General features: G+C 34.3%; 2 protein-coding genes across 2 annotated transcripts; both read left to right on the plus strand.

The window, feature by feature from the left end:
- Positions 1–30,534: 30,534 nt before the first annotated feature.
- On the plus strand, positions 30,535–32,925 carry LOC123525586 (tigger transposable element-derived protein 4-like). Its single transcript, XM_053551542.1, has 2 exons — positions 30,535–31,009; positions 31,694–32,925. The coding sequence occupies exon 2, from the start codon at positions 31,777–31,779 to the stop codon at positions 32,641–32,643; it is 867 nt and encodes a 288-aa protein (XP_053407517.1). The 5' UTR covers positions 30,535–31,009; positions 31,694–31,776; the 3' UTR covers positions 32,644–32,925.
- A 23,452-nt stretch (positions 32,926–56,377) lies between these two features.
- Positions 56,378–64,499, plus strand: LOC123562335 (uncharacterized). Its single transcript, XM_053550594.1, has 7 exons — positions 56,378–56,557; positions 58,857–59,044; positions 59,707–59,804; positions 60,650–60,789; positions 61,642–61,754; positions 63,326–63,477; positions 64,202–64,499. The coding sequence occupies exons 1-5, from the start codon at positions 56,378–56,380 to the stop codon at positions 61,672–61,674; spliced, it is 639 nt and encodes a 212-aa protein (XP_053406569.1). The 3' UTR covers positions 61,675–61,754; positions 63,326–63,477; positions 64,202–64,499.
- The last annotated feature ends 7,590 nt before the right edge of the window (positions 64,500–72,089 follow it).

Genomic DNA, 72,089 nt, shown 5'->3' on the forward strand with positions numbered 1-72,089 from the left:
CGGACATGTTCAAGATTATTTGTGTTAAGAAGGGGTCAATGTTTGTACATGTTTATGATTTGTTGTGTAACAATCGTGCGGCTCTTTTGGTAGTCTAAGGCTTGTTTGTAACAACGGGATGTTGTTGTTTTTTAATATATCATGTCCGTATTAAGGCAATGTTCTTTCATTTTCCAAAAGCATACTGCTATGCCATTATTTAAAAAGTGACAACAAGCACGTAAATCCTAATTTTATTAACGATTAATAAAATTTACGAACGTAATTCTTCTATAGTACAAGTATATTAAATGTAATCAAAAGGCATGCTTTCATTTGGAGTATTATTTTAAAAAAAGGATTTTCTGCCTTTCTCACAATATAAATATACAATTAAAACTATACTAAAAGTCTTGTAAATTCAATAACGCAAAGCTTCAATCAAAAACGCAGCCAAACAAAATAAGAGAAGCTTATGCGAAAGACTTTATACAGATATGTTGACAGGACTTATGATTACAAGACTAAACGGTATAACAAAACTTGAGTCCAAGTGCGGCAAATCGTTTTCGCATTTATGCTAATTTTGTCTTGTGAATTCATAATTATTTGTCCTGGTTTATATTGTAAGTGGCATGAAGTATTTATCACATATATTAATAACTATGTCACAACGCAATTGTTTTCTACCCGGAAAACTAAAAGTGTTATTTCTGTAATCTGGTTTTTAAGGAAAGAATACTTGAATATTCTACAGATTTTACGAATTTGTCATCGGATGTCTTAACGTTATGAGTGTTTGAATAAATTAATTCATTGATATTTCTAATGGTTATTCTCAGAACACAGTGTATATGCTTTGCTGGCTTTTCTACAAAAGGGAACAATACAGCACTTTTAGAGTAAACGGCATTAGTCTGCAATAAACCTTTGAAACTTGTCGCTGGAAAGTACTCTGCAAGTACTCTGAGTGCCAGCTAATTTGATCTGTGAAGTTATGTGCTATTGGGAATACAGTTATGGACAAAGACGTTTCAGTTAATTAGTAAGTTATGGTTCTTGGGGGAATTCGTAATTGCTTTGTATCTGTTTCTTGTATGTAGAAATTTAATTTTGATGTTTTATCGTTTCTCTAACTTGATGCCATTGTCTTGTTTGTATTTAAGGAATAATAGTGAAGTAACTACTGTTGAGACATGTCTTTGCGGACCCCCGTAATGGTGTATTTCACTGAATTTACTTCGTTTTTCTAGTTGGCTCTAATTTACATCTAGAAGTCAGAAAACTCGCCAGTAATAGACTGATTTAAATTTAATGCGTAATACAATATACTACAATTTACAAATTTTCAACGAACCTAAAGCAATTCGCTACAAAATGTTTCAACTCGTATTTAGATCATGCGTGTATTATTTTCAACATTTGAGCAAGTGATATCTTCTATATGCTTTGATGCATTTGGAAGTTTTAATAATTTGCTTACGAAATTTATTGTATTGTATTTGAAGCATATTGTTTGCTTGTGTTATGTTTTAGTCGGATCTTTAAATTGCTTTTCACTCGATTTGTTTCTTTCAGACATAGTACTATATATAATATCAGTTTGATACATTAATTAAGTGGTTGATAGCTTTTACTTTTGATTGAATATATCAATCCATAGAAAAACTAGATACTCTTGCGGATATAGTTTAGAGAGATAGTACCTAAAAGTTTGAATTATTAAGAACAGTTAAAAACTAATTGATCTTAATATAATTCAAGACTGAGTTTAATACTCAAGTTTGTCATCTTTTCTGAGACTTCTTATTTAACGTTTGTATAGTCCCCTCTTGCAGATAGTCCTTCCTATAAAGCCATTGAGAAGTGTATAATCCCTAATTTTAATTGGATTATTTTGGAAAGAACTTACCGGACTGTGAAATAAATGTAAAACATATGCGTATTTTATGACATCAGAAAATGTTTTAAGTCAAATAAAATAAATTAAGATCCACTGTTTAAGCTGAAATAAATTATGTGTAACATACTATATATATATAAACAACAAAACACTCAAAGTCTTGCAAATCGACATTTAAATGAAGTGACTTATCACCAAGTTTAATTATACAATTAGTTTAATGCTCCTTCTAGCTTGTGTCATACAGGTTCATGGATAAATACCAGGTAGAGTAATTTTTGTGTCATTGATTGATTTCTACTTCGTATATTTATATTTGACAATCCGCCCACCACCGTAAACTTAGTATCATTCATTACATTATTACAACCAGCTTTTAATGTCTCAAATATTTCACACGTATATCTTGACATGATGTCTTTCAGATTTGTTTCTTATCTTTCGTGGTATATACTATTAGTTATGTATTTCCTGAACATGCTGAAGTGTCTATATAATGAGGGTCAGTGTTATTTTAATAGAAATCTCATTATTGCTGTACAAAATTTGTTGTTTGTAATTAGGCTTAACTATAAATGCAGTTTTGTAACTTGTCAGTTGCATTAAATAAATTATGAGATCTGAAATGAGAACTTCCATGGAAACAACAGATTCAAAATTGATAAGAGCATCTTATAATCTCAGCAAAACATGAAACAATGCATAACTTGAGAAGACAGAAACTCCTGAATTACTGTTGGAAACAAAAGCATTTATCTTGTGCGATATCTCAGCTATCAGATAGCAATAAGTTTGATAACTAAATAAAGCATAGTTCACCTGCAAATAATTTTATGATTTCTAGAATTGAAATAAATAACTGGAAGGTCTAATATCTCTACATACTTCTGTTAAAGTAAATAAAGATTGATATCTTAGGAAAATTCATATTCTTTTTCTATAAAAAAACACTGACTTATGAGAAATGTTGTTAAGTATATTTCTATAGATAAAAAAACTAATTTTATTACGAAAAATGTCGTTTACTAATTTGACGGTCAGAAGACGTCGCTGACGAAGCTGGGATGTGCACTTTTAGAACCAAATTATAATGCACGGTAAGAATTTCAGATTTGTTATGTTGATACGTTGGTTGCTGTTACACTATTTTACAGAATGACCCAAATTTAGGACGTCTTTTGTTTTTCTAATGTTAAAGTCATTGCATCATTCTACATATTTTGTGAACGACATTCGTTATTAATGATGTCCTGTTCTTTTATTTAGAGTAAAGTTTGTGCAAATCTAATATGTTAAAAACCAAGTGATGTTCTAGCAAGCAAGATCCCAATGTGTATCTTCATTTGTTCGCTACGTTCTGTTTGTCTATATGCTTTATTTTATCGAAGTATTGTTGTGTTTATTTCAGTCTTGTACAGAGTCGTGCACACACTGATGTAATATGTCGTTTTCGCTAAAACAGTTTTTTTTAAATTTCTTAGCAACAGCTTACATAACGTTTTACAATACATGCCATCATCTGTGATCTCACATTTTATTATGAAAATTTAGATGATATTGTATCATTTGGTTTAGGTGTGAACTTAGGCGGCTAGGAGAATATTTCATTACATCGCATGAATATACCGAGTCTGCTAAAATTTTGCTTTGTAGCTGTTTATGCTTCCGCAGATTTTATTATTATCTAGTGAGCAATTTTTAAAGTATTTGTTTTGCCAATTACTACGGCCCCTAATGGAGGATTTAGCGGAAAACGTTTGAAATACGAAACTAATTTGACAGCTGATGCGATAAAAGCATTAATCTCCATTAGGTGTAAGCCGTAAATGAATATTTTATGGCGTAATAAGACGGCATTTCACTTAAACATAATCTTAAAATCCAAAACGGGACTTTCAGATGCGTTATTATATTATGCTTCAGACTGGAATCAGATATTAATCCACGCCTGAATATCGTGGATTAATTTTCAAGCAGTTCGTAACATTTCCGCTTTAATTTTTGTATAAGTAATTTGGAGTTACAAAGCCTGGACAATTTAATTGACAGTCTTTGATAATTGGTTTATACGTCTGTAATACTTTAAGTGTTATAATAAAGAAGCATTACTAGTAGATGAATACACAGACAAATGGAGTCTGACAGATGTCTTATGATGATACACTAATACTTAGTACAAGACATTGGTAAATTAAAAGGAACTAATTTTAAGTAAAGCATAAGATTCGATGGCATCTGACAGTTGACTGATTTCTTTTTAATACTCATTTATTGCATTAGGTTTGCCACCTACACCAAAGTAAAAAAAACGAATAGTTAAATATTTTCAATTCAGACGTAATGGTTATTGTTCTTCATAATATATAGATAAAACTACTGTTTATCGGTTCATGACATTTCACTTTTTGTTAAAAATGGCGACCGATAGTAAAAACGTCAACTTTCATACCATGTACTATGACATTATCACATTTTTTTCACGCAGTTTTTATAAATGCGTAACAATGAAAGATGATTAAGTTTACTTAAAATATAGATAAGTTACACATTGGACATTTTTTAATATTTATAAATAACAAAATAAGAGGACCGGAGATGAATACTTTCCTCGATTCACATTTTGTTCATTTATTATAGAAAAAATGAACAAGTACAATTCTAATGTCATGCATCAAAGTTGCCGAAAACAAGTTCATTTAGAAATGAAGTATTTTTTCTTTAAAAACGAATAAAATGATTTCAGAATAACAAAATGTCATTTTTGACTTGAAAAACACGATTTCATCAAGAAGCTGGACAAATATAACGGCCACTTGATATTTCAATCCAGTGGATCATCTTTCATGATGGGTACCATAAGTACTACAGGAGGTACTTTGAACACATAAAATATAATTATATGTATCGCGTGTACAACAAAAGGGAACTTTACGTTCATTCTCTTAGCTTAATTAACATAATATCTCATTATTGTAACTTACTATGTATGATTTTCTAAGCATTGAAAAGCTGTATAGCATATAGTACTGAAAATGATCTATATATTGTAATCGTTTGTATGAAATAAGGAAGGGGAAAATAAGCATCATGCAATCCGGCATCGTTATGAAACCACTATTGTGTCATTCACCAAAGCTGTAACAGGGTTCATCGTTAATATTCCAACAACAGTTACATTAATGCAGAAGGTATCCGGCTTGCAGCGGCTGAATATATCTTTAATTGTGTTAAAGTTCTTTACCCTGATGTATAAATTGAATGGATGTGTCTTTTATTCAAACATAATTCAAAGGCAAATCTTGTTACTGCAAAGACAGATTAAACAGTAGTCTAAGCCTAGAAACCATAAACTTGTATAACTGTCACAGAGGCGTTTTGTTACAGGAACTACTAATATATTTTTTCACATATAAAGTTTAATTATTTTCCATTGGACTATTTGAGAATTATGCCTCGCGAGATATCCTTTAAAGTGTTTTCTTCCAAAGTTATATATTTTCCTTGTTCCAAGGTTATTCTATGAGTAAAGACCTAGTGCTTATTGTACAGACCAACACACGCGCAGTATGTTACATTATACGATGTCCCAGAAATAATGTATTTCGATAAGTTCATTTTTCACAAGAGACAGTATGATTTCAAATGACCTCCTTCCCTAAATCTCAAATTAAACTCGCGCATTTAGATACAAATCTTGCTCGGCACCTGAGGAATGCCGAGAGGAAGTTTCCAATGCTTTCATCGTTGCAGGAAATCTCCATCCTACAAGACAACTCTCGTGCTGATAAACTAAATGAATGAAGAAGATTCGTGCTGCAGTTTTTTTTTTATTTTAACTAATACCAAATAAAAGTCAAATACCTTGATACAACCTTTTTACCGCCTAAGCAATAACACCTAAGCCGGATATTCCCATCTGCAAGGGTAAGAACCTTATACTGTAATCTTGGATTAGACAGTTGAAACTGCATAAGCGGCCACTTGTATATAAACATCCACTTGTCTTAAAATTTCGCCGGTCTAAAGCTGCCAGATCATGTCGCTCCCTTGCCTGGCTTCTTAATATTTGTTTGACTGTGATTAATTTATGGCTAAAATATATTGCATTGTGTTTTACTGTTTTGTAAATATTCAAGGATTCTCATCCGTTGATTTAGTCTGACAACAAATCGGTATTTGAAGGGAAGCAGAAGCCACTGACGGTGGCTGGAAGTCTAGATAAGAATATCTGTGAAATCAGAAAAAAATACTTTCCAGTATTTGTTCTTAATTTATCAAATACGGAAGATCTGAATGATGGTCCTTTAATACAACGTGAAAGTTACGCATAGAGCATTAATTTGTTTCTAGTTTATGCTATATGACGCTAGTTGATGTTGTCACTGAAATTTTATGTTCTTGCACACTAAATATATATTCTCTAAAATCGAAAATATCCAGAAACTTTTTAAGCAAGGACATATATAAAGGATATTTGTATGTTTGTTTTAGTGTAAGATCGAAATATATTTCACCCAGTGAACACTATAATGCAGTATTTTCACTAGTGGCGCGGCCACGAGTGATAATGTAAATTACGGTGTTCATGAGTGAAATATATTTCGATCTTACATTGAAACAAATAAATTTTCTATTTATTTTATACATTTTTGATAATTTTAACAAAATTATATCCAGTTTGTTCGCGCAACGTCACGTGCATCGCATCATGACCTCATAATGTCGTGACGTCGGGATGTCTTTGTAGAAAAACTGTAAATAGTTCTATTACGTTTCCTGATTTCTTTTACATTTCATTATCATAGAATGTAAATATTTATGATCCTTTTATTATCTTTATACATCTATACTTTTACCGAAGAATATTTTGCAAGGAATTTTCTATCATTTATAATTCATATTATTTCGCATTCAAATGTAGTTCCATACCAGTGAAAACTAATTTACTGAAGAGCATAAAATAAAAGCAGATTATCTGTCCACCCTTGCATTTATTTGCAGTAATTTCAAATGTTTCATTATAAACATCTTACGTTATGTGTCTTTCAATTTGTTAAGTTGGGAAATGTATTATTAACTGTCGATTCTATACTGTAACATATGTATGATTCATATATACACTTTTGTGGTGTATTTAATATTTTGATGATATCAAACAAGTTTCTACAACTTTAAAAAGATTATGTAGGTTCGAGATACACACGCTCTTTCGTTCAAATAAGGAGTTTTTGCAAAATATATTCTTTTTTGTTCACTCTTTTACTCACAGTTACCATTTGAAATATCCAAGAAACAACAAGGCGATCGGAAACACCGATGGATGCTCCCCGAAATTACTGTAGCGTAAGGGACTTTTCAGTCACAGGGGTTGCGTTAAGGAGAAATGTGGTCAGCCAGAGCTGTGGTTCTTTAACACTGCACTCCCTCTCACTGATCTCTATGAATATGTAAAGTTTCAAGTCAAAACCTTACATTAGTATTTGAGTTATGTACCTGACAAGGTTTTCAAAAAAGTGAGATAATTAAAAAATGGGACCATCTAGAGTTATGCTGCCTTTTCGCTGCACTTTCTGTCACAGACCTCTATCAATGAGTCAATACCTTACATAGTACATTCGAGTTATGCCCCAGACAAAGTTTTCAAAAAGGGAGGTAATTAAACGCGGGATCATTTAGAGTTACGGTTCCTTGTCGCTGCACTTCCCCTCGCAGACCTCTATCAATATATAAAGTATGTAGTCAATGTCTGACATAATATTCAAGTTATGCCCTGGACAATGTTTTCAAAATGAAGATAATTCAAAAATGCGACCACCTAGAGTTATGCTTCCTTGTCAATGCACTCCCTCTCAATGAGCTCTATCATTGTTTGAAGTTACAACTCGGTATCTACAATACCTTTTGAGTTATCTTCCCGACAAGAAGTGTGACGGACGGACGGACCAGGTTGCGACTAAATGCGCCCCTCCCCTTTGGGGAACATAAAATATATTTGTAGTTAACAGATATGATGCGGCAAAGAAATATAATGACCCGGATTTGGTTTGTTAACGAGAGGCAATGGAATATACAAAATACCCGACACCCCATTTGCAAACTCCATGTCCCAATGGACCAGAAAGTATAACAACACTGAGTCTAAGTAACACCGCCGCTCAACAGTCCTATACAGAACAACACTATATAGGGCGACAAATTACCGCCACCACACGACAAACCTCTTCAGAAAACGAAGTATGGCGACACTTAACCGCCGTCGTACGACAAACCTTTACAGAATAACACTAATCGGGCGACGATTGACCGACGCCACACGACAAACTTCTCCAAAACTACTAGGCTTAACACTGTCTAGTACTCCAAGGGTTGCACCTAAATTAGTTAGTCGTTTACACAAGGAGACGTGTATACATTTATTGTAGTGTAACCATATAGTAGGAATCATTCAATAAGAATACAAAATACTAGGAATGGAAATAACACTTTCTAATCATAAAACACTTTCTATTAGCTGGTCCAATTACAACACAATAGGAGAGTGGCAATTGTTCATGAGTTAGTATAACTTTGGCGTTATCATATCTAACATATTGCATTCCAACTCAGTCCTAAGACAATATTTGATGAGAGATTCTACATAAATGAACTTTAAAGTCGATGACATATTTGATGATGCATATATATTTCTTTAACCGATATTAGTGTACGTTTCATTTGACAATATTGTATAAACGCTAAAAACTATATTCATTTGAACACATTCGTATCAGGATGTCTAAATTAACTGTATTAACGTCAAATATATATGACAATAACTTCATATTTTATCCTCCATATACAAGACGTATCTTAACTGGCCCTGGTGTAGAAGCACAGACTATCTGGCGTAATTGCTTTTTTCTTCAATATGTAATAACGTCAGTGATTGATTGTTGATCAACACCTACAGAATTAAGTGCAGCTTGACATATCATTCTTACCAGCCAACCTGTTGCAGACAAATGGCAATCGACTGAACGGAAGTTGACACAAACAAAGTCATCTTGATGACTGCTCACATTGGCACTGTTCGATATACGAATATAATTGTCTGATTACAGTACAACTTCATATATACAAGAGGGCCAAGATGGCCCTAGGTCGCTCACCTAAGAAACACACCATAACATGTTTGACCAAGTGATTTCATGGAAACAAATATTCTGACCAATTTTCATTAAGATTGGACCAAAAAATTGGTCTCTTGCGATAAAACAAGCATTTTCTTAGATATGACCTAGTTTTTGACCCTAGATGACCCATGTTCAAACTCGACCTAGATTTTATTCAGGCAATCATTCTGACCAAAATTCATGAAGATCAGCTGACAAATACAGCCTCTATCACATACACAAGGTTTTTCTTTGATTTGACCTAGTGACCTAGTTCTTGACCTCAGATGACCCATATTCAAATTCGACCTAGATTTCATTAAGGCAATCATCCTGACCAGATTTCATAAATATCAATTGAAAAAAAACAGTCTCTATCGCATACACAAGATTTTTCTTTAATTTGACCTAGTGACCTAGTTTTTGACCTCAGATAACCAATATTCAAACTCGACCTAGATTTCATCAAGGCAATCACTCTGACCAAATTTCATGAAGATCAATTGAAAAATACATCCTCTATTGAATACACAATGTTTTTCTTCGATTTGACCTAGTGACCTAGTTTTTGATCCCGGATGACCCATTTTCGAACTCGGCCTAGACTTTATCAAGGTAATCATTCTGGCTAAATTTAATGAAGATCAGTTGAAAAATACAGCCTCTATTCCATACACATTGTTTTTCTTTGATTTGACCTAATGACCTAGTTTTTGACCCCAGATGACCCATTTTCGAACTTGTTTAAATTTCATCAAGTTTATCATTCTGTCCTAAATTCATGAAGATCAATTGAAAAATACAGCCTCTATCGCATACACAAGGTTTTTATTTGATTTGACCTAGTGACCTATTTTTTGACCCGAGATGACCCATTTTCGAACTTGGCCTAGATTTCATCAATGCAATCATTCTGACCAATATTCATGAAGATCAATTGAAAAATACAGCCTCTATCGCATACACAAGGTTTTTCTTTGATTTGACCTAGTGACCTAGTTTTTGACCCGAGATGACCCATTTTCGAACTCGGCCTAGATTTCATCAAGGTTATTATTCTGACCAAATATTCATGAAGATTAATTGAAAAATACAGCCTCTATCGCATACACAAGGTTTTTCTTTGATTTGACCTAGTGACCTAGTTTTTGACCCGAGATGACCCATTTTCGAACTCGGCCTAGATTTCATCAAGGTTATCATTCTGACCAAATATCATGAAGATCAGTTGAAAAATACAGCCTCTATTGCATACACAATCCAGATGTTGACAGACGACAGACGACGGATGCCGGACATCGAGCGATCAGAAAAACTCAAAACTAAAAACACTGGATTTAAAACATTAATACAGATTTATTTATCTTATTTCGAAACACAGATAGCAATATACATCACATTCTATAGACAGGCTAAATATGAAGAAGAAAGTTTATTGAAAAATGTTTTTTTAGCCAAATTAAGAAAACAGATCGTACAAAAATGCAAATGAAAAGTAGAAACAATCTTACAAGACTAGATCTTAGAATGTCATTTCGAGAACATGCACACAGTTTTTAAATTTAGAACCTTTGGAAAAAATCACTTCCGACTTCAACAGAATGTTGAACATATCACTAGAGTCACACAAATATATTATTCGTCTTTAATGTCATTACTTGTCCACATATGTAAAGGCTTAAATTAAAAAAGATCATCGTAATGTGTGTATTTACCTTAATATTATTTATATTTAGTGTAGATATATATGTCTAACAAACTGGATTATATTTCACAAGCTTAAGAAAGTGTATAGGATAATTCTGGAACAAGAGTAACTTTAGCCAAACAATGATTTTGATAACTTATTACGAAGAAAATTTTGCCAGTTTTACGAAGGACTTCATACTCCACTTCTAACAATAGGCATGTGAATACCTATTTATTTTGATGGCTTTGAATTCTCCCTTTAAGTGGTATCACATAAGTGTTTTAAAAGCTTTAAAAAAGTATAACTATTCCGGTTAAAGGAATAACTGTCCTAGGGAAAAGGTGCACTAATAAAAAACTAAAATTCACATAATTTAAAACAAATAAGTAGGTAGTAGTTACTCAAGTCGGCTAAAAAACTCTTTTTCAATAAATGTTCTACTTCATGTTTAAAGTGTCTATAAAATGTGATGTATATGGCTATCTGTGTTTCTGAATAAGATAAATAAATGATGGACGATACCTGTATTTTTAGATCCAGTGTTTTATATATGAAGTTGTACTGTAATCAGACAATTATATATATATGTGAGCAATGTCATCAAGTTGTGTCTGCTTCCGTCCAGTCGATTGCAATTTGTCTGCAACAGGTTGGCTGGTAAGAAATATCTGTCAGGCTGGACGTAATTCTGTAGGTGTTGATCAACAGTCAATTACTGATGTTATTACAGTTTGAGCAGAAAAACAATTACGCCAGAAAGTATGTGCTTCTACACCATGGCCAGTAAAGACAATTAGAGAAACATTTGTGGGGAATTTGGGACATTTTCTCTCATACTGTTCCAATTCATTGCAAGGACATATTGTTGTCTCATTACACCGGAGAGTACATATCCTAGAATTTCTGGGGACAAGAGAAAGATCCTCAATGAACATTGTGGGGTCATATTAAAATTAGAGAAATGTTATATATTTTCTGGGGGCAGGTTAATATAATGAGCATCATTAGGGCCTTCTGTTACATTATTTCTGTTCATACCTTCTTAATTAATAAAGCACACCATCTCTTGTCAGCATTATATTACATTTGTGTTGTGGCGTTCAATGTATTCTGGTATTTTCTCCTATGATTACAGTTTAAGGTTAAAACAAACGTTGTGCGGACAGCTTAAAATAGTTGACTGACAGAAGAGAAAACGGTTTCCACATTCATTTGGTCATTATTAAAGGATTATTAGATCCAAATTTCTCTTCTTTAGATATTTGTTGCATACATTGGGACTATATATTTTGTTCAACACAGATCATGCAATGAATGCAAGTGACAAGCAGAAATAAAATGTTTATAGTATTAAGCTTTCACTTACAGACTAGATCTTATAATGTCATTTCAGAAAATTCTAGCAGCTTGAGGAAACAACATTTACAACTTATGTATGTACATATGGCTAGAGTCGCACAAATATATTTTTCTTCTTTAATGTCATTACTTGTCCACATATTTAAAGTGCGTGTATCTACCTTAATATTGTTTATAGTTAATTCAGATATATGTCTAACAAACTGGATTATATTTCATAAGCTTAAATAATTGTACATGATAATTCCTTAAACGATTGTAAATTAAGCCAAAAAATGATTTTGAGAATTTATTACTGGGACAATTTTGCCAGTTTAAAGACAACACTCCACCACTTCTACCAATAGGCATGGGAAAAATATACCTATTTATTTTTATGGCTTTGAATTCTGCCTTTAATTGGTATCACATCAGTGTTTTAAAACTATTCCTGTTAAAGGAACAACTGTCCTAGGGAAAAGGTGCATTAATAATAAACAAAAACATAATTTTAAAAATTTAAGGAGGTTTTTGTTGATAAAATATATAGTCCAAATATCTAAAAATGAGAAAATGTAACAATTTTGAAAGCTATCTGAGTACAAATGTAGTTATCAATTATGTAAATGCTGATCAAATTAGAAATGTTTAATACGAATACAGTAAACTTTTTTCTGATATAATTAGAAATGTTTAATACGAATGTTTAATACGAATACAGTAAACTTTTTTCTTGTAGGAATCATTCAATAAAAATACAAAATACTAGGATTTTTGAAAGCTATCTGTCAGTGAGTAGTTCTAGCAGCTTGGATGATGTGTCAGATGATCATGCTACAGTTTAAAGAAAAGTATGAAATAGATTTATATCCGTTAGGTAAATTGGGTTAAGCATAAATCTCTATTTGACCTAATCAAAAAAGGATTTCGCAGTCGAACCGATGATACATGTATGACTCGGATTTCGTTACGTTAGCGTGATGCTGTCAGTATTTAAGATGAAGACAACAATCATTGAACAACGTCAGGTTAAGATAATTCCGACTACATGCTGTATGCTCTCGAGTAATTGTTTTCTACTTCCAAGCCAGTTCTCAATATTTTCCTTCTTCTAAAAGTACATAAGTAACAACGAAGGCTGTTTGGCAGACATTTTAAGCAAGTGTCGGAAATGCGTACCGACGTTAATGATCCGATGTCTTAAAGACAAGATGTTAGTGTGGCATGGCTTTTTCCAGGCAAATGTACGTGAACATATGGAAACAGGCTGATTGAAATTGTCTGTGTGTGCGTATATACAAAGAAATAATGTGCTTACTTGGATTTCTTTTGTCCTTGGGAATCAAGGTAGAATACCGTATTGGTTTTGCACATTTCATTGCCTCTAATGCACAGACTCAAACGAATCGGGTCTATTTAAAATTTTCTTGGTTGCTTTCAGTGCTTGAAAGGGATCTTCTTACAGATTTTATTAATTTTTGTACTAATGCAAAAGAGAAAGATTTTGTTATATACTTCCTGTCGCTTTTTATACACGTCTCATAAAAAGTAAATATGGAAACAAGTTTATCATTGCCATTTTAAACGTTTAAAAATGACCCCTCTAAATTGCAGTTTGTTTAGTTCAGCTCATTGATTTCTCGTTTAGGGAAGTCCATTAGTGGTGATCATACGCCGCTTTTAATGGCATTGTACTGTGTATCATTGAACGTCCCATATGCACGTCCATATGAACACATCTGCAAATGTCTCTAAAACATTTTGTACCTGTAACATGTGCAAATATCGTGTTCTGCTCAGCCCGGAGGTAGAGGGTATAGGCGGTAGCTTGCGTTTCAAATACCGTCCATGAACAGGCTAAAGCAAACCGAGCCTGCAACATTTTCATCAATGAATACTTGTATAGCTAATTGCTTGTATAGATATAGTATATATATGTTCAAACCTCCACTTCGATAATTTATTTTAAGAGTTTAATACTTTCGTCATTATTATATTTATCACATTGCCATTTTTCAACCTATTTAAAAAACAGAAATTTAAAGCAAACTGTCGAGCATTAGGTTTAAATTTTTGTGCGATCTTACGCAAATAAAATACAGTTGAATATCGTTAGCTCGATATCGGTTAGCTCGTTACTTCGGTTAGCACGATGTGTTTTATTTGGTCCCGATTTTTCCCTATATATTTCAATGTAATTATTTATCATTACCTCGATATGATTAGCTCGATATTTTGTTTAGCTCGATGAGATTTTTCAGTCCTGTCAACTTACCTGTACTGTTTTTACACCTGATTTCGTCGATATCACAGCTTGTCAAAAAATATCCGTGTTATGTGTAAGGTGTGAAAATCAACCTATTGTTGTCCGGCGATCAAGTCGGTTTGTGTGTTTGTTTTGTTAGTTATTTAATCTTTAATCGAATTTAAATGTCAGGAAGTTTGCATTTAATTCCCAATAATTAGTCTTATAAAACAACGTTCAATATAACAATTAATTTGGATAAAATCTTTTTTCTGTCTGACGGAGTAAAGATCTGCCATTTACGGTTGTCAGTAACAATATGCGTATTTAACTGGCAAATTTAGTTATCGAAGCACAGTCTAAATGATTACTCATCTAGGAACATTACCGCTACATTCAGACTTGTTTAGGGAAGGAAAAAAATGCTAATGTTTACACGTATTTTTTGAAAAATTAAAAAGTTGTATGTATGTATGTATGTACTATTTAAAAAGGGTGTTTTATTTGTCAAAATTAAAATCGTATTTACGTTTTATATTATTTATTTCCCCTTTAATACCCTTTGAAAATGCATTGGATATAATGACAATATAGACGTCCGACACCAGTACAAAGTAGTCCCAGATAGTCGATATCGTTACGTCGAACTTCGGATACGTCGATGCAATTTTTGCAGTCCCTTGAATATCGAGGTAACGGTATTCGACTGTACAAAATGTATGATAAATTTTACTAATTTATTACATTATTCATCAACAAATTGCATGATTACCTGACGCCTTGACAAACCTAAGCTTAGAGGATAGGCTCGCCGGACGGCTAGAATGCAGGACTCTCGCTCTCTTTCTCTCTCTCGTATTATCTTCTTGCATGTCATGGTTGAGGACATTCTAGAATGTTGGGGACCTTCATCAACACACAAAGTGTCGTGAAAGAGTGTGCCTGTGGTATCAGTCGGCACAGATTGACTAACCAAATGCCTGTCAGAACATCTTTGCATGTGTACACAACAGTAGAAGAAATGGGGCGTGGAGATCGTGGTGGCTTGGCTGAGCCATAAGAGACGTTGACAGTATACCCGTTTGGTTAGTCAAGTGATCGGTACAAAAACGTTCTTCAAACGTTCAAAGAAAGTTTTGTCAGATTCACATGCGCTGCACTGTCGTTTATTTCCCGGTACTTCCCCGTTACTTTTACGGTAATGTCCTTTCAATAACCGGTAGTCGTCCTGTAGGTGTCCAGTATTCGTGCGGACATTGTGCGTTTTATGCGCTCATACACCGATCGCGAGAGCACCGGAAAGCAGCCAGGACGACTTTCGTCACTGGATAACATTCTGTGACGTCCGTTTACGCTATCCGGCATGGTGTAACAGCTGCCTAACATTTTATTTTGTCCAGTGCTATGAATTTCTTTTTTACTAAGCTATTATTGCAATTAACAAAACTGAATAACTACTAATGTCTAGTTGTAGGTTTTAACTTAAATGCCATTTCAGAAAGGATTTTAATAGAACAAATAATATATATGCTTATACAATGTACTAACTATACATTTTGATACAAAATCATACTGGATCGTAAATAAGCCGGGTTTAGAACTGCCTATCAAGCGGTCCTTCTCATTCCTTTCATTCACAATGAAGAAACCACCTAGTGTCCATCTGTTAAAAGGTTGAACATTAAGTTATAAACTTTTTTAATAATTCTTCATAACCTTACCAAAACACTTAAGACAATTTCCATGACTCAGAATTTTATGAGTTTTTTTAATACTGTCCCAATTAACTTCAATTTTGATAAACCCTGTTGAAATCACTGGCACCAGATCAGAAAGAAAATGCCTCCGTACGTGTTATACCCTACCCCTAGGTATTCTATTAGAACCATGGTCATGAACGGGAAAGTGCACTAACCCATTTCAATCGTACATTTCTCAACTTAAACGCGCAGTTCGGTGAATGTGTACCTAGTATATTGAACAAGCGATAATTTTTCTTCCATCGTGCACCAGTCACATTGTCTCAATATTCCATATTGCTGAGATTATCAACATATTTTATGCTTTCGTCAACGTTACAGAAAAAACTTGCTTGAACTTCCCTAATGAACATCCGGTCTAGAGGTCACGGCAGTGCGCACATGTTTGGCGAAACGTAAACAAACAAAAACAGATTTTAAAAAAATCACAGTTTTACACTAAAACTCGAAATGATGAATGAAATTCATCTTGTATATGATCTTTAATTTGAAATCGTACATTGGTCTGCATCTGTTCTGTATATTTTATTCATTTTGCACATTTTGCTGCATTTTCACATTTTAGCGGACACGTGTAGTAAAATGACGATTGACATACATTTTTACAACAGCCAATCAGAATGGTTTTGTAATCTAGAACGGAACTTCACCAGGGAAGTTCAAGCAAGTTTTTTGTGTAATGTTGAAATTACTATAAACTACGCGTTGTTTTTTTAAGATAAGATGTATTGAAAAATGTGACTGGTACACAATGGAAGATAAATTACCACTTGTTTGATATCCATAGTACACATTTACCCAACTGCGTGTTTTAGGTATGAAATTTGCGATTGAAACGGGTTAGTATATTTTCCCGTTCACGACCATGGTTCTTATAGAATACCTAGGGGTAGGGTATAACACGTACGGAGGCATTTTCTTTCTGATCTGGTGCCAGTGGTTGAAATTCTATCCAAATCTATACAATTTAGTAAATTTACTCAGTTAATACTGTAATACGCATGTTGATTTACTTTTGATACCTTTTTCTTCTGCATACACTGATGCTGTTATTGTATTTTTATGCTCCCCGAAGGGCGATCATATTGTTGCCGCTTTGTCCGTCCTTCCGTCCGTCGGTCACACTTTTGTCCGGAGTATAACTTGAAAAGTATCAATGGCATTAGATTGAAACCTGACATAATCTAGAGGCCATTAAGACAAAGTGCCGTGTCAAAGAATCATAACTCTACTTTACCTAGTTTTTGAATTATCTCCCTTTATTATACAAAATAAGGCTTGTCCGGAGCATCACTTAAAAGTGTTATCGGCATTTTATTGAAACTTCACAAAATGATAGAGGCTATTGACGGAAAGTGCAGTGTCAAAGAACCATAACTCTAACTTACCTAGTTTTTGAATTATCTCCCTTTATTATACAAAATAAGGTTTCTCCGGAGCATTACTTGAAAAGCATTAAAGGCATTTCATTGAAACTTCACAAAATGATAGAGGCCATTGACGGGAAGTGCAGTGTCAAAAAACTATAACTCTACTTTACCTAGGTTTTGAATTACCTCCCTTTATCATACAAAATAAGGCTTGTCCGGAGCATCACTTGAAAAGTATTAATGGTATTTCATTAATACTCCACAAAATGACTGAGGCCATTGACGGGAAGTGCAGTGTCAAGGAACCATAACTCTACCTTATCTAGTTTTTGAATTATCTCCCTTTATTCAATTTTCTTCTTTTCATTATCTACATTTTTTGTTTGTTTCTAATACGTTATTCCCCGTATTGGGACAAGCACATGCATCGTGGAGCATCATTCGGTTTACCGATTCCTTGTTGTGTCAGCTGTCATGTCTTCTTTGGATGGCTCTATGTCGTACTGTTGTATTATCAAATCTATGACAAAACAGAGGTCGAAAAATATTCCTTTTATTGTTCACTAATGTCATGGAGACAATATTGGCAACTGGTTCTGCCGTGGAATTGAATTAAAGTACAACATTAGCAGTATGCCATTTAATACCCTCTGCGTGAAATTTACTTAACAGCTTAAGATACTGCGTGCAAGCTGTGATTAGAATTAAGGATAAATTGGCCGTCATTTTGACATGAATGTGAATTTTCGCGCGCAATGTTAAAACCTTAAGCTTATTTTACCAATTTTCTAAACGATGAATGAAGGATTCAGTTAAAAATGTTTGAGCTTTACGTAATCGGATTAAATAATGTTTTGATTAATGCAAATTCCAATATGTGAGACACGCAATATTTAAAGAAATGAAATTGTTCTGTTTTTCTGCGTTCATGTAAAATTTAAGACGGAATATGTTTGGCAAAGGTTTGTACTGAACTAGCGTTTCATGGTTAAATGTTGATCAGAAAATAATTTGAGCCGTGCCATGAGAAAACCAACATAGTGGGTATGCGACCAGCATGGATCCAGACCAGCCTGCGCATCCGCGCAGTCTGGTCAGGATCCATGCTGTTCGCTTTTAAAGCCTATTGGAATTGGAGAAACTGTTAGCGAACAGCATGGAGCCTGACCAGACTGCGCGGATGCGCAGGCTGGTTTGGATCCATGCTGGTCGCAAACCCACTATGTTGATTTTCTCATGGCGCGGCTCATTTAATGTCTTATATTTACATTTAATTCATATCTACTTTCCATTTTTACATGTTCTTCTACATTTGTAATAATTTGTCTAGAGGGCGTGGACGGTAGCTTGCATTTCCACTACTGTCCATGAACTGGCTCAATCAAACCGGGCCTGCAACATTTTCGTTTATGTCATGTTGAGCGACCTGTGCTTTTCCACTTGTTTATTTTGAAATTAATGTAAGGTGAAAGTGTATTTCCGACTTTAGACTTTCTGGATATTTTTAATTGTTGCGCCACTCGTGAAGTTCATATTTATTCATGTAACGTCCTCTCGGTGAAAGATATTTCCATCTTGCACTGAAACAACTATTCTGTATATGTTGAAATGTACAAGAAACAAGGTAAGTTTGTAGTCAAGTTTATCATCATGTATCATACATTCTTGAATTTATTTATGATGAACAGTTGTGATATTTCTAGTGGGTTTCATTAATGATAAAATGTTATACAAATTAAGACCTTACCCATGATAAGATCCCCTCCCCAAAGCAGTTTCCCCTCCCCTCATGAAACAAAAAAAAATCAATATACCATTATCAATTTCTTTGGGGTTACGAGTACTTTATTTGACTTCTTTTTAGTAGACAAATGATCAACTCACTTTGTCAATTTAATAATTACAATCGCCCCTTGCCGGTGTGTGACAGAAGATGCTAGCTGTATCTCGCTACAGAGACGAACCCATTTGCTGCTGGCAGCGGTCAGAGGGTCCTGGATTTTGCGGTGCCCTAGAACACATTTGAGAGGTGATTGTTTCTATCTGTACATCTCATTTCCGATTGACCTGTAAGTGAAGTAGGGCTACTGTGTTAATGATATCATCGTACTACCTTTGGGTCTAGGTTGCCGTCAACAAGAACTGCTGGAGTTGTTTGAGGACATTTTCCCTCCCGAACGCATCATCGCGAAATCCCCACCAAACCAATTCGTTTTATTACACCAATCAACAACCCGCCTTATATATGTGTGTTCTGCCGTCTTTCGTTTCCACGTTAAAGCGTGATGCATCAGTGCAATGTCTAACCTCGTGTAATACAGATGAGCTATTGCCAACATAAGGCGTGCTTGATGATGACGCGGTTAAAGCTTTATGCCTGTAACAGGTATTCTTGCCCGGAGACCGTAGCAACTGAAATAGTAACATACTGTTGTGTCACTGATTGGACGTCCGTGTTTCCACACGGTTGCACGTGCTGAATGTGTTGCTTTGAATCGCTTATTCATTAGGTGAGACAGAAAAAAGCGCCGATCCTATGTACGTGTGGAGACCTGTTTTTGAGACTGCCTTGGTGAATAAGCAACACTTCCGTTGGCGCGATATTTACGTGCTTACTTCTTGACGGAACTGATGTGCACGTTCACAAGTCTAGCAGCCTAAAAAAGAAATAAAAATCATTTCTTTTTTTATGAAAAGACAAGCGTATGTTTTGGACACTTATTTTTTCCAAGTTTTGACCGTGACTTTTAACCTAAAACATTTGAAATTTTATAAGGGGTGTTGTGATACTGACGATACTAACATAAGCATTCCTGCATAAGTTGATTTGGATGCCTTTTCGCAGAGATTATAAGCAAAACTTAAAGGTATCTTAGTTGGAGTTAGAAATACGGTGTACGGACAAAAGAACGGACAATAAGTTAAATCAAAATAAAACATTCCTAGCAGAAACGAAAAAGTAGGATGATATAATAAAATATGTAAGAAGTTCCTCTGGAAGCAGAGAATGCAACCAAGCAGAATAGTAACAGACTCAGTTTAACTGAGTCTCTTCATAAGAGGTAACGGAAAGTGCAACACCTTTCACGCCCGCTAGCACCGGCTGAAGCGGAACTCTATTACATCGGTATTGAATGGACTCCATGATCCAAAATCACCAGAAAATATAACAACACTGAATCCAAGTGACTTTTTACAACCGCCTCACGACACTTAAAGATCTGTTTTCTTTTTCCTTTTCAATTTAGAAGTCTCGGTATAAATCCGGAGGCGAGGTTTCTAAACCTTTAAATAAATGTTTTGAGCATTAACAATAACAAAACCTATAGAGTAAATAATAAACCTTATAAGAACGATTACATTCACCGGAAGCAATTAACGTTAATGTCAATACCAGAATGCTCAGAAATTCATGACGAAAGTAATTAATTGTCTGATGGAGACGTCATAAAACGAAAAGGTTAAGCCTTATTACACAAGAGTAGTTCATTCTAAACAATCACAAATCTCGTAGACTAGATTATTTACGGAGGATAAGTACCAGACAGCGTTTCAATTGCTGTCATTATCTTTTGTTTGTTGAGCTTGAAGCTGATTTTACTAAAGCTGATTTTAGCTTTTTTTGTTGTTTTTTTATGCCCGTCTGTCTGTCGGTCTGTCGGTCTGTCAGTCTGTCCGCAATTTTCGTGTCCGGTCCATATCTTTGTCATCGATGGATGGATTTTCAAATAACTTGGCATGAATGTGTACCACAGTAAGACGACGTGTCGCGCGTAAGACCCAGGTCCGTAGCTCAAAGGTCAAGGTCACAGTTAGACGTAAAAGTCATTTTTCATGATAGTGCATTCGTTTCCGGTCCATATCTTTGTCATCCATGGATGGATTTTCAAATAACTTGGCATGAATGTGTACCACAGTAAGACGACGTGTCACGCGCAAGACCCAGGTCCGTAGCTCAAAGGTCAAGGTCACACTTAGACGTTAAAGGGCATTTTTCATGATAGTGCATTCGTGTCCGGTCCATATCTTTGTCATCGATGGATGGATTTTCAAATAACTTGGCATGAATGTGTACCACAGTAAGACGACGTGTTGCGCGCAAGACCGCGGTCCGTAACTCAAAGGTCAAGGTCACACTTAGACATTAAAGGTCATATTTCATGATAGTGCATTGATGGGCGTGTCCGGTCCATATCTTTGTCATTCATGCATGGATTTTAAAATTATTGGGCATGAATGTGTACCACAGTAAGACGACGTGTCGCGCGCAAGACCCAGGTCCGTAGGTCAAAGGTCCTAAACTCTAACATCGGCCATAACTATTCATTCAAAGTGCCATCGGGGGCATGTGTCATCCTATGGAGACAGCTCTTTTTTTATGGGTTTAACGTCGCACCGACACAATCATAGGTCATATGGCAACTTTCCAGTTTTAATGGTAGAGAAAGATCTCAGGTGCCCATCCGTGCATTATTTCATCACGCTCGGGCACCTGAGTAGAAGCACCGACCTTCCGTAAGCCAGTTGGATGGCTTCCTCACATGAAGAATTTAACGCCCCGACTGAGGCTCGAACCCACATCGGTGCGGGGCAAGTGATTTGAAGTGCCTGACCTTAACCACTCGGCCAAGGAGGCCCCTCTGATTTTAGTAGTTAAACGCGGAGTTTATATAGTAGTTTAACGCTGATTAATGTAGTTTAACGCTGCTTTTAAAAGTCTTTCAGAGACACTAAGCTCAGAAAATTAGAACAGGAGGTAAAACGACCATGATGAAAAGTCTTCATTCAGTTATCACTGGGAACATACAATTAATTAGTCCAGCTTTCGATTTTACACTATCCATGTGTGACTTCGCTTGGTCTACCTTTTGAATAAGAAAAAATGCGATATTGATCACATGTGGTTGCTTTTTTAGATAGGAAACTCTAAGCTAACCCTGTCAGAAACATTTGAACTTTGATTTTTTTCTCGTCGTCATCAATGAATGTTATAATTGAAGTTCATAAAAGTGTGTTGTTTTGCTGTATGTCTGTAAACATACTGTTTCATTTCAAAAAAGAAAGAACCCTTTGAACAATATATCTGTTTATTACAAACGGTGCGCTCATTGACTTCAAACAAATCGGGTTGACCTTTTGTTACGATTTATGTTGGTATTAAAATAGAGGATGCTAATACTACAGCAAACAAATCCGTTCAATACCTGGTCCACATTATAACACCAAATTGCAACATACTGATTGTAAACAAATACTAATACATATACTACAACCGTCATTGAACAACGCTTCGTTCATTAAACTTAAACCTTCTTTAGGTGACTGATACCAAGGGAACATATCTGTTCACAGGGAGGAAATTGTTCCTTCTCGTTGCCGAATAGGTCACAGTCATTTGTAACTTTTGTATAAAGAAGATCAACCTGAATGTGTAACATGCCAAGTACCGCTTAAATAAAACATTTAATTGATTGTGTGGACTCAGCTCCACATTGCAGTATATATCTTTGAAAGACTTGTTTGAAACAGATTCTCTCCTTTTCTGTCCTTCTTACGACATTCATTTTTCACTAGATCTGAGCTTGTAATATTTATATTTACATCTATTGCCATATTTTATATTTAACAACATATTTTAACACTACTTATGTGTTGTTTAAATAAATATTTAAGAAATGTTTTCGATGTACGTTTCCAATGTAACTGCTACTGCGAGACATATGACATGTTTGTGTCAAATCGCCGTAAAATCTAACTCACTCACCCTTTAAAATAGGAATATATTACAATCCAAGCAAAACAGATAGCTGACTCTGACGCGGTTTTACTGATTCTGTTGATGAGTGGTAATGAAACGTGCAGCGCTACTTGCGCTCCCTTGCACTGGTTTTAATGAATAACTTTCTGAACATTTGATTATGTAAATTCAACAATTTATTAAGTTATAATGGCCTTTAGATAAGTCAGTTCTGTTTGAACCAGGACATGCAATTAAATGTTCGGTGAAAGGAAAACACAAACCCTTTTTGGATGTTTTATTTTTTTAATATTTTAATACATATTATTTAATTCATCACAAAAATTATTTAAGTTCTTTTAAAACTATATTTAAAACATGGCAGTGTTTTTTCCGCATTACCAATGCGTTTTAGGTTAAAATTCTTTTATGTACCATATCGGTCAGTGGGCTCTTGTTGAGAATAGGTTTGATTTTATCATCGTATCTTACACTCGTAAATGTCTTCCTCTCTTGTACATTGATAGAATTATTTTATCATGAACATAAATCTGTTAGCTTTTACTTATTATTCAAAGCACATGGCATCTTAAGGCACCGTTTCAGAATCCTAGATGCAAATTAAGACCATGATTTAAATCTGTCAGTCTGCATTGGCAAGTTAAGTGCCATTTTGTTAACAGTGGGTTGTACTTGCTCAACTAATCGTCGCTGAATTTGTACGCTTCTAAACGTCATACACAGATAATCTGTTCAAAGAAATAAACAAAAGTAAAGGGAACTCGTCCAGTAAACCGTCGTTGCTTTTGTACATATTAAAAGATGCTTGTGATGGCAAAAAGTCTCGAGAGACATACAAGAATACTAAATGTTCAGCCTGTAGCTAGACGTTCAGTTTGCATAGAGTAAACAAAAAAGGACAACAGGTTCAAAATTTTGTGGTTTTTTATATTATATCATCGCAAGTCTGACTTATTTAGGTTCATATGACAATATCATAAAGTGATTGATTTCCTATAGGTCCAGATAATTGCCTCTGATCTGCCTTCTGCCTTTGTGGTCAATACGAACAAATAAATATGCCGACTTGAAATAATTCAATTGGTATTTCATTTTCTTTGCTACGGAATATCAAAATCGTACATGTAAACATAACACAATGAAACTCACTTCCAAGGCATAAGCGTACATTAGGTTAAGGGTCTTTTTTGAAACTTTTGAAATTTTCATGACCACGTATATTAATAGTGAAAAGACAATTCGTTTCTTAAACATATTATCATTCTAAGTCGATGATAAAGAATTTGATAAGACATACTAAACATAATGTATTAATGTTGGCTTACGTATCTTTTATGCGATATTATATATAGAGAATATTAGGTTACTGTCTGATAAATTTAATTTTTTTAGGCGAGTTGAAGAAAAGATATTAGGCGTGGCTGTGCCGAGCCTTATATTTTTTCGTAGACGAACCTAATAAATATAAATTTTTCAGACAGTAATCTAATATTCTATTTATCCTACCTGTTCAGAAAATAGGGAAAAAAGTCGTTGGAAAGAGCAACAGCGTGCAGACTTGACGTCATATGCGATGTTTGCAAGTTCAATTCTATTTGTGGATAAAATTGAAAATTTGCAATAACTTTTTTGTTTCTGGATAAAAACTTTTGATATTACCACTTATTTTCTTAGTTAGAACATTTCCAATACAATGATAACGGTTTCTATGAAAAATTCGGAAAAAGGTGTTGTAAAAGTGAAAAATAACAATAACATTTTTGTTTCTGGATAAAAACCCATAATTTGACCTCTCATTTTCTAAGTTTAAGCATTTCCAATACAATGGTGACGGTTTCAATGCAAAATTTTGATGAAATATGTGATTTCAAAAATTCCCGCAAAAGTGATATCTTGACACTGACTAGTTAATTTTAAAAAGCAAAGTTTATTAGGCAGGCCGATTTTATGCTATATCTTGAGGGTAGGATAAAAAATATTCCTTATACATCAATCCATAATTATGTTTTGTACGGACCAGGCAGTCCAACTGTACAAAATGCCAAAGAAACCTCAGCTCTGCCTTGATTATAATTCCACGTAAAGATTGTCTGGCCAGTCTGTAACTTATAGAAATCGTATATTACCTTTAATTCAGTCGCTTAAATCGATATAAGTTCAAGCATATACAAATGTATATCATAAACAGTCCTTATAAAATGTTTTTAATTACTGAAGAGCTTTCTAGAAATTACAAATTGTCAATACTTAATGTTATAAATCGTCGTACTAGAACATTTTATAATGGACTCATTAGAATAAGGTAAATAATCGTAATAGAGACTGTGTTGAAATTGCTCCTGAAAGTAGTTCAATATCTACCACTCAGTATCCTTATAAGTGATATTAATTTGCGTGGTTTTATCAAAAGCAAAATATTCAGGTACATATTAGTCACATCTTTAAAAATGGGTATAGGTAATAAAATGAATAAAATGATATCTTCGCATAAATTGATTTTGTTACAATTTCAATATATTACTTATGACATATGTTTCTGAACATTTGAGAAATGTAATCAAAAATGTTACCATCACTGCACACATAATAAAAAGCTATTGCACTATCACAGCTATTTAATTTAACGTGCAGTCTTTGCATTGATTTCCTGTTGTCGTGAGTCGTTCACACCAAACTTTGCGTTCTTATTTCAAAGCAAATGTTTAATTTCCTTCAGCAAATACTTTAATGCTGTCCCAGGAAGTTGCAACATACTGCCAGTTCTCAGATTCGACACGCAAACATACGACTAATTTGTTAAAGTGTGCAGGAAAAATGATAGACCTAACCGTTTCGAGGTTCCGTGTATATATCCCAATATTATTAGCAAATACGATAAATTCTACAGATCATTTGAATATATTCAAGCAGCTATGTATGTTATTTATTTAGATAACTATATTCTTTCCGTACTTTCTCGGTAACCCATGGCCTTGGTATTTGTATCCAGTTATTTACTAATAACAGTGAAAGCCAATCAGTGACCAATCTAACACAATGGAGACATCCTAACGAAATGAAACTTTTGTGGCGTAGACTATTAGATAAAAGCTCGTTTTTGCCGTTAAAATTGTTTATTTAAAGGTTTAGTATACCAGTTGCTGTACTGATTTTTTTTTCAGAAATTCATACGAATAGAAATTGGTTAGAAATACAATTTAAACGTTATTCTATTACGCGAATTTGTAGTATGCAAAATTTACACAATTTTACTTCAGAATTAAATTTGTTGATAATTAATTTTCTATTCCATAACGGCATATAAACCATGATTATAGTTATTGCGCATCATTAAATCATTCTGGAATAAATAGGACTGTGAACAATATCAGGATGGTAAGTATTAGTTCTATACAACCTTTGAATCTCTCTGTGGCCGAGGATAGCATACAATGCTTTGGGCGAAAATTCCTTTAAGGCCGTTGGTTCGATTTCAAAGCATTTCTTATTATTTTATTTTTGGAATTATGCTTCATGATTTTCGTCTGTTGGCGCGAGGCTATATCATGTAAGTATATTGTGAGTATATAACCTTGAAATATATGTTTTACATGTTCATGAAAATAAAAATGCTGTGCTAAATTATTTTATTGTAACTTTTGTTTTTATGATTGAAATGATCTTCAGTCTCACTTAATAGGTATAATATTGACATGCTAGATGGTTTTGGGTAAGTATAAGGGCTTAGCCTAGTATTACTTTGTACATAATAGTATTTTGGAAAGTTGAGAATATTCTATAGGATTGGAATAAGTATGTTATTATTAATAGTTATTTTGTAGCACAAATGATAATCACGTGAAGTACAGTACGTTATCAGTCTAAGTAGCATATGAAATGAGCATAAATGAAGACGTTATAACATTTCTGAGTAGACAACTTTCATCTTTTTATAAATATGTAAATTAATTATTCACGTGTATTAAATACGTCCTTTATAAATTTTGTTGCTTCCTATTTCGAAATAAATCTTGAAATTATCATTTATTTTAGAGACAGGGTTTCAAAGGAATATGTCTTAATAACTTTCCAATGAAATTAGGTACTTATTTGCTGTACACCGTACATGGACTTTTGTATTGTTCCTGTAGTTGTAGCTATATTAACATGGCCTTCGTCTACCACCATGTTAAAACCATAGAACCTAAAGAACCTGTTAAATATCCACATATGTCATTATCATTGTCCCAATGACATTACATTTGTAAAAAAAAATGTTACGATGTACTTTGTACAAGTCTTAGTAAAGTATCTGTTCCGCAGTTTGCTTTTGTGTTTTATACAGTATTTACATAATAACATCCGTTTCATGAATAATAATTTTAATGCAAACTGGCAAAACGTTCCTTTTGATGTTGATTGGATCTGACTATGTTGGACCTCCATAAACAGTTTATCCTGTGAGTCTAGCGGAAAGCAATAGCTTCTATGAGTTGAGCTTTAGCATGACGTTTTTGTGCAGTTAGAGAGGAACTTTATGTTTGTAAATTACGTTATGTACGTTAAATACAGTCAAAACTGTGCTAACGGCCACCTGTAAGTAGCGGCCACCTGTCGACAACGGGCAACCAGATTTCCCCCCGTCGAAATATAGTCATAAAAAGGCCGTGAATAGCGGCCACCTGCCGACCGCGGCCAGCGGCCAGCCAAAGTCCTTCCCATAGACGGTAATTACTCTGAACAACGGTCATTTTTTTCATGCGTCGGCCGCTCATAATTTTCCCGCTCATAATTTTCCCTAATCAGCGGTCAAACTTCAAAGTTTTGATAAAGAGGTGCTAAATTGGCAACTGCCCCCCTTATTAACGACATAAAGAGCAATCGGTGTTATTGATTGTTTTTGATCGATTGTTGAACACGTTCTGCAATCGATAATATGGTTGATAATTGAGTTGTTTGTACATTGTTAACCGCTCTTGGTACACCTGCAGTTTTTCACACTTTTTAATGAACGGTGAAGTGCTTATAATAAATGAGCAATTTTATAAAATATATTCATTATGTTAATATCTCTAATTCGAATTGTGTTCAAAATACCAGTCAAACGTTACTAAATTAAGTGCTTACTTATCATAGAAAAATGTCGAAACGGAACTTTCTTACGTTAGAAAAACGCGTGGAAGTTATAAGACTTAGCGAAAGTGGTAAAAGTGGCAGGGCTATTGCAGAACAAGTTGGTGTTGGCAGGACACAAATTCATGGAATTCTGAAACGGAAACGCGAAATTATGGACGAGTTTGAAAATAATGTTAACATGGAGTATAAACGACCGCGCCGGGCAACCACTTATGAGGACATTAACGACTTGTGTTTGAAATGGTTTAATGATGCCACTGGACGTAGAAATAATGTGTCAGGTCCGCTTCTGAAAGAAAGAGCACTGAAATATAAAAAATATATTAAACCATCAGTTTTCCTCTGTTTTTACCAAACCAGATGATTTTGTACTCCCAGACCTTGGAAACAGTCCTTACCCTGACATGAAAAATATTTCAGTTTCTGAAAATGGCGTCTCTAAACTACTTAAAGGACTAAATCCCCATAAAGCAGCTGGCCCAGATGCCATAAAACCTAGAATTCTTAAAGAGTGTGCTGATGAAATAGCACCAATTTTCACTCTCATTTTCAATAAGTCATTACAGTCCGGACTCGTACCATCTGATTGGAATCAGGCAAATGTCACCCCTGTCTTTAAAAAGGGGGAGAAGTTTAAACCTAGCAACTATAGGCCAGTGTCACTGACATGCATTGCATGCAAAATACTTGAACACATTGTAGTTAGTAACACCCTTGATCATCTGGATGCAAATGATATTATAGTTGACAATCAGCATGGCTTTCGAGCACGTAGATCATGTGAGACCCAACTTGTGGGCTTTGTTCATGATCTTGTCAAGTCTGTAAAGGAAGGCCAGGTTGATGTCGCTATAATGGATTTTAGTAAAGCTTTTGATGTAGTAGACCATAGAAGACTCCTCCACAAGCTTAAATTTTATGGTATCAGAGGCAATGCTCATCACTGGATAAAAGCCTTTCTCAGTAATAGAACGCAGAAAGTAGTTGTTGATGGTGCTATGTCGTCTGTAGACACAGTTGATTCTGGTGTCCCCCAGGGTTCCGTTTTAGGGCCTCTTCTATTTCTTCTCTACATAAACGACCTCCCTGCCAGTGTTCGTTCGGATGTGAGACTGTTTGCTGATGACTGTATCATCTATAGAGTAATACGCTCAGCTGTGGACTCACATACCCTTCAAGCAGATCTGGACAGACTGGCAGGGTGGGAGAGGAAGTGGAGGATGGCCTTCAACGTAGACAAATGCCACATCATGCACATTACCCCACCTAGATCTAAACCAGTCATGACTGACTACTTTCTACACAGCCAACCCTTGTCTGAGGTCAAACAAGCTACCTATCTCGGTGTGGAACTTTCATCTAATCTCTCTTGGTCTCCACACATTAGCAAAATAACAAATAAGGCCAGTCAAAATCTTGGGTTCTTAAAACGAAATCTACATTCTGCCAAACCTGAAACTAAAGCAGCAGCCTACAAATCAATAGTCAGACCTTCCTTGGAATACTGTGCTTCTGTTTGGGACCCTTATCAATTAAATGACAAGCAGAAATTAGAAAATGTACAAAAGAGGGCCGCTAGGTTTGTTACCAACAACTATTCAAAGTCGCCGGGTACTGTAACACAATTACTACAGCAATTACAATGGGAGTCCTTAGAGCGCAGAAGACAGAACATCCGTCTTAGCCTCTTCCATAAAATACATTATGGGCTTGTTGACATAATACCTTTACAATATATGGATCCACTATTAAGAACATCCAGACATCACCATCAACTAGCATATCATATACCACACTCATCAGTTGACTACATAAAGTACTCATTTTTCCCTAGGACAATAGTTGAATGGAACTCACTGCCGGTGCACTTAGTCAGTGCTGACTCAAACGCTGTGTTTAAGTCGGGACTGACTGTGTTACCACACATCCCCTAGACAGTACATATATGCTTTTATCTTTTAACAGTACTAACTCTCTTGTTTCTTCACCATGTACATAGTAGATTATGCAATGTATAGGCTTTAAGGGCTTGAGTAGGTTTTTGCACTATTTTTTATCACATTGTCAATGTCCTCCTGGGTGGATTGAGTAGCTTGGGAGGCTTGATAATCTTTCACTTTACTAACCCCCACGCATGGCCATTATAGTCCAACAGGACTGCTTGCCATTATCAAAGATGATGATGATGATGAATATGCGCAGGATTTAGGTGTAAATGACTTTAAAGCATCAAACGGATGGCTGGAAAGTTTCCTTAAACGGAACAATATTGTGTTTAAGACAATGTCTGGTGAGCGCGGTGATGTAGACAAAACTGTTGTGCAAGACTGGAAAGACAAGTTACCATCGTTGTGCGAAGGGTATGAACCAGAAAACATCTTTAATATGGACGAGACCGGCCTTTTCTATCGGGATTCGAGTAAGTCCACGTATTTCAAGAAAGGCGAGGATTGCTCGGGCGGCAAACGGTCAAAAGAACGTCTGACTGTGGCCTTGTGTGCTAGCATGACAGGTAATGATTTTTTCGTAAGTTAGGTCTGCTTCTCTTTTCATTCGATTAACGAATTTCACTGAACTTGTAAATTGGACAGTGTATCACGCACATCTAAGGGAAGTAATCCATGTTGCTTGTTGCAGATTTATTTCCGGTTGCACAAAATGACTGATTTGACATTCCCTTGATAGATAATACATTAGAAGGTAAATGGATTGCACGTGTCTATTTTGCATAATTGATACAAGTTGGGTTGACCAACGGTGAAATCATTTTTACTGACTGTACAGTCTTAGAAAAAAATGTCTATATTTCGAACGAGCATGTTCGGATATTCCGGAAGTAAAATACTAAAAATGACTGAAGTTCATCACATTCACTCTGCAGCTGGGCAGCACTTTTTGCTCCCATTGAAATAGAAACCACTGTTGTCTCTCACTGCTTAATTATTAGCTGTTAACAAATATTTGGCTTGATTACTCCAACAATTTGATAGATTTTCATTTCTTAGGATAACAAAAAACATAGGCCTACATAACTGAAACGCCTTTAAAACAACAATGCACTGGCGTGTTTCACGGCTACACATTTCCGTATTTCTGTAAGGTGAAAAAAATATTTGTTTGTATTCATGCTTAACAATTTACGGTAGTTGGTCGGTGAATTATTTATTTCTTTTTTTTTCTTTATGGGAAAGTGGGGAGCAGGGCGTATATTTATTTAATGGGACTTTTCGGATTTTTTCATGTCTAAAAATGAATGCAAAAGTTGATTTCTAACATCACTTACAATGTTTAAAGCATGGAAAGCGCATTTCGCATCCTTTTATTTTTATTTTTTTTAAATCACAGACAACAGTTGCTTGATTTCGTTTATTGTTTACATTTCAGGGGAAAAGATCAAACCGTTGGTTATCGGGAAGTCGAAAAATCCAAGGTGTTTCAGTGGTATCAAACAGGATCGTCTGCCGGTAATGTACAAATCTAACAAGAAAGCCTGGATGACTGGCGAACTCTTTGAAGAATGGCTACACTGGTTTGACAGACAAATGAAAGGTAGAAAAGTGCTTCTTTTTGTGGACAATGCACCATCCCATCCTCAGGTTAATCTCAAAAATGTCAATGTTAAGTTCTTACCACCAAATACAACATCTCTATGCCAACCAATGGACCAAGGAATAATTCAGGCAATGAAACTCAAGAACAGGAAGAAACAACTACAGTACGTGATCAGTCAAATGGAACTTAAGCAGGGAAAAAGTGGATTTGATCTGTTGAAAGATATAAATGTGCTGGATGCAATTTACTGGGTTGCACGTGCATTTAAAGAAGTTGAAATAAGCACCATTGTTAAGTGTTTCGCGAAGTGTGGATTTCAGTTAAACAGTGTTGAAAGTGAAAGTGAATGCACAGTGTTGAACGATTCAGAGAGTGATGAAGAGGAGGATGATAACTATCCAATAGCGCTTCATGTAATGGCTCGACAGTTGTTCGATTGTGATTTTATGGAATTGTTGAATATTGACAAGGAGTTCAAAACATGTGATTCTGAAATGAAGGACTGGGACAGGCCTGCTACTGAGTTGCTTTCGGAAATGAAAGAGCAGGTCAGTGATGAAACATCTGACTGTGAGGATGATCAGCTTCAAGAACAAGAAGATAATGTGTGTTCTACAAATGAGTGCTTGGAAATGATTGAAAAACTTAAAAAGTATGCAGTAGCCCATGGAAATGAAAATCTTCTTGGTACATTTGTTGATGCTGAGGACATTATCACAAGCCAAAAACTTGTAGGGAACACTAAGCAGAGTAAGATCAGTGACTTCTTTGCCAAACGCTGAACATTTCGGGTTACATGTATGTCATATGTGAAGGTCTTAAAATTTGTGTGACTGTCACATTTTCTGAGAAATGCATTTAACATGTAATATATAAACTCTTAGTCATATATATTAGATCAAACATAATGATGAATGATGATGATGACCAAGTTTGAGTGCTACCATTACTTTTACTTACAACGATTGTTAATTTCATGTTTTCAGTTTGTATTGCTGTACTGAAGTTGATAAATGTATATGAAAATATGAAAATTGAATTATCTGAGAATACATTTAACATTTAATGACAAATGAATTCCTTTATATCTTTCTATACATCATGCATCCTTGATGAATTATGCCCTGTGGTTCCAAATCCTTAATATCCCTAATATCCAATAGACTGTCAAAGTCATGATGATGATGATGATGATGATGATGATGATGATAATGACCAAGTCTGTGTGCCACTGTAACATGGACTTTAAATGATTAAGTACATCATGTACTCTATTATACACCTTAAATATCAACACTGAAACGGATTAAAGGCAATAGAACTAATGACCCAAGTTGACCTCCGAACAAAGGTCACCTGTGAACAAAGGCCATTTCTCCCCTCTCCTTTGGCCGGCCTTTGTTCACAGGTTTGACTGTAGCTTCTTTTATATTATGGCGTGGCCTCCATGACCGAGTGATTAAGGAAGCTGACTTTGATTCAATGTTGAATTATTTGAGGGAGCCATCCAGCATGCTTAGTCTAATCAGGTGCCCGCTCGTGATGAAGGGATGCACTGAGAGGAACCACCAACAAAAGCTGGAAAGTCGCCATTTGACCGATAACTGTATTAACTAATAAGCGTTATAAAGAAAATGTAGAAACAGTTCCTGTCTATCGTATAAAAATTTGATTATTGTAGCAACTGCTTGCACAACCTCTCCAGAATACGATATGACAAAAAATAGACAATGTCTAGGTTCTAAAGCTTATTTACCACTCGTTTATGTAGAAAAAAGCAACGATATGACACATACATTTGTTCACACATATTCCTAACTTTTTTTTCGTATCTGATATTTGTTCAAGAATTTTAGGACATTCCTAATACTGGTCGATGTCTGATAGGTGTGTAAATATTTGTTATTCTTAGGCCTTAAAAGTTATTCACTTTAGCAAACCCTAGACATATTTTACGATTTCTTATGATGATCAAGTATAAGGAAAGGTTTCGAATGTTGTCCACTATTCTACTAGGTCTTTGTCCTGTCTTTGCCGATATATAAGAAAATAACAAAATGGCTTAAGGAGGTAGGTTACCTTGTTACAAGGGTAAATTCAAATTAGTTGAACCGCAGCATTATTTGTATTTCGTTTAATATGAAGTTTTAACTGCTACAATCTCAATTTCGTTTGTCTCTGTCCCTTCAAGTTCAATTTTTATCCAGGTTTGAAGCACGTGACCCTCCAAAGGTATTTCATATTGAAAGAAGAAGATAAATACGGATATTTAACACTTTTCAGTGTATTTTAGTGTCATTGATATCCGTAGAAGTCTGTATAATTGATAATTTTACTAGTATGCACGTTAGCTTTCTAATGTAAGCTTAAAATGTATATGTCGCAGGGCTCGTGTTTCCATGGTTACGCATTTTCTCTCATTTTTAAACAACTGAGTATAAAATTAGGTGTTTTCGACGGCTTCAGTGCCATTCTGTTAATGACCAACATGGAATATTTGGGTAATGTTATTAGCAAAATACCAAACACTTTACATGGTACCCTATTTTTCTGAAAGTTTAAAGTAAGCATGGCAACAGAGATGTTTAAAATAGCTTATATCTTGCTTTTTGTCGTAATTTCTTATAAAAAATATTGAATAAGATTTTCTTTCTAGTTAAAGTAGCTCTAAAACATATTATTTCTAACGTAAGTTATGTTTTCGTGTTATTTGCATTTATTCAAACAAATATTTCACAGCTTAGAATACTTACAGCAGTTCCTCTCGTCTGGCATTTTTCATTGAAAAATCGTTCAGCATACTGCTATTATACTCATGGATATTGTTGAAATGAAAATAAAAAGCCGAAGCTGTGTTTCTTAAATAGACCAGTGTCAACGCTTTTGAATTTTACGTTTAGATACATAGGTCACGGGCTTCGTTTCCATGGTAACATCAATTCAATTCAAGAAACCACCATTTTCTACTGAAATTGAACAATTTTAGATCTTAGTTTTAGTATATAAGTAACAAATTATCAACGGAACCTGAAAAATATGTATTACAAATCGAACTGCTAGATTACTTATTTGAAAATGGCCGTGACAAGTAACCTTTCACCCAACTATATTCCAAATAACATTGGTTACCATCATCCATTTTTTTATATTCCGCATAACATTTCAATATAACTACATAAAAGAAGCAAAATATTGATTTTTATTCAGAGCAAATGACTCATAAAAAATATTTCAGCAAATAATGGTTATTTGAAAATAGTTAAAATAAAGAAAATGCACAGAATTACGTACTTTTAAGATAAAAGCTATTAACTTTGCGCGGTAACTGACACGTAACGTCATGACGTCAATGACGTCATTTTAAGGCAACATTGTTTTGAAGCGTTCCTGCGGCAGTTTATTCATTATTTCTACACTATTAAACCAAGGGCATCAGATCGAAGACAGGTTCATGCTTTGTTTTCAGAAGAATGAATATACAAACACATTTAGTTTGTCGTAAACGTCGTCGTAAATCATCAGGTTAGCTTCCGGTTGGACATGCGCATATACAAATATGCAGGTAACCTACCTCCTTAAACCATTTGGTGAGTTAAACATTTCTTGTGGTTATTTTAACATATCCGATGCGCAGTTAATCGTGTCAGTGTTTCTGAATTCTTTATCTGTACAGCAATTACATGTTTTGTATGGACGCATTCATATGTATGCATTCTTTGACATTCTTTGAATGTGGTTTTTTAAGGCGGACTTTTGTTCTGACGTTTTAACAAAGTAACTTACAAATTCGTAGTGTGGGGGAGAGGATGAAAACAAACGATGATGTTATTTCGTCTGTCAGTACTTATGGGGAACATAGTTATGCCAAGCGTATTTCATCTACATGTACTTATTACTACTAAAAACTGTTTCGTTCACAAACATGTATTCTAATAAATATCGCTTTATTGTGCAAGACCCAGTATTGCATAATTCTTAAGGTGGCCTCTAGAGGTGGTAACGTGTATTTTGATAATACATTATATGTAAAAACCATTTAAGATATTTTGAAAATTCTTATTACCGCCCTTGGGATTCTCTGAATGTTGCGTAGTAAGTGGAGGCCTCCGTCGCTGACTACAAATTACTTACCCCTCACCGATGTGGGTTCGAGTCTTACTCGGGGCGTTGAATTCTTAATGTGAGGAAGACATCCAGCTGGCTTACAGAAGGTCGCTGGTTCTACCAAGGTGCCCGCTCCCGATGAAATCATGCACGGAGGGGCACCTGGGGTCTTCTTCCACCATTAAAACTGGAAAGTCGCCATATGACCTATAATTGTGTCTGCGCGACGTTAAACCCAAGAAAATAAATGTGTTTTAATTATATTGAGAAATCATGGAAAAAAAATCTTGTTACAAAAAATGGACCAATATGTATGTTTTACTTGTCTATACTATTTCTGTTTACCGGTATAATATTACAAACTTGCATACACTTATTAAACATTTGAATTGTTGTAAACTGATTACCTAAATGAACATTGTGAAAAAAAATGAAAAATCTGACAATTTCGACACACTTTCTACCAAACACAAACGACGAGGCGTGTATGCCTGCTTATCTACTGCAAATACATACGATTTCCGTTGGGTGCTTATGTATCATTATGGTTTACTTCGTCATGACATCTATCCTGATCAACTTTAAGCTCTTAATTGATTAAGAAGAATGTGAACTGAGACTAGTTATTGAATCCTGAAGAGATTACGTCCGATGGAAAAGAATTATATATTCCTATTTGTTATAAGGGTGTAATGGTTTGTGAAATTTCGCCCAATGTACTATGAAAACTGCTATTGCGTCGTTTAAACAACAGTCTTTAATTAATTTCAGTATCTTGATAATGTCAAAACAAATGATTTTGCACAAGTATGTTTATTTCAACTTGCCACTGGCATGTGCACTGATTGCAATACGTGAATAATGAAATGTATAATTCATATTGTAATGAAACAAGACTGATTCTTTGAAATTATTGCCTGCTATAATTATCATACATAAGAACTACAAATCTTCCAATATAGTTAGTAGCTAATTATAGTTAAAAAAACTAGTCTGTTTAAATGCTTAAATGCTAAACTATTCAAGAAAATATGTTTAGGTCGCCAAGCATGATGAGTCGTATAATTGTGTTCTTAATACTGAAGAACTATAACGTAGCAAATGAATAAATGAACATGTGTCATCAAGACTTTCGTACCATATTTTTTCAAATACACCCATTGAACATATCAAAACACGTTTTTGATGTAATTAATTATCGTTGTGTTGTTTCGACTTTCCTTCGATATACTTTACTTGCAATTTAAGAACTTTTCTGCTAGGGAGCGAGAGCTTTATTGCATTTAATTTTAGCTCTCATTAGCATACTCAGTCAAATCGATTCTTGGATACATTCAATGCTTTTGATAGACCATCTTTAAGATTTTAAAAACATTCACAGAAATTGTCGTATAGATCCGCGTGGCGGCTTTAAAAAGTCGCCGCATGCTTGAACTTGATATAGGTATTATTTTTGCTCGTGTAAATCATCCAGTTCTTTTCCCGTTTCTGTATGATACAGTTTTGCTCAGACTGTACTAAAAGTGTGAGAAGAATTACACATGTGAGAACAGGTCATGCTTAGACCCAGTCAAATCTCCTTCACTGTGATTTTTTTGTGGTTGCAATTACCAACGCTCAAAACAGCAATCTTATAGTGCCATTTGTTCTATGTGTTATTATTATTTCTTGGCCTTTTTAGATGAAACGTTCATTCAATGTCTTGGTATAATAGGGTGATAGCGGTCCTGAAGGATGTTGCAGCTTACGCCGACAAATATGTTTGTAAATAGCGAGTCCTTTACCAATATCCATCCAGCAAAAACGCATTGATTCATTATATATATATCAAATATACATTTGGTAAATATGCGGAACTTTACGATTCAAGAGTCACAAAATGTATTACTGTTTCTACTATTTGATACCAACCTTATAAAATGTGTCAATATCGTATAAATTAAATTCGTTCATTTTTTTTATTTACGGATGTATCGTATTTTTGTTAGTAAATCAAAGTTCTAACTTTTTACGGCAGACAGCTCCTTTTCGTTAATCGTCATCAACAATCAAAAACAGTTGGATTGTTTGTAGCCAATAGTTAAACAACGACGTTTTATCTTAAGGGTCAGGAAATATCACTGTCTTCCTCGTGCAATATATTTGCAGATATACAGATACACAGAACAATAACAATAGATTAATACAGAACGTCAAATGGAACTGTCAGTGAAACCGTTTGTAAAATTTAGTAAAACTGTATGGTGTTAGTTAAAGTAATGAAAACAGGTATTAAATATAATCAACACACACTGATTTCCTTATCACTAAACACAGATTGTAAATCACACAGAGCCATAGCTTTCGTCTTGTTCCTTAAAAAAATCGAAAGTACATATTGACACCCTTGAACGACCTTTACTTCAAAGGCAGAAACATTAGAATCTGAAAAAAAAATTGAGACGGTTTTGTAAGATATAAATAAGGGTCAGTCCGCAGATATCTGTACATCAGACCACGCAATACATTACCTGGCGTCAGAGTACCAATTAATGTCTTAGCTTTTGACGGAAACCACTTGCAAAGGCTAAATATAAATCGGTATCACATCCTGTTCGTTATTATTGAATCTTATTGTTTTAAACTTAACCTAAAAGTGTAGTGATTTACAGAAATGATGTATTTATTTAAACAAAGAAATAGCAAAGCTTTTTCGTTTATTTTGAAATTGACCATTGTCGATTGTTAGCACTTGTGCTGTATCTAAACTACACTTCATAAAGCTTCTTGCGGCCAGTGTACGATAACTTCTCACTGGTTGTTGTTATCTAAACGTTTTATAACATTAACATTATTAAACTGATTATCGTGCAAAGTATTTTAGACTTCATAACTTTCCGGTGTTAGCGGCAATCAGGTCAGCATAATTTCGTTAAATATCTGGCGTCGTCAACGCCTTAACGTCCAATTATGTCGAAGTAACAGAATACACAACTGATATATATCAACTGCCATTGACTACCGTACTACAAAAATCTACAAATGTGTGGAAAACATGTAAATAAAATCAATTACTCCCCATATATGAATAATTTTCATCCAGCCCAATTCCAGGTATGCTCAATCTTTTTATTGGGAAGTTCAACCTATTGTTCTTAAAATATGCAAACTGAGACAAAACACGATACGTGTTAAAAGCACTTGTTTTAATATGACTACTTTTTCATACATAGACACAGATACCTTATTTATTTATGTGATGCAATGGAACACAATCATAATGTTTCACTTCAGATATAATAATATACACAAATTATGCATTGCTTTTGCTGGACATGTGTTACCTATATATTTTCCCACAATGAAAATAATAATAATAAATTTCAAGACACATTTTCTCAGACAGCGGATAATACGAAACTGATCGCTAGCGACATTTCTCATCCACGCTGTCCCAAGGGATGGAAAACACATGTCCGACGCATGCAGACATGTAACGCCATTTTTTCTAGGCTACAATTGCGAAATTTTTAATGGTATTGTAAATGATAAAATCGAGCAAGCAATTTATCACGGCAAAACTTTGACAGCTGCATGTTCGCATGTAGCTTGGGATGTACTACTGGCCATCCTGGTCTAGGCAATAAAGCAAGTGCAGTATATATGCACACACATTTAAGTAAGTTATCCTAGAGTTTATCAACTTAACGAATAAAAAATAAAGAATTGTTATATTTGTGCAAACAAATGAAATAGTATTTATAAACGTGAGGAAGGTATAAAACAATCTAAAAAGTAAAATAAATATCCCGATTGGGTTTAAACTCACAACAGGTAATACAAAAAAAATAAACTTTGACGTAAGTCCTTATCTTCAGGCCAGTCACTCTAATATTGAATTCCTAATATACTGGGAAATATCTAAAGCATTTACGATAACAATTCTTCAAATCTAATCAAAAGCCATTTAACTTTATTAAGGCCAGGCGTCATTAACTTTATCGGAAGTGAGCGACATTATTTTAAACAAAGAATATTATGCATATCTGGAAATTATAAACTGCTGATGGATATGCAGTTTTATGTAAAATCATACCTGATAATGTACCAGAACATCACTTAAGATTAACTTGTAGACGTTTAATTATGCATTAAAAGATCCTAGATTACTTGTTTGGGACAAGAATAAGAAAGGAATTTCTGCCATTACATTAGAAAACGACAAAGTCAGCTAAATATTATTGCGTTCAATACCATTTTAGCTTGTCTGCGTTTAAAAGGGAATAACAACGTTTTGCCGTCTATTTATATTGGCACTGCTTTTTGACTAGTTCAATTTCTATTACAAACTATCTGAGCTATAACTTTGAAACTTTGTACACTCGCTTATCATCATGAGTTTAGTAAGTCGGACAATGACTGTCACAGTTTGTTATACATATAGTCATATTTTGCACTTAGAAAGTTGGAAATGTTTGGTAATATATTGCGTGTATCAGTGCTATACACTGGGCACGTTAAAGAACCAGGCTGCCTATTCGCAACGAGCTAGACTAAGTTACCCGGACAAGCTTGTATCTGATTTCTGATCTCTCTGTCATGGGGGCTTTGTTTCACTCTGTCCCTCTAGTCAGATCGCTCTGTGACTGTACTAGTAGAGGATGAATTATGCGCCCTGTGTGGCTGCATTTGAACTATGTAAAGCGCCTTTGAACGTGAAATTGATCATGAAAAGGGCACTATATAAATCTGGTATAATAATAATAATAATAATAATAATTATTATTTTTTGTTCAGCTTCATTTTACCCAAATATCCAAACAGCTATTGCTTTGTAACATTATTAACCTGTTTATCATTATTAGGTGTCTAAGCAAGCCAAGAACCGTTATTCATGCGTGCATTATATTAGAAATATGACTCTTTATTAGGTTAGGTAATTGAAGTTTCTAGGTTGCAATTTTTGTTAAGGTACACTGCTCGAATACTGCAAGAGTTATGACTTTTGATTTGTGAGCGCTTAGTAACTATTAGACGTCAAATTGTACATTCAAAAATGCTACAATGTCAGACATAAGAGAAGACTTTTTTATTAGCTCGTCTAGATAAGAAGAAAATATCTACGAGATATTGTCGTCACCGGCATTGGTTGAAACTTTGTCAAGATCCATCTTCATTGACAACTAAAAGTTCTTTTACGTTGAAACTTTGTAAACTTGTTTATAATTATTAGTCAAGACAGTAGGCTATAAACACTATCACTCGCATATCATGCAAGTTGTCAGAATTATGGCCCCTTTGGGTATAGATAATTATTTGGTTAAATATTTTGTTCAGGTCCACATTCCTTGTATACATTAAGAGCTATTAGTATTATAATACTTTAAGAACTGGAAATTTGCAAACATTTTAACTATTATAAATTGAGTACGTATGCCAAGGTCGATAATTCTTGTATGAAATGTGTTTGAATTATAGCATTTTGAAATGTGGGATTCCTTTTTTACTCCACTTGTCTTGAATATCAGCATAACTATAGATTTAAAATATTGACCAGGTGAGTATGATTATTATCATTAAATGAGTAGGACTGTCAGCAACAAGTATTCTCTATTACATTTTGTTAAAATTAAGGCCCTAAGTGTCTTAGAAAATTGGTATATACTAGTCAAATTCTATTTTTAGGTCCAAGTTTTTTGCTACTTATAGGAATTATTGCTTTGAAAGTTTGTGCATGTTTTTATTGTTAATAGAACATTTCATAGGTCAAGAAGCAAAGCTCTGTATTTCATTTTGTCCTAAGTTTCTCCCTTTTTAATTAAGAAAATTGGTAGTAGTTGATAGTCAAATGTTTAGATTCACATTTCTTCATTACTCTGGCTATAAGATTTTATACCATTTTTATCATCAGTAGTTGAGTAATAAACCAAGGAAAACATCTGCCTTCCTGCATATTGCCTTATGTCAAGCATTTACAGAAGAACGACGGCACCCACATGTGATGTTCCTATTAAGTTATACTATACTTCAGTTATACAAAGAAGTCATGACCTGGGCAGTTTCTTAGATTCCTTAAAAGCAGTTACATCTTTTCCGCTTATAACAAACACGAGTCAATGGAGAAGGTCGGAAACCTAATATGTAGTTCTCATTTTTTCTCTTATAGGAACCAATACAACTTTTATAAATACTCACTTGTCATAGACACGGTTTTAAAAGTTGAATTTGATAAAAAAAAATAATGTGCAGTATTTTTCTATTTGAGTGTAAATATACTTGAAATAAGAAGAAATTCTGAAAGAACAGACACTTTGGACACAAGGTCCGCTCTTTACAAACGGTAGAACGTCTCTAAGTGTGTCTGTCTATCGACTGCAAACAAGTGTGATTATTATCTTGTGGTGCTAATATATTATTACGATTTACGTTGACTTGACATTTTCAAACTATGACGGAGGCACGAAGGTTTACAGGAGGTATGTCAGATTTTAATACTTCTATTCTTCCGAGAAATCTACACTTTTATCTTTTATTGTGATATTTGAAGATTTTGTCACCTGCAAACAAACAATTTTTAGTATTTCTGCAATATTAAAATTGTTTGGTTTAGTTATGAAATACGGAATACTTTGAACAGTTGTCTTTGTAACTCCGTTTACATTTTCAAATAGACGCATGTTACAAATAGCCAAATAATATCAATTTTTGTTATTCATTTTGTTTTGTATCAGTCATTGTCTTACAAAACCCAGCAACATGTGTGTCATGATTTCTTTGTAATATCTGATTTTTGTATTTCTATCAGACTTCTTGATACAGCTTTATTGAGTAGAATGTTTATTAACTAAACGTTCATAAATTGTTTCTGCTTATTACTGCCGTAAAGGCAAGACAATCATTTAACTGTTATCAGTTGTTTTCTCTTTCGAGGGAATAAATTGTTTATAACTTTTTACGTAGATGCGTGTTCTGACCTAAAAAGTGTTCATTAATTTTAATAGAGCGTAACCTCGGTAATCACTTTTGCAGATATTCGGTATAGGTTATTTACTACGGAAAACTGTAATTAATCTTTGGGCGATTAAGACTGACGTAATTTGGACACTTCATGAATAAATAAAGAATGCGAATTATTTGCAATCGGAACTTTGTTAAATGATCGACTAAATTGTGCCCCATCCCAAGGGTTATCATCAACTTGGATGCTCGGTCACATTACTAGAGCAGCTATCGGTAAAGTAAGTAGCGTTTATGAAACTATACAAAGTCACACCCTTGAGAAGTCCTGTAATTGCCAGACGAATGCCATATGTTTATACTGTTCCAACGACAGTCTACTATTGTAAAAATGCGGCTGCCGTTGGCTTTTGCTCTCTTAGACGGTTCTCGTAGATTACTTGGATGCAACACAAAACAAGATATCTTACGTCTAATGGTAACAACCGCTTGTTTCTCAAAACACTTAAGGTAACAGAAAAACAAACCAGCAAATATTACCAATAACAAAGTTTATTATGAAATGTAACAATTCAGGTGCTTTAAAGATGTGAACTAGCCGTAAAATCTAATCTAATACCCAAGAATAGTCCAAATCCCGTCCTGGTCAAATTTAAATCTAATCAGTATAAATTTCAAAATATTTCACACACAGTCCAAACTGAATTTAGTATATCCAAAGAATATAAATCCTCTCTTCAAGGTAAATTTAAAAGCTACATTGTTACTGTAATTACTTGAAACGTTAAATATACAAATTAATATTTTGTTGCTATTAAAAATACAGGAAAGTTTTTGGGTAAGATCTTACTGTAAATTCTGCCCTGTCCTAAGACAGGTTACTATTTGAAGTATCACGGAAGGTTCCAGAACATTCATGTACATGTATCACCAAGAATAAAAAGAGGACAAGAACAATGCACTTTAAAAATAATTTTAACACCCTGTTAATCAGTACTGTGGTACAACATATGCAACTTGTAAATTCTGTGTTAACGCTATGCTGTATCTTAAATTGACCGGTTCAAATTTAATCACTTTCCTTTAATTTTGCATCGTCCAATCGAAATATCATCTCATTTTCAATATCTATGATCGAACAACCACATGACAATTCCCGATTATGTTACGGAACCAGTTACGCCTTACATCTGAAACAACTCGTTGATTACATCATTTTCCACATGTATGGTTAAAACTAACATTTTTACGGCCAAATATGTACTTTTGTTCCTGCGTAAAAATCTAGCAAAATTACAATTTTGAAAAAAAAAGAAGTTTTGCCAGACTTTTAAATTAAACTGAAATCTTGTTTCATGTATGATACGTTAAAATAAAAAAAAAGCGAGTCGACAACTGCAGATCCGTTGAATTGGTTAAAATGGGTTATTTAGTAAACCAAAGCTTGATTTTAATGTTGTCTTTTTAGACCATGAAAAAATGCCCCTTTCATGTGCGAAAATGCAATTGTCATAGGGTAAATCTATAACAATGTTATAACATGTATGTTTTGAATACTTTAATCCTAATTCTGTTTCAGAACCATAATATTAATATCATTGGTTTTATGTGGCTACAATACAAACGTTAGCAGTGAACTAATTATGTTTGACATGTCAAAGTTGAATCCAAAAGACTGACTGTTTTCGTCATTTGTCTGGGCAATTTATCAATAGATTATTGCATTATTTCTCGGGCAACAAGTTTCCTGTATTTAATTATAATGATGAGTATGTAAAAGAGCCTGAATATACGCTCAAATGTACATCTGTTTGTCAAGATTTAGGATTTCCTACGTCATGAAAAATCTTCAAGCTGATTAGTAAATCTTCTAAACGACTGAATGTAGAATGCAAGGCAAAAATAATTATTTTGAATGTACTTAGATTCAAAATGAAAATAACATTACGTCGTCAGCGCACAAAAAATTAAACTATAAGAGGTAATGTTGCTCAAGACCCTAACAATAATTATATGATACAACTTTTTGTTATTGGAATCAAAGTTTCGAATTTGCTAAAAAGGTGTAGGAAAATCCACAGTATTTTAACAAGAGCTCGTAGAACATAAAATACACATAAATAATCCTTTACTTTCAATAATTATTGACAACCGTTTTTTTTTTGTTTTTTTTTAAATTATACAATGTATACTTTTGATTTTGTAACTACATGTATTTTCTTGCAGTTGCCATTGTTTTGTTAATTTTCTAGGAGAGGGTTTTAATAATGTTGATATAACTTGTGCCCAATCCCACTGTATATATCAAATGCAATAAAATATTATTAAAACACAAAATGCACCCGCTTGATCCATTCCGTACTTGCACAAGAAACAGAAATTATTTGGTCACTGTGCACTAGACGTTTGACGTACTGACCTCAAGTTAATAATCATGGGTCATTTACCACTCATAAGTGACCTCCGTATCAGATGTGATCTTAGACCAAAGGATTCTATAGTTATTTTTAGCAAAAAAAAAGGTTCTAAAGTTCTGGGTCAATGTGCCCTTGACCTTTGACCTACTCATCTCAAAATCAATTGGGCTAAAATCTATTGACCAAGCCAAAATTGCCTATCAAATTAGATAATCCTAGGCCAAATGAGTTATTGTCTGGAATTTGTTGTTTTGTTTTGGATTACTGTGACATTGACATTTCCATAACAAAGTGTTTTGCTAACCATATTAATCAGACGACATTTTCATCTTGTAGAGATTTCAAGGCAGTTGGATGGCGGCAACCATGATTTAGCTTCAGTTATAGTATAGAGTGTATCCTGAAAAGCAAAAGCTGTTAGTGCAACTTGTCATTCCAAAATTCCATGTCAAGTTTGAAGATCCTGGGTCAAAGCCTGTTTTTTTGGCAGTTCCTGTGATATGCAGGCTCCATAACCTCAGATCCGCTTTCTAAATTCCAGTTTTGTTTAGTTCTGCTCATTGTTTTCTCATTTAGGGCAAACCCATTATTTTAATTGGGGACCATACGCCGCTTTTCATGGAATTACACACTAGTGTAGCATTGAATGTTCCATGTGCAACGCCGTATGAACACATCTAGCATGTGTTAATGTTGAGTTCTGCTCAACCCGGGGCTAGAGGGCATGAACGGCAGCATGCATTTTCATAACCGTCCATGAATTAACAGGCTCAATCAAACCGAGCCTGCAACATTTTCGTTTTTGTTGTGTTGAGCGACCTGTGGAGTTTCCACTTTTTCTATTTTAGTTATTATCTGGAATCTGTTTTATTTTTCAAGTTATCGTCCGGAAACAGTTTAACTGTTTCGAGTCATTGTGACCTTGACTACTGACCTATTGACCTATTGATCTGAAAATTATTAGCGGTCATCTGCTAGTCAAGATCAACCTCCTTAAGTTTCGTGATCCTAGGCCCAAAAATTCTAAAGTTATCGTCCGGAAACTGTTTAACTGTTCCGGATTACTGTGACGTTGCCCTTTAACCTACTGATCTCAAAATCAATAGGGGCCATTTGCTGCTCATGATCAATCTCCCTATCAAGTTTAGTAATCCTAGGCATAAGCGTTCTCCAATGAGTAATCATCCGGAAACCGATTGGTCAATGGACCGACCGATAGACCGACCGACATCACCAAGAAATATACCCCCTTCATCAACCTCCCTATTAAGTTTCGTGATCCTAGGCTAAACCGTTCTCAATTTATCGTCCGGAAACCGTTTACCTGTTCCTTGTCACTGTGACCTTGACCTTTGACCTACTAATCTAAAGATCAACAGGGGTCATCAGCTGGTCATGACCAACCTTCATGTCAACATTCATGATCCTAGGCCTAAGCGTTCTTGAGTTATCATCCGGAAACCGATTGGTCTACGGACGGACCGACCGAGAGACCGACATCAGCAAAACATTATACCCCTCCTTTTTCGAAGGGGGGCATGATAAACCTGAACGGATTGACTTAAAAGGTATAGTCATTTGGCACAAAAATTATCTTACAAATATTTAATGTGCAATTTGAAATATCGTATAGATGTTTGACTTTGTATGCAAGACAGACACATATATTCTTCGTGCGTGTGCATGTCATGTCGGGTCTACGGCTGATAGTTGCGGTTTGGAGAGGCTGCGTTATTTGAACGTGGATTTGCCTGCTAGATATTCATCCTTGTTTTTCATATACTATTCAAGTTTGCATTTCCATTAATCAAGTACATCACCGCTGGAGTTCAGTCACAATAAGAGTAGTATTTGTAGTGCTTGAAATTACATTCTTAAACTACAAAGGTGTGACAAAGATAGACGTACCGGCGACAATACCTATCAGAACAAATCAACACCCTTTACAATATTTACAAATTTATTTACATAAAATGATTATTAACAATGAATAGATGATTAATAGAAAAAAAAACTGATTATAAGAAAGAAAAAAAATCAGAGTTAAGTATCTCTAGATACAAAGTTCTATCACTGACAGTTTCTTTGTAACGTGACGTGGCACAGGTGTTTCAGTTAATTTCGAACTTTAAGTAGCACAAAATATATAACATATCTTCAGAAAAAGTCCCTTTAAACCGTGAATACGTTGACTCCGTGTTGGCTCCCTATGATAGTAGGTGATTGCATCCCTGAGCTGACTTCAGAGGATAACAAAAATCAGCATCTTTGCGGTTTACGGCACAACCATGGGACGAAAGCTCTGCGCTGGGAAATCACATCCAGGCGAGTGAAGACAAAAGAATCTCGGGTATTGTACTTCCGGGTTATGACATCACCAGATAAAATCGTCTGGCGGAAGAAGCTAAAATATATAACATATGGTAAGCACCATAGCAAAACAAATAAAACAGGGCATAAAACTGCTCCTTTGGCTACACCATACCTCCGTAGGCTCCCATAAATAATACATGTACGTGCTACTTATACAAAATATATGTGCTACTAAGTTCATACGTCACGTGATTAAAATACGTCACAAATTACTTCCATTATTACAAAATTAATTACTTAAAAGTCTAACATTGAAGTATGAAAAAGATATGAAAAGTTTAAGATGAAAAATATAGTAATGGAAATGATAAACTGCAGCTATTATTTACAACTACAAATTAACAAAATTTAATGCAAATCAAACGTTATACTATAGTTGGATCAATATAATATCTAATGCCATACAACAAAACGGACATTGTATGTATATGCTATAGACTGGCACACAATAATTTCCATTTACAATAATATAAATTACATACATGGTACTAGACTTGCCATATAGATTTATACATTACAGTGCAATGCAGTATCGGCGATCCATAACAAAGAAATGTTTGACATATGTTTTTGAAACAGTACTTTACAATTATCATGTTACACAAATTTCAGTACAAATCTTACAGCTTATAGAAACGAAACATTTTAGACTCCTCTTTCGAAATAATTTACAAAAGTATGAAAATTTTAATAAATTATCCTGACATACCGAAACTAGCCAAAATCACATGCCGAAAAGTAAATGTTACAGAATTCTGTAGAATGAACAAGAATTTACCAGATAAAAATCGTAATTCAAAAATCATACAAAAATCTAACAAATAAATTTCTTACCTCGATCGAGCATAAATTTCTAGCAAGAAAAATCAATCTGACATAGATTCGTCTAATGTCGGAATGTGGTGTGCGCTAGGCATATCTAGTCCAGTCTATTTGTAGGGTAATGTCCCGCCAAATACTAAATTTCATGGGACTCACGGCTAAGCCGTGGACTCCGACTATTTGTATTTCCACGGGATTCACGATATAGCCGGGAAATCTAACTACTTTGCCGCGGATTGAAATTGACAATTTGAGGCCTGTTATAGTGGTTTTGGGGATAAAAACATGAATTACTGAAGTTTATAAAATATCAACTTTCTTATTACTGAACCGAATTTAATAAAATGTACATGGAAATTTAAGTTATGAAATACAGAAAAAACATTAGAGGTATTTTATGCATGAAATCTGACATTTACCTCAATATCTCAAAAATTTACAAAAAGATGATGTAATACATGCATTTACATTACAGATAACATAAGGCCCGTATGTCAATTTGTGACAAAAGGCTAGTTTATTTTATGTCGGAGGGTTATGCTAGCGAAAACAAATGACAATTTGTGGGTCAACGAAAGTTTTAGATGGTATTACTCAATGACAGTCATTTATTACATATCTACGTCAACATATATTTTAATGTTAACTTACTCTGTTACGCCCTTTGGTTGGGTTCGAATTCTTATTATGCCGATGTACACTGAAACGAATAGAATGATTGTACGTTTCAGTTTCTGGAGTATAAGACCTTTGATTTACTTTTTAAATGCCTGAGTATGTACTTCGGAGGAAAGCTTATGAAATCAATATTGTGTTTATATATTTTTTGAAATTAAATGTATACTATTTAATATTAAAGAACAGATAAATACACCGTCAAACAAAATTCATTCAGCTGATTCAATGGAAAAAATCAGAACGAAATTAATTGGTATGACTTCAAGTATGTTATCAATATCTGTTAATATCATAGAGATAAAGTTACATTTTGTGATTTTGCTTTTCTTGCGTAAAACTGCTATGAACATAAAACAATTTCGAAATGGAGATACCTTTAGCAAACTCAATACCTCTGCAGTGAGCCTTCTAGCTTTGTTGGATACCTCTCATTTTTTTCCAATTGGAGGCCGTTAGATTCGTGTTTAGAAATAATGCTATTCTCTAAGTTTGAGTGGTTTATCTTATCACGTGCTCGTAAACGTATTTCCCTCATAAACAATAATAAAATTGAAGTTCTACCACAGGTCCGTGTTGAATACCACTGTAAGCATAAATCGATTTTGCAGGCAATTTTGTTCAGATTTAATGTACTTGCCATCTAAAGCACCTTCTTACAATTCTTTATGTACAAAATGGGACAATGAACTGTCTCCGTCATACTGTAGAAATGTCACGATAAGTCGCAAGATCGTCAACAATAGACTGTACTTTTTCAACCAATCTTCACTTAATACGTACGTCAAATACAGATAGTTCTAAATTATAAACTATTCAAACTGAATATGATCTGTCAACAAAATGAGTAGTATTATGGTATTGATTTTATAACGTTTGTAAAATGAACTTCATCTGCAAGACGAGGAGATAAGGAAAATTTGCAACAAATATTTTGACATTTTGATTCGGAACATTTTCTGTCATGATTGTCAAGTGGTTTTGATGTTGGCGGGATGGAAATATCGCAAACGCAATATTGGCATTTTAGCAATTTTTACCTGCATTCGTATTTAATATGTCACAAAATATACCTGAATATCTTGCTTTTTATAAATTTACCAATGCCGTTTTGGTTTAAACAGTGTTTATTTCGTATTCATATAATTTCTTTACATACATGTGCAATCAATATAATATACTTTTGTTACAAAGGATCCCATGCAAGATCTATTTTGTTGAGCTATATTTCAATCTTTTATTGACTACTTACTCGATGCACAAGTTGCAAGCAATTTTTTCGCTAAAACTGCTTTTTTATTCTTGGCGACTTTATACGTACTGCTGTCTCGATAAAATTGTAAAAGAACTGACGCTTTGACCACAATATCCATTTTTTACAAACGATAAGGCGTCAGTGTCTGCTTATCGACTGCAAACAAATGTGATTGCCTGTGGGTGCTAATATGTTATTTCGATTTATGTTGACTTGCCGTCTGCTCTGGTGACCTTTATGTCATTGACTGATTAGACAAAACAGAAACCTTCGGACATAACATAGAAAAGTGATAGAAGCCAGAAGTTGTTACAGCCAACGGAAAAGAATTTGATGCAAGATTTTACGATATCTAGAGTTTAATTAATTGACTCATCTGCCAGTTAACAACATTACCTTTACCTTTACTTAAATGTATGAATTGTTCAGCATTGTTAGGCTAGGTACACAAAGGCCTTTGCAATAATTTGTATTTACTTCTCAGACAACATTGTAATATTTACCTCTTATAACCTAAGTACACGTGTTTGAACAGAAGGTTTGAATAAAAAGCATTATGCTTGCTCCTATTTTAACAAATGGCTGATGTTAGACGTATTAAATTTCTACTCATAGTAAATTGGGTTATTCCCTTCGAAACTTCTATAATCTAGAATTTTGGTAAAACATTAACCAACAGGTCATTTTCAATATTCTTTCAACTTTTCACTATATTTTACTGTTATTATGTCCTTTGTTTTAATGTGTTTCACTCATTATGAAGATTTATGTAGATACCATTCGATAACTATATATCGATATAATCAACAATTTTAAAATATCTGACTTTCATACGAAGAAACAGTGTCTATATATGACAAGGTCGTACTGACTATGGACTATTAAATAAATTTAAACGTTGTTGTTGCATCGTACAGACAGCATCCTTCGAATAGTTGTAAGTATATTGATAACGATGAATTTAATGTTCCTAAACTCGTCTATTTTTTCTCTCTTCAAAATGGGATATTTTTGCTAAAATATCATTTTCTCTTTTTTATTGAAGATTTGGTAATCTTTTTAAAAAAATACATGTTAGGAATGTTTTTTTTTTGTCTCCCAGTGCTTTAAAATTGAATAATCATCATAATTTAGAAACTTAGAACTTACCAAGCAATTTAATAGCAAACAAGTTTTTTTTTGATACGTTGATAGAAGACAATGACGCCTGCAACACCCCCTATGCCTCTTTATCACTAGCTGACATGGATCACTATTTATACAGTAGCATTGACTGGTCTCGTGATAATAATATCAACAATAAATTCAAGTACGGGCACATTATGGCAGCTATATTGAAATTTAATGATTCAAAGCGGAGTTATCTTTGGTTCTGTAATCATTCATTTTTGATTTGATATTATTATTTTTTTAAATTTTAAAAAGTAGCTTATGGTTTCTTTTCAGTCACAAATATGATTTATACCATACTCTCATAAGACTATATTCTTTACACTTTCACTGATTGCTTTCTAGTTAGATAGTCTGAAACTGTCATTGATAGTGCAGATGGATAGAAGTACTTATTCAATCTAGGACCAAAAGTTACAGACATCACATTATTCATTGTCTATCCTTAGTCAGTGTCGCCGACACTATCTATTAACGGTAATGTCACAGTCAACGGATATATATTGAAAAATTGTATAATACTATAATAAAAATAATAGAAAACAGTAATAAATTGTCTGATGTATGTCAATTCGTATCTTTTTGTACCAAACATTCCAGGAGATTAAATGTTTGGTAATCTTAAAATATCATATTTTAAAAGATTAATAGTTGGGTGATGGCCGCCTACAGACAGATCACTACCTATCACATATGTCGCCCGTAAGCTGTGAGTAAGGATTGTGATGTATTTTTGAGAAAATAACCTTTTCGAGGCCGATAAATATTTCATGTATTCGCATTAAAATTTGACAGAATCTTTTTATCACACGCACTATTTATTAATAAGATTAACGAACACACAAGTTTTTGTTATGTGAGGAAGTAAATAACCGTACGCAAAAGACAAATATCTGTATTGCTTGTTTACATTGTATATTTCTTGGGAAAAAGATAATCTATGGCACATATTAAGCGCAGATGTTTAAGGCCTATCAAAAGTTAAAGACACTTTCCATCGGATTTGTCGCTCATATTTTTTAGAAACAAACACGATATAGTTATCTGTTTTGATTGCGCTCGATCCATTTAAGCAAACCTGGTTAATATTTGTTGGTACTTTACATTTTACAGGCGCAACAGTGTAGAAATGATAATATCTTCTGTTTAGATATGACATAAAATGAATCTAAAATAAAAATTAAAAAGAAATACACTCGCATGCAATCATGCAATGTTTTCTGAGTTATTATGGAAAAGTTAATGGGTGTAGACAGTTTTATTATTGTAGTATTATCTATATAGTGTCACCCTGTCCGCCGTGGAAGCATCATTTATACATATCTGAAAGCATTTTAAGGTTTGCAATATATATTTATATAAGTAAGGATAATTTATGCGAACTAATCACCACCACAATACACCAAACTAATAACGGCAAAGCGCCTAGCAGTACAAACGGACGCGTACATTCAACAGCAAGTCCACTAACCAAATATGCTGCTTTATGTACACACCAGAGTTGTACTACACATTCGTACTGGTTCAACACTTGCAGTTATACTAAAATCTCTGTTATCATGTCTCACAAATCAGCAGTGACATTTTAGTCTTTTTAACTGAATATATGTACATACAGATTAAATAGTCATTTGAGAGTTTGTCTGTTAACTACGTCACACGAAAGTGTTGTTTTGAAAGATAGAGAACTAGCCTGCCTTTTTATTTTGAAAATAATGGATTACTATAAGCCTTTTTAGTAATAGTTGGAAGTTTCGAATGTCGAATGTGTTAATGGACTGGTCTAATGGATGTCTTATGACGTTGGACTACTGTACAAATCGATTGCGCAGATAGCGGCCGTTTTCTGTTGGTCAATGCCCTTACTGATATCGTTTGTGACGTTTTGAGTAAAATATTTCGTTATTAACAGTAAAAAGCCGAGATAACGAGCCAGTATGACGAACCATGGAGCTCCTTAAGAAATTCATCGGCACTGTTTGTACGGATAGATACATACTGGATATATACTCGAAAAAAATATACACAATGCTAAACATATAAAATACATAGACAAAGTAAATCAATGTAAATCAATTAGACTCTCTGAAAATTAAGTACAAAATTAAGAAACATAATTTGGCAACGCTTTCCGTTTATTGATTGATTTTCCCTAAAATATTTTTTAATTCAGACAAAGAACCATTAGAAAACAATAAATTCTGATTATGAAGGGAAAAAAACTAGGAACCTTTATCAGTCTGTACATCATTAAGTACACGCAAAGCCATCGGAAGCAATTATTGTAGAAAATAATATAAAATAATCACACAAAAGTAATTGTCTGAGGCAATTGTCATTATACGTAACTTTATTGTTCAGATAGAGACGACGAATGATTACACAGCCACTCATTTATGGTAGGTTTATGATAATTCTGGACATTTTCACCAAGCTAGTAACTTGATGTAGCAAGCTAAATTTCGTATTAGAACTAATGGTATTTTGATATAAAAACGTGGTTAAGTTTAAATAAATCATTTCCGCTTTCTTCAGTTCATTGTTTGTATTGAAGGAATAATCAGTATAAAAACGCTTTGTTTTCAAATATCTGTATACCAATTATTAACTTTGAAATTAAATGACATGTTAACATAATAATCTTGAAAACTAAATGCAGTTGCTTACGAACAAATTTAAAAAAATATATATAAGCAATAAAAGCATATGGAACAGTTCACAGTAATTTGAACAGGGGATTGTAGTCTTAACAGATATGCACTGCATATGTCTGAAGGATTCCAAATAAACAATCAAACAGGAAAAGCCATATTCAAAGACCGCCATCTTGAAATGGTAATTGAATCTCTAAGACGTTTTTCGGTATCACAATTTACTTAAACGTTTAAAAGATACAGACATAACGTCAAGATCTGTGTTGCAATAAAAGTTACTGTGATTTTGTTGTTTACTTGGGCTCAGGGAATGGTTTACATCTTACACAAAATATGTAAAGATGGCGATGGTTTGCCAACATGGTCAACAACACTCGTAGAATCGCTGAAAATAATTCTCATTAGCAAACTTTTCATAACAATAAACCACATGAAGGTTCAGTTATGATTTGTTTACACTGAAAATAAGGATTGAATACTGCGAATTATTTTATTCTTATATAATTATTCGCTATCATACTTTAATTATATTTCATATCTGGCATATCTCCGAGTATGACTGCCAATGTTCTTCTCTCTGTTGATTAATCAAACACCTACAGGTCATTAGTCCAGACGTAATATCTCCGTTTTGTCACTGTCGAAAGCAACCGATTACAGTGTAAAATGACATTTTATCGTAGAGAATAACAAGTAATGATTGTTATGTCCTAAAGTCAGTTTTTTATTTATCTATAATATAACAGGGAATGTACATCCTTATCAAATCTGACGCTGGTTTAAAACTAAAATAGAAATATGGTGCCAAAATAAAACACTACTTTCGAGTTTGCTTTAAGTCTGTGTTTTTATAGCAAATTCTGTCTGTCTGAGTTGTAAACGCTTTGGCAAAAATTGTAAAATTTTTGAAAAACATCGGAAAAAAAATCAAGAGTGCATTCAATTGAAATAAATCAAAAGGTCATAACTTTTCTAAAACCTGTTGAAAATAAAATTATCTGCATTATTATTGTTTGTTGCTTCGTTTGTTCGTGATATTTATATAATAAAACAATATTTAGGGGTATCGGCATTTTGCGAAATTGATTAAAAATACAACAACCTAGTCAAAGATCATCACAGCGAACACGTTATGTCCATTTCGACGAATGCTTTAGATTATGTATATATGATGATTGTTAGTTTTCAAAATGGGAAATACTGTACCGCATTGAAAAATCGTCTGACGCTCTTCCGTAGAGTAGACAATGTTAGAATCGTTATCATCGATCTTTTAACACATATTCTTGCATAAAAAACTGCTTTTTCACTGGCTGTATTAACAGGAGAAAAATAAAATCATCCGCAAGGCAATTATTTTTGTGCCCTGCCAGGGCCGATTCTTTCGCTTGTGCAGATAGATACCTGGTATTTGCGTCTTGTTTCTTAAAAAAAAAAGAAAACTTTTATTCCCTTACGGACAACACATTTTGTCTTATATCACATGTGCTTTGACTGTTAGATATGAAACTTCTTTTTCAAAAGTATTTTGTCATTTCTTCTATTATCATTGTGCTTCTTAAATATTTGTCCAGGTACTCCAGGAGTTGAAAGTGTTACAAACCATGTACATATAAAATGCAAACATTGCAAAATGAAAGTGAAACTAGAGCTGTCAAATTGACAAAAACTGCAGTTTTTCAACAAATATAAACCATGTATATATAAAATGCAAACATTGCAAAATGAAAGTGAAAGTAGAGCTGTCAAATTGACAAAAACTGAAGTATTTCAACAAATATAAACCATGTACATATAAAATGCAAACATTGCAAACTGAAAGTGAAAGTAGAGCTGTCAAATTGACAAAAACTGAAGTATTTCAACAAATATAAGAGTCAACTATTTTTTATTTCCCGGTGTACTTTGATAATTATGTAAGACACATAACAAGAACAAACTTAGAGAAAAAATATGTTTGAAAAAGAAGTTTGATATTTTGTACAAAATATAATGCGGACAGTCAACTTTGAAGTACATGTTTTGTAAGACTAAATACCTATTACCAAACAAGGTGTTCTCTATAGAAAGTATTTTCTACTTATTCTGAATAACTCCGTATATAAATATTATGGGTCTGTCGGGTATGAACCTTGAAGGTACAACGAAAACGGTCCGCAACAGGGAAGTCACAGACATTAGGCATATCACCATCCCAGACCCGAAACAACCGCATACACGGGTAAAACAACGCAAAGATTTGGTGGTGAGGTTTTTACACGTGATGGTAGCAAAAACTGTAGTTGTTGCGGTAAGTGCCAGTTACCCTTAGTGCTGATACCCGTTACCTTCAGTACATGTGTGAAATATGTCATAATTGGTGTCGGAAATTGTTGCCTATGGTGTCACTGACAAAGTTATCTTAAGTGCAGGTTGCTTTGGGTGTCAAAAATTGTAACTCTTAGTGCATGGTGTTACCTTTAGTGCAGATGTTACCGTTATGGTTGTTACATGATAACTTCATGTACAGGGATGTTTCCGTTGGCTTTGGTCTCATTTCTGTTTTCACCTAGAACAGCAAGTCAATCTGGAACATAGTGTCTCCACTCACCCCCCTCTAACACACACACACACACACACGCGCGCACGCACACACACACACACACACACACACACACACACACACAAATTATGCAGTTGTTGCATTTGGTGTCATTGCTGACATTACTGTAAAATAAACGTCGGTATACCATGAAAATAACTCGACTCGTCAGTAATTGAATAATTAAAGATCGTGAGATCAAACCCACACTATGTATTATCATACTCTATTCACCTGTTTTGTTGATGTTTTTACTAGCGCTGCGCATTGACAGTCTTTTATTATTCCAGCTATCGGCAACTTAAACGACATTGTAAAAGACTTGGTCTAAAGAGGCGGCAAAACTGGAATCGTGCTGTCGTTCAAGCAGCTATTTTGGTAAATATCTATATCAGTTCATTTTCACAAATTTTTAAATAGGAATTTACGTCTTGTTGCTTGAGATGCAAGGAACTGACTGATAATGATACACGAAATATGAATATTCCTGAGATAGCTGAAAAAGACCTTCTTTAGAGTTGGTATCCCATTGGTGTTCTGATAGAGATATAGCTGCAAATGTATGTGTTACGAGACAAGCAGCTCAGTACAAAACAAAAGATAGACCCAGAGTAATTTGGCTCTATTCCTGTCAATTTTACGTCTGAGATACGAAACGTTTTGTATCACAATTACGTCTGAGATACGAAACGATGAAATGTATTACAATAGGAATATAATGTACTGGCATATATAGCAACTTCGAGATATGCGATGACCTGAGACTAGCGCAATGAATAGATGTTGTTGTTAGTTTGTCTGGTCGATAAAGATTTTTGAAAGCTACAAGGTCGTTTCTTGGGCTTGTTTATTCCTCTTAGTAAGGTTTCTAGCTAGCTAGTAGTTACCATGTAGATAACTATTTAATCTGTTGACTGCCCTGGATGTTGACTGAAGGATTGACGATGATGATCGGGTTTATATATAACGTCTGTCTAGGTTATTTTACCCTTTTGTATAGAAGCCAAAGTGTGCCCACATCTCTGATTGGTTAAATGTTGAAGCCAAATGGGCACATGTTGCGAGAGCATATTGCCAATGATTACCAATCTGATGCCAATTCAAATATCTAATCTGAGGTCCGAGGTGAACAGATACCGTTTTGATTTTTGGCGCAAATTCGCTATCATTATTCAAACTTGTGATAATCAGTACTAACACTGCAACTGTCCATTAATTTGTTGTCAGTGAAACTCGTTATCTAGAACTCTAGCTATTTGTTTCCGTTAAAGTGTCTTTTGGAGTGATGTTACTAATGAGTGAAAGTACTAAATATTTTCTTATTATTTGTCATGAAAATTGTGATTGTGTTTTCATATTACTGTTGGTTATACAGTGTGTCCCAGAATACATATCCACTTAAAAATAAATAACAGATAAGCATGATTGGTCTCAAATGAAAGGAAATGGATGTAAGTTTTACAACTATACAAACAGAATTATATCATTAAGTATCACACTATCTGATAATGACGCCATTAATGAAACTATATTTATGCTCTGTTTTTTTTTCAACCCCATTTTTCTTTCAACTTTTTCTTTAGTGAGTTTGTTTAGAATACATTACAAACTGTTCATCAATATATACGAAAAGAAAATCTTAGATTAAATTATGATACGTACTAGTACTTACTAATAGATAAACTACGTTAAACCTCATAAAAGACAATACGTGAGATAAAGAATATGAGAAAAGGACCGGAATGCACTGTTTTAATAATGATTTCATCCATATTTATTACCATAATACTGTAAGTCTAAAAAGCCTTTCATTTTTGACCAGTCATACATACTAGTATTTGAAATTTATTTTAGCAAAGTAAATATCATTGTGAAGTGGAAATTTATTCTGGGACACCCACTATTAATATTTATGATATCGTTATTCAAAAATTTTAGATATACTAAGTGCAAAGCTGTATATTCGTAATTACTATGCGATACATTATAGATGAATAAATATGTTTAAACCAAATATTTTAGACATAAGGTACTGCAATATCAAAACATCATAGATCCCGAAGGTGTTCAGGCCAGACTGTCAAACAGGCTTTCAAGCAGAGAATACTTTAACAGAGGTCCGAATTTTCTCATTCACATTGACGGTTACGACAAGATAAAGAAGTATGGGTTTGGAATCCACGGAGCCATTTGTGGGTATGAGTTTTTCAAGTCATTTCATTGTCAGTTAACTGTCATTGTTAGTCTATAACTTTGGCCGATATCTGTCTTTTAACAGCAAAATCCTTTAAGACCATCTTTGAATTAGGACCAATATGTTTTGATTAACTGAAACATTTTCAACCCAAATAAGAAATAAATTGAACCAGCTTACTGTTTAGGCCATGTTTTGAGAGAGCAGATGTTGTCTTAATAGCGAGGATACACTTTGATCAAATGAAGGTATTAAATGCTAATTGTTATCAATTTTTACATTTTATTATTTATATAACTGATAATTTTACATAAACTCTATGAACATTTTCCCATTTTTATTGTTCAGTTGCTATAGATTTTGATCGTATGTCCGATAAATTGATTATTGAAATGGTGATGAAAACCTTTTAAAACCACCTTTATTGTAAACTTGTGAGTACTAGTTTAAACATTTTGAAGAATAACTGAAGTAATGGTGAAAATGCACGTTTTATGCATTTGTTTTCGAAAGTTAAGCTTTTGTTTTGCAAATCTATCATAAAAATGGGTTCAATTTTGAAATACATGTAAATACAATAAACCGCAAGAAACTCATGTTTAGAATACACGTATGTCTGATACTTTTTTAATATAGTTCTACTCAGTTAATATCCTTTTTTCAGCTTTTCGAGACGGATTCTTTGGCTGAAAGTTGCACATTCCAATAATAATCCGAATATCATTGCTGCCTATTTTCTAGAGTTCGTAAAAGAAATAAGAGGTGAGCAAGTTACTAATTACAATAGTAATGACCAATCATTTTTACTGTGATGTGGTGTAAGGTTATTTCTGTACTGTGCGCGGTTATTGCTTACTGCATGTATGTTATACATGTATGCACTGTCACACCCTTTATAGCTCCCTTCGGATATAGCTCCGCAGGGAGTTATATTCGGAGCACCGTTTCGTATATAGCTTCCTTGCTAAAACAAGAGCTATACACCTGTAGCTTTGTTCCGTATATAGCTCCACGGTGTTTTTGTGAAATTATTCCCCAAGGAGCTGTATCCGAAGGGAGCCATATAGGGTGTGACAATGCACAGCTTCTTGTGACAAGTACTGATGCCTAGTAAAAGGTAGTTCAACTTTGAATATACCGGGTTTATCCCGTTAACAAATTTAAAGCGTATTTCTGACAATGCTGCACAAAATAGTCCCATTTCATGAACACTGCGGATGAATTATCAATGAACAAGCAGTTCTTATTCAACCTGTATCCATTCACACTGACCATTTAGATTATATAAGATCTATCAATGATAAGGTAGTCCAGCCGTGGTTACATCACAGGCTGGGTCAGGCAGAGTTCGTCTTTGATATGAGGCATATTAAATTTGCATTTGTTTCTCATTCATGTATATTCATAGACTGGAATTTGATTTACTTTACAGATTCTACTAACTGTATTGTACTAACTCTGTGTGTTGAGATCAATGATCCCTAAGGACCAGAAAACTATACCAAAATCAAGCCTTGGATATCAGTGTAGGTTACTTGTACATTCCGCGTTATAAAGTATAGATATAGCCAATAGTTGTGAATTCTTTTTAACGTTTATTATATAAGGGGTTCCACGGTGTATCAGGATGGATGCGGGTACGGAAAATGTTGTTGTGGAGGATATGCAAAAAGCATTCAGATGGTATCACGGTGACGATATGGCTGGTGAACGAAGTGTTATCGTTGGTAGCTCGCATACAAACCAGGTTAGTGAAAGTGTCAGAATGCAATACGTTATTGTTCTTTGAATTTGAGCTGCACGCGTCACAATACTTTTTACACCCTCTCCCCGGATCGAATGATCGGGGGCATATTGTATTGGTTCTGTCATTCCGCCAGTCCGTCTGTGTCACAAATTTTTTTACATTGCTCATAAAATGAAAACGCTTCCACCTAGGGTATTCAAACTTCATATGTAGATGAGCCTTGTTGATCTCCACTTCCGTCAACTGCCTTGACCCTTTACTAGGTTAAAGGTAAAGGTCACCGTGACCCCTGATAGTGAAACTTTAATCTGACCCATAAAACATAACTGTTTAACGAAAAGGTTGCTTGAGGGGGAATAGTGTTTTCCGCACACATCTTGTTCAATTTTGTTTATATAATATATCCTTGTCCAAATACTTGTAAGATCGCTACACAAACTGGTATAGACCTTGTGGTTTTGGGCTCCCTTTAATGGTAAAATGAACAGAACTGCTACCACCTTGAAGCCGTGCGCGCATCGTAAGAGCCGACTTAATGGGCTTTAACAATTGAAATCTTTGAAACTGAAGATTCCAGCAGGCGGGTGGTTTTGATATCATGCCTTGTGTTTGCACGGGTTCTTTTGAAATGCGTGAGATAAGCTAAAATAATTCCTGTGAAAAGAAACTTGTCAGGTACTTGAATAATTCAGCAACTAGTACTGGTAAACTGATTAGCGATATGCTGAAAGCGGCGTTAAGTTAAACCCCATTCAAACCAGCAAACAAATAAATCGGCATAAACAGTGATTGAAAAGATTTGGCGACCCCAAGTTTAAATTTGCATACACATTATTGTTTCCTTATTTTTAGAGGATAGAGTGTTGGTGGCGACAGTTACATTAAAGATGCATAGCGGCATGGAAAGATAAATTTTGTCAAATGGAAGAGCAAGGGATTTTCTCAACAGCAGACGGTATTCATGTGTAAGTTATTGTGATAAGGTTGAAGATTAGTAGCTCCACATTTCAAAGAATAAGTTGGTCTATTCGACTGGCACATGCTTCGTCGTCGGAGTCCCGACTTTGTTAAGTTTTATATGTAAATTGGTTTGTTATTACTCACTAATGGGAATGGCTTGAAACTTCACACATTTGTTCATTGTGATGATCTAACATGCGGTGAACAGGTTCCATAACACTGTTATGCAGTTTTACAGAATTATGCTCCTTTTTCGACGTGTTTATGTTGGCAAGGCTGTTGAATAGTCAAGCGTTGCTGACCTCCGGCAGCTCTTGTTTTAAACATTGTCGGTTCCCATTGATTATTATCTTACCTATTTTTAATATTAAATGTCTGCTTAGGGCAGTGGTGAAGTGGTTAGTTCTGAATCCGTGTTAGGTTCTACTCCTGTTCTGGGTGTATGTGATTTTGGTTGCTTTTACATATTCCAGAACGATGGGTTTCTCTGAGCCATCCAGTTTCTCCCACTTCTTAAGACAACAGTCGCCTGTAATACCGGTGCCAACTTGTGAAAGTTTGCTTTGCAGTCGTTGTAAAATGAATATGTTTAAGATAAACCACATGAAAGTTGGCGACGCACTAGAGTGCGCCCATCCCTACAGTAAATCATATCAGTTGTAGAATCACGATGTTTAGTCATTATTAGGACTCGCATACCTAATTTCGTCAGGCGACACCTTATGTTTATAAGCAGAGTTATTGTCCTTGAAATAGCAAAAAGACTGCCCATTTTGTGATTTTAACACACCAGTCCTAGATAAAAAAAAAGTTCTGTTGTAGAATCATGAAACCTTTCATTTATATTCATCAGGATGTGAACTTGCGCATCTTGAAATGTTTGTCCAGCCTAGCGGAATTATTTGCCCCTGAAATATTCATATTGAGCTCCTTCCTCAGACATACTTATTGTAATTACATTTATAGTATTCACGATATAAATTTTTGCATCTTCTGTATTTCTCTGGTCAGGCTCTTTATTTTCATAGTTATATGTTCCTTAAATTGTCATAAATGACCGTTTCTTACTAAGGATGTCGAAACACAAAAGATCGATATAATATCGATACATGCCGTTTCAAATACATATCGACACACATGGCATATGTGATACATAGGCTAACAGCTAAATGTTCGAGTTATAATTTATCTATGTTCCAATGTTTTAGATAAAGAAAGTGTTGTCAAAAACGTGTCTTCCCCAAAAATCGGCACTCACAATAATCTCTAGCAAGTCACTATGTACCTTGATTGTTACTTAGTACCTTAGATATTTGTTAACATATTCCTCAGTTGCTCTATGTTATAGGAATATGTGGTCGCTGGACAGTCGACTGCGGTGGGTGCCACTGGATCCGAGCATGCTTAGAAAAAGGGTTTATGGAACAGAAAACTTATTTTGTAAATGTATGTTTTGATAGCCTTATGTCATATTATGTGGACAATACATGGTCGCGCTGCAAAACAATTGCCAGTTTTACTTTTTGTATTACTTTTTCTCAGTTATAATTGTTATCGTGTTTGTTTCTTGTTGCAGAAGTTGCATCAGATTCTGTTTGATGCAACTTATTCAGCATGAATTGGACTTAATACTGGCAGATTGGAATACACATTATATAAGGAGGCAGACACGGGAAGGAACACCTTGTGGAAAGCCAAACATTTTATATTTGTATCCAGAATTATATGGTACACGAGTTTTAATTATGGTCTTGCCACAATAAACCTTTTACTGAGTGAAAAGGGAACAAAAACGAACTTTTTAAGTATTTATTCTGCTCTTGTAATTGTGGTGTAGAAATGTATACCCGTGTCAACACTGCAGGAATAAGGTCAAGTTAGCTTAACAATGACCCAACAAAAGTTGCGTACATACAATAAATATAGCAAGAAAAGTGAATGGACTGTGGAATAGGTGCGACTTCATATACGTCAATGATTTCGATAAAAACATGCAAAACAGATGTCAGTATTTAACTGCAACTAAAGTGGAGTTAGTTGTTCTATAAAAATCAACACGTCTGATGGGATTCGAAACCTTTGGTCAGTTTGTTTTGGTCCTTTACATTGCCAACCATATTAAAATGACTCTAGCAACTGTTCCGTGTTCAACCGAAGTTGACCGCCTATCGTAAAGATTACCTTTCCCTAGAGATCGTAACGTATTATATTCTACTTTGTACCTCCGTACTGAAACTGAAATACATGGGTAAAATAAACTGAAATTGAAGGGAATGTCATGTTCGTTAAAATGGAACACTGACATTACTTATGTGCACAGAATTGTGACAGCAGAGTGAATGTAAATTATGCCACGTGATGGTCATGTGTTGAAAAACCTATTTACCGTTGTTGACCTTACTTTAATGCTAGCAACCTTTAATGCTATCCACCTATTTTTCCAACCGGACAGGAACTTATGACTACAAATTCCCAGTTGATGAGGCAGACTGCGAGTGCCTGGGTGATAACTGCGACGTTCCATCTAGCACTGGAATAGACAAAGAACTAGAAGGAAGATTTCTTCAAATGATGGAACTGGATGGAATGCGTATGCCGGATACATCAGCTGAAGCCATCGACTTGCTTACCTGGCTAATAAGCAAGCTTGACTAACTGCTTGAGCAGAAATGACATTCCATTAAAGGCATTCGTTCTAAAGATTTACTGAGCGTGGGGCAGTTTCGTCGGTCTTGTCCTTTACTTAAAAGAAAAAATAAAGATGTTGATTTGTTATAAAGTTTTATAAATTCAATTCAATTCCTTGTGATTCATGAAGTATAAAGTCTCAACTTCCATGTTCTTTTTTATACGACAATTGACATGTTCTCTCTAAGAAATAATTGGAAATAGTGAAAGTTGAAAAGTATTCTGAGCAAGATCTGTTCTTGTGATTTCTAGCTAACTGTTTCTTTGAAGCAAATAGCGAAAACGGCCCAACATTAAAGTGTCTTTTTTGGTGCTACGTAGGAGCCTACAAAGCAAGCTAGAAAAAAAGCAACAATTTTTGTATCATAGATCTGTATTCCCTTCAAAACAACCAATTAATAGTTTTGTAAATGATAGATGAAAACTATCAACAACTGGATCGCTCACCTGAGTAATATGAGCTACATGTTTCAAATGTCAAAATGATGATAAAATATTTAGAAAGTCAGTAAGTCACATTCAGGCTCAATAAAATTCAGTTTTACAATTTGTGTGCAAAACGGAGTATGTCATAAAAATTTCAAGGCTGTATCTTAAAAAACAAGTAAGTAGGTCAAGGTCACAGTCAAGTGACATCATATTACATGGGGTCATCATTTAATTATAAGTAAACAGTCTTGGAAATAGGATCAGAAGTATTTTTTTCTATATAACTCACATAATAACTAATTGACCCCAGGGCGGGACCTCTTTTAACCCCAGGGGCATAATTTGAACAATTTTGGTAGAGGACTACTAGACAATGCATTATACCAAATATCAAAAGCCTAGGTCGTATGGTTTCAGACATTAGAAGATTTTTAAAGCTAGTCTATATAAAACTTGGGACCCCTCTTTTCACCCAAGGGGTACAATTTGAACAATTTTGGTTGAGGACCATAAGACAATGTTACAAACCAAATATCAAAGATCTAAGTGTTGTGGTTTCAGACCAGAAGATTTTTAATTTTTTTCCCCTATATAAGTCTATGTAAAACTTGGAACCCCGGGTCGGGGCTATATTTGACCTTAGGGGGATAATTTGAACAATTTTGGTAGTAAGTAGTTCAGAGTTTACTTCATGGTAAATCAGTTAACAAAATTCATAAGTAGTACAACTATTTTGTCTCGAATACCCGATTCCCCCTTCCTCAATAATAACATAAACATGTTATCATTACAAATACCGTGCGCGAATAGTACAACCATTGTGTTTACTATTTGTCAAGATTTACCTCTATTTCTCATGTTAGAAATAATTTACATTTGATAGTGATAACGCACACTCGCCGGGAATCTGTCCTTGCGGATTTGGTCGTTTTCATTGCTAGGTCTTGCTCAATCCACTTCCGTTGTTTTAAAAATGGCGTGAGTTGTACCTCGTCTTTGTTTCAGTATGATCGGCAAATTCCGACATTTATATAGAAAGCTGTGTGTTATTTGGTAAGTATAAATTTTGGTAAGTATAAATGTATGAGAAATGATTATCAAATCACATCAGGTAGTTGTGGGTAGGCATTAGAGATATTGCCATGTTTAAGGCCGATGGAGAGTTAACAGGCTTTTCCTATAATTTTATCTGGTGACCTAGTTTTTGACCTCAAATGACTCATATTTAAACTCCACCTATAGATTATCAAGATTAATTTTCTGACAAAGTTTCATTACGATATGTTTATTAATGTGGCCTCAAGAGTCTTAACTTGCTTTTCCTTTAATTTGGCTTAGTGACCAAATTTGAACTCGACCTAAATATCATTAAAAGCACATTTTGAAAAAAAATGTTTCATTAATAAATGGTCACAAATGTGGCCTCCAGAGTGTTAACTAGGTTTTCCTTTGATTTGACATGGTGGTCTAGTTTTTGAACCCAGCTAGATGACCCAATGTCGAACTGGTCCAAGGTTTTATGTAATCTGACACTAATAAAAGTAGTAGGTGTTGTTGTTGTTGTTGATGGACACAGGGTAAACACAAAAGCTCACTTTGAGCACTACTTGCTCAGGTGAGGGAATAAACTCTCATTTTTTTCTCTAATGGCACTTTTGCTTGTAAAATGGGGACTTATGTCATTCGCAGAATGTATTTTCAGTAAAATAAGACAAGTTTCATGTTAAAGTGCATGTGTTTATGGCAAATAAAAAGACAAAACTAAAACAGAGCTGTTTACTGTGCGACGGTGTCATGAAAGCGATCTACAAAGAATTAGTGGATTCGATCTGGCGCCGTTTCACTCCAAATCACCCCATTTACTGTTCATATCTTCACACCTTATTAATTGCAGTTGCGATTATATATTGGTTTCAATAGTTTGAAATTCTAGAAAATATAGTCCTGTATGCGACACATCGTCTCATTACGGTCTTTTGATGGCGAACATTTGTGACAAGTTATTTCAAAATCACTTAATGAACAACATGAAAAACTGACCATGTTTCACATTTGTCACTTTAAAAAGAAAAAAGTAAAATAATAAGATAGACATAAACTACATATGGAAGATGTTTGTATGTAAACTTTGAGATAGGTAGGTGCAATAGCGTTGAAGTAATTGCACGACCAAATATATGAGGACACATATACAAATAGACTGAACTGACAGACCACATGATGATTGCTTTATACCACCCTCCTTCAAACATTGGTTGCGGGTTCTAAATATGAAGAAATACTGAAGGAGCATAGGAAACGCCGATATTTTGTAAAGAAGTCACTCACAAACAGGCATACAGTCTTTTTACCAAACTCGCAAGCACTTGTACAGAAATTAAGCAAGCGTGCATACACTCAGGAAATAACACCGAATCTTCTTTCGTTTACGGTTATAAACAAATTGGATTAATTTATAAATGATTTATTGTATTTTACTAAACTAGTATTGTTTCTTTATCCATGAAACAGTGGAATTTACATGTAGGTCATTCTTCAAGCAAGAAAATAAGTACTTTTGACGCCGACAGTGTACAATTTCTGGACAAATCAGTCATTGATCGAGTTTTTTGCTATAATTCTACCTGTCATCAGAAACACATTATATACAGAAGCAAATCATGTTTAGCTTCCAATAAAATGTAAATATACATACATTCAAAGCAAATCGGCCACTTTAAAATGCTGTTTTTCAGCTTTTAGCTGTAAGTTTATTGTTTTGATCACTCGCAAGAGGAAGAGGGAATACAGTCGTTTATAGGGTGTGATAATGACCTTGGTATATTTGAAATGGCCCTCCGTTAATTTAATCACGGGGTGGACGTATTTTGCATTTTCCTGCTTTTTAGGCGAGAAAAATGCTGTTTGCAGTTCAATATGGCGTTATTTGTTTACTTTTTGACCAAACAGAGGAAACATTTTGCAGTAGTAAGTGTGTTTATGATATACAAATTTTCAAACGATAACGTCCAGTCGGTAGCCATATAATTTATCTTCACTCAGCTTTCGGTATCATATGTTTATCGTTGTTTATTAAAAAATATCGAAGGTACAGTGCCAGTTTATAGTGACGAAAAAATCGTAGCCGTGCGTGAAAATGTAATTTCTGTACAAAACGTACACTTTACGGGATGTTAATTGATTTGCACATGTACATAAATTTATACAGTAATTTAAGAGTTTTAGCTTCTAAAACATCCCATTGCAAAAATATTTTGGTACAAACAACATTTCGTTGTTTGATGTTATATACACGAAGATTTTGTTGTTTGATTCTTCTACCGAGATGCCCTCTTGAACTTTTCAATCCAATATAAAGATTGGCAACTAGAAATATTTAAAAGTGAATATATATATACCAGAAATAATTTTATTAATCACTTCTTCCTTAATAATTATTTTTTTTCTTTTGGAAATGAATATGCATGAGTCCAAAATGGCGGCGCCCTACTGGAATTCAGATGTCTTTGATGATACCCTTGTATCCATTACCTGCTCAGTCAATTGAGACATGTTCACCACAACTGTTCCTTCCCTTGAGAAGGGACAATAAACTACGACAAAAGATTTATAAAATGGGATGGTACAAAAAGTTACCAATATCAGCAACTTTTAGCAACAAAAAAAGATAATGTTAAAAATCTTCATGATAAAAGACAAATAGTTTTCAGTTTGGTAACACCTACATACAAGAAAATATATATGTAGATTTCTAATGTATTTATTGTTGCTATATATTTAGACACACTGATGAGCCATTCACGGCGAAACTAGTTTGTGACTTTTCTATCAAAATTAAGAAAATCTTAGCGAGCGTGTGAAAAAACTAGAAATAAATTTGTTAAAAATAGAAACAATGATGAATAGCGCAGACAGTATGTGACTATAAAAACAATATAATAAAACAAAAGAACAAAAATAGTTATTAAGAAAGAAGTGATCTCAATAAATGTATTAAATCAAAAATCGAAAATATTTGAATAAAAATTAGACGTATTTTATGCAAAGAATTTTATACAAGCTAAACGCTTTATATGAATATTTTAAATTATTGTGCGACACGTGATTTTAACGAATATCTGATTGATAAAAACGGATCTCTCTGGGACACCACAGTATAGTTATGAGCTAAAAGTGCAGACACGCCTCGATGATCTATATTTAATACGCAGGTGCTCGCTGTGTTAATCACTTAACATACGGATGAAACACTCTTACGCTAGAATGATATCACGTTAACGTACGGTGACATCAATGGTATAAAGAGCGCTACTATATTTTATCTAGTGTTTTATATTAACGGCATATTAGCATCGAAATAGTTTATGCCAAAGCCGTATTTTAACACTATTTTTACACTCGGTTGGCCCTCGTGAAATTATTACGCTTGACGTATGCCCATCGTGCATAAATACACTCATTTGCTATAAATTATTTCTTAAATCAGATCGAGTCATGTTAGAATGTGTGGTCCCTTTAAAGATTTCACCTTTGGACATCAAAGTCGTTCATTAGGATAGTCTAACAAATTTGACGCGATCTTAGGGTATTTGGAGGGTTCTTTTTTGTACAGACCATAGATCCACATTTCCAGTCAGGGATATAATATTATGTGTCATTTATTTGGTATGAAACAAGCGCATATGTATTTATAGCCAAACATTTTTATTTTAACATAGAAGAAGCATTTATAAAGATGTTCTATTCAGTAGGACATGTGACCTTTTCAGAGAAAACATTAAGTATGTATATAGAAAGCAAAACCACAGATATTCGATAATACTTGTACCTGAAAAAAATATAACATTTTTGAAATGATAAAACTTTCTACATTGTAGATTTTTATTAAAACTTCTTATCAACGTTTGGAATTAATGATATATAAATTGTAATATATGGCCAACTTAAATGTATATTTCTATGTGCTTTTTTTTTTAAATGTTATGAAATATACGACTAAATTCATGTCAGATTTTAAAACATAATTGGAATCATTTCATTTGTCAACATCTTTACATTTACACTGTTACATAAAAAGTGACAATTACAATTATTATACACATGAACACCAGTAATTCATACATAGATTTTTGATCATATATTACGGGCCTAGGCTATATTTTATGTTATTCAGAACAAGGAAGTTACTTTACAACTTTCGGTAATAAAATTGTGCAGAACAAGTGCTTAAAATTGTTCATTTGCATATACCCATACGTTTTAACTGAATTAAAGGCACTTATTTATAAAAAAAATGCAATTTTACAACGGTACCCAGGCATTGTCTTGTAATTGAAAATGTGTCTAAAACTTATAATTGATTAGCAATGGATTGAACTAGCTAGGACTACGTCAATAAAAATGAATAAAACAACAACCAAATAAATAATGAATAGAATGAAATTTAATACATGTTTATTTTAAAATCACGTTCACATTCTTTTCGGTCACTTTTTGAAAAGGCCGAGAAGGTCAATAAAACGGGAACAATAAAACAATTAGTCATATTTCAAATGTGTTTTCACTAAAAAAGTAATCACATAAGATATACAAATATATATACACGCTTTTACCAATTTTTGCCTTGATGTTTTTTTTAACTTTCCTTATATGGAACTTCTCTGGTCAAATAATGCTCCACGGAATTTTATAAAAGACTTGCACATGGCATATCGTCATGCAACATTTGTCACAACCTGAATTTGCTGCTTTTAGCTCCCGCTAGTTGTCACAGGGTATTTGTTCATTTCAAGGACAAACTACCGCAGACTCCAACTGTAGTAAATGCCATACAAACATACATAAGTATATAAACAGACAGACAGGCAGACACAAAGACAGATACACAGACTGACAGACAAACGACACACAACACGACACCCAATGTATGGATAAAATATAGAGAGAGCATTTAATACACTGGCCTTATTCTCAACTGATCACGAAACTCAAGCCTACGTGCTATTTACATTTTTTTTGGAAATAGAACTCAAAATGGCCAATGAAGAGTCGAAATGGCCAAGGAACACCGTAAGTTGGGGTTGAAATGTATCGGGGTGGAATTTACGGTCTCTAGAAATGTCTTTCAAGCGTTTGCGCAAGTCAAACCGGAAGACGAAATTACGATATAAAAATATCGTGTTTTCGCGTTTTCACTATAAAAATATCGTGTTTTCGCCTTTGTGCGAAAACGCGAAAACACGATACTTTCACACGAAAACACGAAGCAAAAATATCGCGTTTTCGCGCTATCAATATCGTGTTTTCGCGTTTTCGCCCTACTTACCACGAAGGCGAAAACACGAAAAGACGATGGCAAATCGAGGGCGAAAATGCGAAAATACGATATTAAGCGCGCGAAAACGCGATATTTTTTGTTTCGTGTTTTCGCTTTATAGCTTCGTGTTTTCGTGTAAAAGTATCGCGTTTTCGCGTAAAAATATCGCGTTTTCGCGATTTCGCCCCTAGGACGACAACGCGAAACTGCGATGGCCCCAACGGAACACCGTAGGTATTACATAATCAGCGTTCGTCTATCCGATAATCAACATAAAAATACGGGAAAGCGGCTAGTAATAAGACTCAAAATCACGTTTCTTTCAATCTATGTAGAAATCTCTTTACACTTGACTACTTTGATCCAGAAACTGTTATAGCTCCAAGGGAACGTTCGCGTTTTCAAGGTAAATTTGCTTCAGATATATTGCGCATCACTGTAAATGCTACATCACATACCGCCGTCAGTATATGTAGAGAAAAACTGATGACAAATTAAATATTGAGAGTAAAAATGTATTTTGATATCATATGAAAAGCATGGTATTAAAACCATGGTACATACAAATACTTTTATAAAATATTACTCCTTGTTTAAACTGAAGATTTTGCATAAACATGTTCTACGAAATATTTGTCTAGTATGAAACAACCACACATATGGATGAACAGATAGACACAAATACTAATAATTTAAAAATATTAACACAGTTCGCATTTAATTACATATAGCATGTAAAACTGTATGAGATGCATCTTCTCGGTGTCTTTAATAAGACTTATCCTCCCAGTTGACTGTCTGCATGCATACACATGGATTTAAATTCAGTTCAATGTTAATCATAATTGATACACTTGGCGGTGGTACATGTCGATTTAGGCTTAGCGGCGGTCCAAAATTATATATG

The sequence above is a fragment of the Mercenaria mercenaria genome, chromosome 9 (assembly GCF_021730395.1).
Source record: "Mercenaria mercenaria strain notata chromosome 9, MADL_Memer_1, whole genome shotgun sequence".
NCBI classification, from domain to species: Eukaryota; Metazoa; Mollusca; class Bivalvia; order Venerida; family Veneridae; genus Mercenaria; species Mercenaria mercenaria.

Bases quoted from the DNA above. Each gene is read 5' to 3' on its own strand.
- LOC123525586 (XM_053551542.1), top strand. From the start codon at position 31,777: ATGTACAAATCTAACAAGAAAGCCTGGATGACTGGCGAACTCTTTGAA.
- LOC123562335 (XM_053550594.1), top strand. From the start codon at position 56,378: ATGGGTCTGTCGGGTATGAACCTTGAAGGTACAACGAAAACGGTCCGC. The intron at 59,805-60,649 runs GTGAGCAAGTTA...TTATTATATAAG, and splicing joins GTTCGTAAAAGAAATAAGAG to GGGTTCCACGGTGTATCAGG. The intron at 60,790-61,641 runs GTTAGTGAAAGT...CCTTATTTTTAG, and splicing joins GTAGCTCGCATACAAACCAG to AGGATAGAGTGTTGGTGGCG.